A 62,175-nucleotide genomic window follows, 5' to 3' on the forward strand; every position below is an offset into this window, starting at 1 on the left:
CTGCAAGGGCAGGAATGAGTTCAGTCACATTAAGGCAAACTTTTAGTGTAAAAAAAACAGAGGGTGATGACTTAGGCTGTGCTGCGTATTCTTTCAGCAAATACCTAAGGTACAAAAATTGAAGAGGCCAACGAGAGTAGTGTCAAGATGAAAAAGGAATTCAGACTCCATAAACTCCCACCAGCAAAATCTTAATTTAAAACCAGAAACGGTTAGAAAAAGATACAAACTCTCCCTTTATGTGCCTTGACTTTGCTCCCGATGCAGTAATATACATGTATGGTTTGATACAAAATCTTGCAGCTTGCGGTAAGTGCAAACTGAGGGTTTGCTGCCCATTCTGATTGGTCTGAATGTGATCATAGAAGCAAAGCATGCTTCTTGCCACCTCTGCTACTTTAGTTCTGATGGTGATAGCACAGCTTGCTCTTGATTTTGTGATCTTCCTGAGGGGAGCCTGGTTCATTTAGTGAAATACAGAATGACTCTTTCCCTGATACAGCAGGTACAAAATAGATTTCTGCTTGGAGGATACCCTGAGGTATGAGGTGTCTCATGGAGAACAAAACTTGCATAGATGGAGTTATTAATGCTGCAGCAGCTGAAGACAGAAGGGAGTTCACATGTAGTCCCTTAGGATTGAGAAATAACAATCGCTTTGCTACAAAGTCAGTTTTCCTCTGATGCCAGCATGATGCCAGCACTGGAGAGGCATTGAGGTGTAGTAGGAAGCCTTGCTTCGCATAAGCAGAACTAGACAGACTTGGCAGTGAAAACTGCAGTAAGGAGTGATGTTAATGGACACAGCAGTCACAAGGAAATGTGTGGTTGCCAATACGCTAGACTGCCCCAATTTGCTGCTGTTGCTGTTATCCATGGGTATGATGTAACTTGCAATCAAGCCAGAGTCAACATCTGTTTGGCAACAGCTTTTGATTGCACAGGCAGTGCCTGTGCCAGCAACTGAGTTAAGGTTGGGCTTGGAATAGCAGCACTAGAGAAAGCCCTGTAAGAGATTTTAAAGCCCTAACTCTCAAACCAAGTTCCTACTGAAATTTGCAGTACTCTTTAAGTAGTGGGGGCTCTTGGCCTGCCCAAAACTGCTGTCAGAGGATTCCAATATCCCTGCTTTGCCTGCTGTAGTTCTAGTCTGTAACGCACTTGCTTGAAAATGGCTTCAAGAGTCAGTACACTGAACAGTGAGTATTGAAGCCCTGCTGCCTGCAGCCAGGTGTGGTCTTCTGGGAACTGAGATAGCTGAAAATGTGCCTTCTGGCAGCCCACAGATGGGAAAGGGGCACTTTTAAACAGGGCTGTAGTTGGAACACTCACCGGGCAGAGGTAAGCTTCCCTTTCTGTTCCATATCCAAAAGCTCAGGTATCTATCTCCTCCATGAAAGGAGGCTCCAGACAGAGCTCATTCTCTCTGTTCAGGGCCTGAAAATTGTTTGTCTCCTTTCCAAATGTACTTTAAACATTAACTAGAATGATTAGATAAGAACTTCAGCTTTTGTTACAAAGAGCCTGATGTATGTATGAAGGAAAGCTTGACCAAGTTGGCAGTGCCATGTGCCTTCCACAGCCCTTGTTGCAGCTATGTTTTTAAGCCAATCAGCTTTTGGGAGGTGTCAGTATACTCCATTCTAATATACTTGTAGGTTTCTTTTGTTACCCTGTTATGCAGATAGTGCTGCTGCTTCAGTCTTATCTGTCATGGCTGCAATATCCATGCAAGTGATGTGTCACACACAGAAGTAAAATACTTCTAAGTAGATAAAAACTTAACAAATTAGCTCATCTTCAAGCTGGATGTGCAGCTTTGAAAACTGTGGGGCAGTAGTGGTTTTTAGGATAACAGGTTGAGTCCAGAGGAGGGCCACCAAGATGCTCAGAGGGCTGGATCACCTCTCATATGGAGACAGGCTGAGAGATAGGGTTGTTCAGCCAGGAGAGAAAGCTCAGGGGAGACCTTAGAGCAGCCCCCAGTACTTAAAGGGGGCCTACAAGAAATCTGGAGGACTTTTAACAAGGGCATGTAGTGACAGGACAAGGGGTAATGGCTTTAGGCTGAAAATGGGAGATTTAGATCCAATACTGGACTGGGAAGCAGTTCTTCCCTGTGAGGGTGGTGAGGTGCTGGCACAGGTAGCCCAGAGAAGCTGAGGCTGCCCCATCCCTGGCAGTGTTCAAGGCCAGGTGGGTGGGCCTTGGAGCAAGCTGGTCTAGTGAAAGGTGTCCCTGCCCACAGCAGGGGTTTGGAACTGGATGAGCTTTAAGGTCCCTTCCAACCCAAATCGTTCTGTGATTCTAAGTTACACTTGATACAAGTGAATTTGCATATGGTGCTGGGAGAACAAAATGTTAATATAAGCAGTTAATGCTACTTGCATTGTCATAGCTGCATGCTTCCATCTGCTCTGCAGTGGGGAAAGGCACAAATGCAGCATTTACACTGTGCTTGTTATCATACAGTCTAGAATAACATGCTGTAATTAAGGGATTAAAAAGAAAAAAGTTTATTACTTTATGTGTTACACCATGAATAATACTGTTTACTAACATACACTCTAAAGAACCTTCTTGTTAGCAAGTGCTGCAGCTCGCTCTTCAGTGACTCGATGGGAAGCTTAACATGAGCTGGCAGTGTTTGCTCACAGCCCAGAAAAGCCAACTGTATCCTGGGCTGCATCAAAAGGAGCGTGACCAGCAGGTCAAAGGAGGATCCTGCCCCTCTACTCTGCTCTCGTGAGACCTCACCTGGAGTATTGTGTGCAGTTCTGGTGTCCTCAACATAAAAAGGACATGGAACTGTTGGAACAAGTCCAGAGGAGGGCCACGAGGATGATCAGGGGACTGGAGCACCTCCCGTATGAAGACAGGCTGAGAAAGTTGGGGCTGTTCAGCCTGGAGAAGAGAAGGCTGCGTGGAGACCTCATAGCAGCCTTCCAGTATCTGAAGGGGGCCTATAGGGATGCTGAGGAGGGACTCTTCATTAGGAACTGTAGTGACAGGACAAGGGGTAACGGGTTAAAACTTAAACAGGGGAAGTTTAGATTGGATATAAGGAGGAAATTCTTTTCTGTAAGGGTGGTGAGGCACTGGAATAGGTTTCCCAGGGAAGCTGTGAATGCTCCATCCCTGACGGATTTCAAGGCCAGGTTGGACAGAGCCTTGGGTGACATGGTTTAGTGTGAGGTGTCCCTGCCCATGGCAGGGGGGTTGGAACTTTACGATCTTAAGGTCCTTTCCAACCCTAACTGTTCTATGATTCTGTGACTCCAGGGCAGCTCAAAAACTGACCCTATAGAAACCATTCACTGTACTGTATACAGGGCTTGTGAAAGATGTCAGAGCTAGCCAAGATAGGTCACACTCCTGTTTTAGTTGCACAACAGGTAGGTTTTCAAGTCTAGTTTCTTGAAAGAACATTGAGAAGCCTATTGCACCTGCTAAAGGGAAAGGAGCAGTGCAGCTCAGGGCACATTCACAAGGCTGTTCTCCCTGATCCCATGTTGCAGAGCTGTGTGCCAAGGAAAAACTTACTTGCAAGTAGCTCCCTGTCACTTGGCAGTGTTGGGCAGTTAAGAAAGCATTAGCCTGCAGAAGTCTCCATACTGAGGGTAAGCAGCATAACTTCATACAGCAGTCTCCCAGGCAGTAAACCTGATTAATACTCTGGTGGCAAGATCCTCTAATTCGTGGCTAATGAAAGGCAACTGGAGATGAACACAATGCTTTTCTATTAAGCTCTCCTAGAAGATTAGTATTTGTTGGTATATCTGAAATACAAAGTTTGCTAGCAGTGTAAGTGTGGCTACTAAAAGAAAAGAAAAAATAAAAATACTACATTACAGACTACTACCAGCACTAGTTTGGATTTTAAACACACAAGAATATTAAATTTGCATTCAGCCATCTTCATAGTGCCAAAAGGAGGCAAAACTGGTTGCATGGAAACTGTATTGCTACTCCTTCAGCTATTTTGAAAAGTTATGGTGTTAACTGTTAAATATGTGAACTGAAACACAACACAAATCAAGATCAAATGAAGATTTTGAACATCAGAAAGAAGATGCTGAAGATGCTTTTGCCACACCAGGCTATAGCAAAAGGCTTAAAGGCTAACACCGAAGACCACCCCACTGGCTTACACATAGCTGCATTAACCCTTGCTCTTTGCAAGTGATGGCAAAGAACCTGGCCAGAGCAAGCATTAATAATACTAGACTATAAATCAATGACTCATTCTGCTTTATTTTTTGTGCTTCTCAGACAAGATTTTCCAGAAATACTTTCTACATGTTTTTCCCTTATTTCTCAAGAACTTGTGAAACATGGGTAGGCTGCCATCTGGTAAGCCAGCAGCATACCAGCCTTCCCAGGGCTTCTTTGCCTGTAACCCAGGCTGTGTTTTATCATTACAGAGTTTGAGTTCCACTTCATAACTTAACAGTAACTAAGTGGCACACTTTGGTACACGTGGACTGCAGTCAAAAATATCTGCATAATATTTCTTCCCTCCCTTTCTTTGTTTCCATTTTCGAGGAGAAATAAAACAAACCAAGCCCAAACAAAAACCAACCAAACTACAACCACAAACCCTTCCTTCAGTTCTGGTACACAGAAATTAGTCTCCAATAGCAGAGCTTGCATTTGGGAGAAGCAATACAAACCCTTCTATTGCTACCAGGATATTTCGTCTCCATAGCAGTAGCCTACGCACTTGCCTGGGGGTAACCTTCTGGTATACCCCATACCATTCCCTTGCTGCTCTGAGGTGAGATTCTATAATCAAACCATCTTACACCTCTTGCTGAGTTTTACAGAAGCTTGAAACCTTTCTTCACACTGCCTTGAAAATCTACAGGTATACTCTCAAGCTGCCATTGGCCCACCATGCAAACTACAGGCGGCTTTTGATTAAAATCAGCACATCAAGAGCAAGACAGGGTGTGCATGGGGGGGGAATTCCTTTCACCCCAGCATTGATTTAGGCCATTACCAGTGCCTTGGAAGCTTCACTACTCCTAGCAAGACTATGTAGCAGGTCAGAGATCATTACTGGAATCAGTACTTACAGAGCAATACAAAAACCAGCTCTTCTCACCCCAGGAAGAGGGTTGGGACCCTCTTCTAACACACTGCCTGCTGTGAAACCCCAGGGATGTTTCCAGGTTTGTCTGGTGACAACACAGATATAACTCAGTTCCTGGGGATGGGTGGTTACATGCCTGACATCAGAACTGCCCCTAAATGAAAGTTTAAGCAGCAGTGGGTTAGCGCTGTCCAAGCACGTCAGGCTTTTTAAAGCTACCAGCAAAAAGTAAAGTGCTTGCACTAGAACAAACAACATAGCTTAAAAGGGTCAAATCAAACAGAGCTCTGGTGCAAACTTATCTTCTGACACAGCCAGAAGCATCACTTAAGGAGATAATAGAAGGCAGTAATTTCTACAGTTCTCTTTGGTTAAGGCAAGGGCTGACAGCTCCCTGAGTCCTCCCAGCTCAGAAGATTGTGTTAAAGTATCAGCTGCCATGTTCAAAGCAGCCTGTGCTACCAACAGAAACAATCTCTGAAGATGCTCACCAGCTAAATTGCAAAGTAGAGATATCAAGAGAGATGGCTCAAGGCCACATAGCACGCTCTCATCACTTGACTAAAGTGAAATCAAACAGCCTCAGAAGAATGATGACTTCCAAGTTCTTTCTAAAATCTCTCTTCAACACGGGCACTGGCTCTTCTCCACACTTGGACTGGCAATCACTGGCCTGGAATCTAGATAGATGCTGTTTGGAGGGTTCTCTCCATGAAGCTGTAAGGTATTACGGGCTATTAGCTCCTTGGCCATTAGCATGAACACCTCCTCTATGTTTTGAGCTTCTTTAGCCGATGTCTCCAGCACAGCTAAGAGCCCATGCTTCTCCGCCAATGTGCAGGCATCTTCAAACAGAACTTGGCGCTTATCCAGTGAATCCGATTTGTTCCCTTAAAAGAAGGAAAATACATAATTCAATAACTTAGTTTCTCAACAAATTAATCTTTAAATGCAATAAATTAATTCAGTTTTGTTAAGCAATAGATTTACGTTAAGAATGGAAGTTACTGCAAAAAAAACTCAACAAAACAACCAACAACCAAGATGTAAGCCACAAACAGAATGTGGATCAAAACTGCAGCTAGCAAATAAGTTAAAATCCAAACAAAACCTAAACCCCTGTGTTTATCTACTTACTTGCTGTAGGCAGTGATGCCAGAGGATTATTTGGAAGCAACTTTTGGTCCCTATCCCCTAGTGTTCTTAAACATTAAGTAGCTTTTAACTTAGATACTAAAAAATATAGAAATCTTGTACACAGCAATGTGTACACAGCAAACCAAAGCTGTGATTGTACACAGCAAACCAAAGCAATTTTGCATGAAGGTTTATTCCTCGCTCAACCTTCAGTGGAAGCCGCATGTGTTATGCTATTGTCAAGCCACCCTAATTCATCTCAAGGTGGGTGCTCAGCTCCGAAGATCTGCAATGTTGTTAGCCTAAAGCAGATCTCCTCCCCCCAGAAAGCCCCACTAAACTCCAGAAAGAGCCTGGCTAACTTAATCAGATTTTCACATGACCTGTTTATACACATCAGCCATGGATTATGTCAAAAAAGACAAGCATTCACACCAGCCACCATAATGCTTAAAATATATACTTACTAAGTTTCCACATGTCTAAATTTAACTTTCACTTGAAGCAGTTCAAATCCGTCAGAGGTCATGAAACACCTCAGATAAAATACCTTTGCCTATTTAAGCAGCTGCAGCACATGTGAAATTATCATCAGTTCTGGTACATGCAGTACCTGGCTGAAGTCTACATTCACAGTTTCAAGACAACCCTTCATCAAATTCAAATCTTGAATTTGAATATAAGCCAACTCCCTTCCCATTAAGTCCCTTTGTTTTTCTAAAAGGAAAAGAAACCAAAACATCAACCCACCCCAAAAAACACATCTTGCTTGAGGGTTATTTGCCTTCTTAAAAAGATTCCCAACCTCCTTTCCTCCTTCAGTTCCAGATGGGAAAGTTGGACTTCATGCTAGAAAGTTAACCTCATGCTAGAAAGGTGTACAACATGACTGTGTGTAATGAAACATACAAAGACTTCCTGCCACAGTAAGTAAAGCACCAGCTCTGGAAGAAAGCACCAAGCTGGATCCTTGTTAAAAAGCTTCATTTTTACCAACTTCAGACCTTCTTTCTTTAAAGAAAAATAACAAATCCTACCACCGTCAATCCTCACAATACACACAGGTAGGTCTTACTCTTCAGCTTAATGAGAAGAGTTAGAAAAGCCCTACCAAAGTTATTTATTCCCCCACCAACACCTCTTGACTCATTCCAAGCACTGTGGTTACATGCAGGTCAGGGTTTGTTGTTTGTTTTTGCAGAGGAAGAACAGGAAGAACTACCACAGCACAGTAATCTGCAAGGAGCACAAGCAGATGCTTAGGACCCATGCCAGCTGTGCTGCGGGGCTCGGCTGCCTGTCTCCAAAAGCTGGTTTGGGCTGCTGTGGCTGCGCGTGCTGCTCTCGGCACAGTGCCACAGCAGAACAGGCAGAAGCAGGGGAATGTAAATAAAGGTTCTGTCATTTTACTACACCGGTTCTCTCACTTGCAGCTTCTTCCATGGGGAGGGAAGAGCAATAACAACTTGAAACACAAAGGGAAAGAACCACGCTGCTTCCTACAAGCTCCATTCCCAGCAGCTCCTACCCACTCCTTTCCTGAAGGGGCAGAGCTTCCTGAATATAGTGGAGGAAACAAGGAGGAGCAATGCAAGCAGACTACTTCATGCTCTGCAAAAGCCATGTCCCCAGTCTACTGTCTTACCTGATCAGAGTCCCATTACAGACCAATGCGCAGGCTTATCAAAAGAACAGAGGAAAGATGAGAACTAGGAGTTGTGTTGCTCTGTGCATTCCCCTTCCTGAATTATTGAGCTGCTAAATTCCTGCACATCAGGAGCATAGGGTAAAGCTCACTGCAACTCCAACCTAAATTCAACCTAATTCAACCTCAGAGTTGTCCTTGCTTGCTAGATTAGCAAGCTTGTTGTATTATTCCAGCAAGAAAGAAACAAGGAAAAAGGTTTCACTGTACTATGAGCTTGGTCCTGCTGTGACTTTCCTCATTTTCTTTAAGCTCAGGACAAACTGATACACTTTCTGATCTCTTTTAATCAAAACTGCATTCTTCTTTAATGCGTAGTTTATAGAGGCTTCAAGTAGTGGAGGAAAAGCGAGGGGGATTTTACACACATATTAAAAACTACATAATGTAATATCTAAAATTAGATTCCTACCAATTAACATCATGACCAAGTTTGCAGCACCATATTTTTCAATTTCATGAATCCAGTGAGGAATGGATTCAAATGTGGACCTCCTAGTAAGGTCATAGGCAAGGATGGCCCCATGGGCACTCCTGTAATAAGACTGGGTTATTGTCCGGAAGCGTTCTTGACCAGCTGTGTCCCACACTTGGATCTGTAAGAGAAAGGGTGATAGTTGTAAAGACAAGTGAATACTGCTTCCTTGGTGTCTGCCATCACTAGCTATGCTTTGGAAACCCCTTGTCTAGAAGGCAGCTAGACCTGTCCCAGCTCACTCCATTACACCACAGTAGTGACTTCGCACTCTCTACATCTCTACAACGAAGAGACATTTACATGCCTGTAAAGACGATCCAACCAGACCAAAGGGAAAGCTGCAAGCTTTTGCAAACTCAACTTTGTAAAGAGACCAAGAAACTCAGTTTCAACAACTGTACTAAAAGATACAGAGTGTTACAGCCTTATAATAGGCAAGGAAGAAAAGCTAAGAAGCTCTGATGCAGGGCTGGGCAGAACAAAGCCATATAAAGGGCAGGCATCTGAATTCTCATCCGCACATAGAGGCAAGTTGTAGATAACAAATTCTTCTGGTGTTTGTCTTACAAGTCTTCATCTTCCGTCAAATCAAGTACACTCCAAAGCAGAGCTTTGCAAAGTAGAGGGGTTTCCCTCCTCAGTGTCCCAGTCCAGAGGAGGGCCACTGAAGGTGCTCAGAGTGTGGGCGCACCTCTCCCATGAAGACAGGCTGAGAGGAGCTGTGGCTGCCCTTGGAAGCGCTCAAGGCCAGGTTGGACGGGGCTTGGAGCAACCGGGTCTAGTGAAAGGAGTCCCTGCCCATGGCAGGGGGGTTGGAACTGGATAAGCTTTAAGGTCCTTTCCAACCCAAACCAGACTATGATTTCCGAGTGAAGGAAGAGACACTCCCTTCAAACCAGAGCTGGCTTTCAAAAAACTATCTCCATAGAGGCAAAGCATGAGCCCTCTCCAAAGACAGATCCAGAAAAGCCGCAAGAGTGAGTATGTACCAGCTTAGGGTGAGTGTACCGAGTCAGTGTGACTGCCTCCCCCAGGGGATCCTCCCACGGGAAAAGATCCCCCCGGAAGCACCCCTGGCCAGCATGAAACCCAGCTCTTGCTACTGCCTTCAGTGGGGCCGGGCGGGAAGTGCTGCAGTCCCCCCAGCCCCTCACCTTCACTTTCTTGCCGTCGATGTCCATGGAGCGCACGGTGAAGTCTACGCCGATGGTGTTCTGCTGCTTCTCGTTGAACTGCCCCGTCTTGAAGCGGTGCACCACGCACGTCTTCCCCACGTTAGAGTCCCCGATCAGGATGATCTTGAAGAGGTAGTCGAAGGCATCGTCCGCGCTGGAGCTGGGGAAAGGCATCGCGGCTGCCGGGCGGGCCGAGGTGCGGCAATGAGAAGGACCCCAGCTCCGAGGGCCGCAGAAGGAGCCCTGTCCCGGCCGCTGCCCGCTCACCTGCTGGCGCTGCCCTGCCAGGACAGGTACCGCCCGCTTTGCACCGCCCCGGCCCTCTCGGGGCCGGCGGGAGATGTAGTTTTCGCCTTCCTCCGCCCGCCCTGCCCCGCAGGCTCCGCCGGGCACCGGTGCGGCCGTCGCTCGCTCCGCGCGCTGCCAGGCGCGGCAGCAGGCGAGGGGCCCGGCTCGCCCGGGTCACAGCCGCAGTGCCCGGGGGGGCGGCAGCGGCGAGGGGCCGCACTACAGCTCCCGCCATGCCCCTGGGCCCGCCTGCCGGAAGAGCCGCCTCCCTCCTACGACTTCCTGCGGGCTGTGCCGGTCGCTGGGCTCGGTAAGCGGCGAAGGGGGGGGGAGGGGGTGTGTGGGGTATGCGTGCTGCTGTCCCGGGGCAGGAGGGGTGCGCTACGCTACGCTGCTCTGCGCTGCAGGGCTGGCGGATGGCTGTGGTGGGCTGGCGGTCTCGGTGGAGCCGCGGCGTGCCCTGCTGCTGCCGGCTCAGCGGGGCTCCCCTCCCCACCCCGCCCCGCTGAGGACGTGGCCGCCGGGCCACCCGCGGGGTTTCGCTGAGGGGAAGAACCCGTGTTCTCATCGTCTGCCTCGGTGCTTCAGCGGGGGAACCGGCCCGGCCGCGCCCCGCCCCGCAGCCGGCCTCAGGTGAGCCGTGGCCGCCGGCGGGAGCGCGGCCTGCGCCCGGGGCTGCGCCGCTTGTCCCGCGTCTCTTCCGCTGGAGCTACCCGTAGCGTAGTGCTCGGATCGACTCGGTGCTTGGAGCAGCCCCATGTCCTCCCAAGCGGCATACAGCTGGGGCTTCGGGGTGATTTCCTAGGGGAACCCTAGGAATGCGAATTCTGGGCTTCCCTGGCGGCTCTGGAGGACGGCAGAGTGGTATTAAGGAGGTTTGTTTTGAACTTAAGGTGTCTTATTTTGAGCTGAAGTGAAGGGATAAGGAAGAATTTGGAAAGCTTAACAAAGCTTATACAAAGTATCAGCTGGAGGTAAATAGTGCTAAGCAAGCAGATGAGCTGTCTAACGCCTGGAAAGCAGTTCTCTTCCTTTTTTAGAGGCTTGTGGTGCTCTGCCTTGAGTTCTGTGGTTTATCCTTCCTCCTGGTTTTCGTTCCTTCTCCTCCACTACAAATTTAATGTGGTATTCTCAGTGTAATTAGAAGGCTCATTTGTAAGGATAAACCCCTAGTTGCACGCTGCTCTAGCCTAGGGAGAGTGCCAGTTTTGAATGTGAAAAGGGCAAAATGAAGAAAGAAAAAAGAAATCTTTTGTAGTTATCTTTACACTGACCATAAGTGGGAAGTGTCATCCTGTTCCTGAAGGTCGTCTAGAAAGCAAGCTGAGATTGAAAAGCTCTGAGGAGCGGGTAATTTCAATAGTAAATGCTATTAAAGAAAAAAAAGGGTGACTTTAAGGTCAAACTTGGGTCTTAGCTTTAAAGAGACTCGGTATCTTGGACAAATAAGATCTATGTTTGCATATGTTGACATAAAGCAGGTGGTAAATCTTGTGCTCCAGGCTGTGGCCTGGTTACCCACGGAAGGAACTTTTCCTGCAGCGTTGCACAACTGGCTGTGTTCTGCTTTCCTCAGAAGAGCTGTGTTACTGGCTGTTGCCTAGTGGGAGCCGAGTGAGAGCCAAGGAAAGAGAATGAGCTCTTGTGTCTGGTGAAACTGTGGTCCACAGGCCTGCAAGGACTGTGATGCTGGGCAGTTGGAGTGCCTGGGGTTCCTCTCTCTTCTTCATGCTGCTTGTGTGGGCAATGGCCCCAGGCAGTTTTATTGCTGCCATGTGATACTTCTGGGGATGCTGAGTTTTCATTCCCTGGTGTTGAGAAATGGTCTGGGACCTTAGATGGAGGTAGTTTCCAGGCTACATACAAAGTTGCCTTTTCCCGGGCCAGCCTTGGCTTCTCATGGTTCCAGATGTAGGTGCTTTTTCTTTCGCTCTCTGTGAACCCATGCAGTCTAGAAGCATGTCCTTTGGTGCTGGCACACCTAGGTGGTCTGTGCTCGCTGGAGCGATGAGAGCATGGCTGAAATGCACTCGGGCTGTGTGGATGCAGGTGGTCTCACATCTTGTACAGACTTGCTGCATTTGTCCTGCGTGAGAATAACGTGTTTAAGTCTAGCATGGGATAAATGGGACTCCAGTGTCTCAAAGGTGTAATGGCTGAATCCATATTACTCGGAGGATTTCCATGCCATACTCTGTTTTGGAGGTCGGATCATAGAATCATAGAATTGTTTGGAAGGACCTCAAAGATCATCCAGTTCCAACCACCTGCCATGGGCAGGGACACTTCCACTAAACCAGGTTGCTCAAAGCCTCATCCAGTCTGACCTTCAACACTTCCAGGGATGGGGCAGCCACAGCTTCTCCAGTGGTGGTTAATATATCCAGTCTTACTTGGTATATGTCTGTCGGTCACACATGCATCGTCATTGATGGAACACAAAAGGAAGACTTCTTGCAGTGGAAGCTGTCTTGATGAAACCTTTAGGAGTTATAAGAAGGAAGAGCAGAAAGTCCCTGTGACATGCAGGGTTTTCAGCAGCAGAAATTTGGATAAGAGAAAGCCTGGGCAATGACTTTGAATTTCTGCAAGTGAGGTTTTGAAGCTGAACTTCAAAAGTCTTGTGCAGATTCACCAATCATTACAAGCAGTTCCTGTGGATACAAAAGAACACAAAGGCATTATGTTCCATCTTATTTCAGCTCTAATTCTTTGGGGGAACACAGGTGGTGCATCGTTTTAGTTCTCAGCATTCAGAATGTGTGGGGTGTCTGAATGTCTTCTGAAAATGCAGTTCCCACCAGCTGACTTGTGGAACTGTTTTAAGCCAGGTTGCATTAACAAAATTGGGTTCTGCCTTCAGCAGTGATGCTATTATAGAGCATATCTTTCTCTGCACTGTTCTCTGTTGCACGGACACAAGTGTTTTTGTAGTTGCTTTGTGAGCCGTGGCAGAGAAATCTGGCTGAAAAGATCCCTGCCAAGAAAACAAAAGGGAGGCATGAAATGATCCCTCAGCCATGCCAGCACAGCTGAGGGAGTGCAGTAGTGTGGGGTGAGCCAGCACTAAGAAGCTCTGTGCCTGTATCATAACTTTTCCTCAGTACCGATAATTTCTGATGTATAGCAGCTTGGGCAGATGTCACCCATGCCCTACAGGTAGTATGACTTGCCACATGCTGAACTTACTGAATTAGTGACAGATGGAGCTTTAATGTAGGGCTTGAGAATGAGCAGGCAGGGAGACTAGCTGTTGGATTTCAGCACAGTCCTCACAGTTGCCTTCCTTTCTTCCGCTGTGCAAGTCCACTCTTGAGTATATTCTTTCAATGACATCTTAAAGAGGCAGTTAGATCCAAAACTATTCTCTACCAGTAACCAAATGCTCTTCTCTTGACTTCATCACCAGGCCATAGCCAGCCAGGCAGCAATGGGAGGTTACCTTATTTAAGACTACTCCACAGTGTACTGCAGATGTAAATGGTGTGGAATGGTCTTTAACATGAGAGCACTAGAAATGGATAGATCTTGGGGGAGCTCCTTGGTGATGGACACTGAAGAGGCATCCCCCAAGGAAATGGGTTGAAGGATAGCCATGAGGGTACTGCGAGAGTGGGAATAAAAACACATTTCGGGGCATAGAATGTGTCAAGGAATGTGTAGGTGATGAGATGAGTAGTGATGCGAAACAAATCGGGAAGGAATGGCATAGAGTGTTCCTGCTGAATCCCAGCTCCTTCGGGAGCACGGATGTATTTTTATACATGAGTGTTAATTCAAATATGTTTTCTTTTCTCTTCCTTTCCCATCTTCTTCTGCTTAAGTGAGAATAAAAATGACCTAAGCATCATCCAGCCTTTGTGGCCGGGGCTGCCAGGAGCATGGCTTTGCCTGGAAGCTTACGGAGGCAGCCTGCAGACAGAGGCCTTGTGTCCCACTGCACCCACCATCATATTGTTGTGTTCCTGCTGACCTTCTTCAGGTAGGTTCTGCGTATTTCTGCTCGGAGAAGTGTTCATCTCACTGAATTTTGGGAGGGGAGGTCAGGGCATGTCTGAAGGTGGAGAACGAAGATGGGAAAATAGTCTCAACCTTTGGCTGTGAGCCTTGAAAACAAGCTTAAAAGACAGTAGTACCAACTGGTCTGGTTGTCATGTAGTTGTGAAGTGTGCTATGGCCCTGGGGAATCCAGCCACAAACAGGGCTTGCACCAAAGGTGAGGTTGATTGTGCCGAGCCAGTAGCACTCTGTTGCAGAAGGGTGAATGCAGGTGGGTGTGAGGAGGAACTAGCTGAAACAAGGAAGGAAGCAAATGCTGATGCTCAGAACACGTTTAATACCTGTTCTGACTGATGGAATATGCTGTAATTGCTTCTGGGGTCCTCTTCTCTCCTGGAAGTACTATTTGCAGAGGGTGGACAGACTCTAGAGCAGAGAAGTCACTGCTTCATACCTGAAGGTTTGCTAGATTTGTTTGTTGAAAGCTTGTCTATTACACCAGCTGACAACAGCTGGGATACTATACTGCCTCTCCTTACAAATGTTGCCTTGCTGATATCCTTTGATCTTCACAACAATACTGCCAGTGGTACCTAATTGGTCTCTGGAAGAGAACTTGTAATGGTGGTTAGCCAGATGAGCGTAACTTCTTTTGTTGCCCAGTCACCTCCTTTTTTGAAAATAAAAGAGGAGATCCTTTCTGGCCATGACCCTATTTCACAACTCCCCAGAAAAATCAGTGTGCCTGCCCATAATTTGAGGGTTCCTGCTGCTGACTATATCTCCAAAATTGACAGTCCTCTGCTATGCTGTCTGCTTAGACAGCGTGTATCTGTATTTTGAGTTCTGTCCTTTCCCACTTGACCTCAAGAGATCATTTAGCCAACCTGTACTTGTGTGTTTTCTGGCAGCTACTCCTTGCTCCATGCTTCCAGAAAGACATTCAGTAATGTCAAAGTCAGCATTTCCAGCCAGTGGACTCCCTCCTGCCTGAACACCACAGCCCCTGAGCTCCAGCCATATGAGGTGAGAACACAAGCGATAGGCAAGTACGAAGAAAGGTGGGTAACTTCCAGTATGCTGAGCTTGTGGTGCTGAGGAGGCCCCTTTAAGCATCCATCAGGGACACTGCTTGGAATGTGAGCAGGAATTTCAGATGTCTGATCTGTAGTTTTCTGGATCATCAGGTGATGGTAAAATCTTTCCTAGTGGTCTCCAGAGAGAAACTTCTTGAGAAGTTTGTGTTCCAATGGAAATGGGGACCCCAGCAGAGGCTCTACAGTAGCCATCAGCATGGAGAAAGGAGAGGAGAGGGAGCGAGGGACCCTGCCTCTGAAGTGTTGGAGGCAATAAATGAGCAGTTAATGAGCTTACAGAGATCGCTGTAAAACCCTGGCTGTGCCTTTCTCTTTGGTGATGCTGCTGCTGCCACCATGTTAAAAGGATAGCCAGAGTAGGAGAGAAGAAAACTGTCTGAAAGTGCTAGCTGCTTATCCTAAATTGATACTGCAGAATGCATCTAAAAGTTCTGATTTCCAAAATGCTGAACACCCAGCATGCCTTGTCTGGAAAATCTTGGCTTCAGTGGAAGTAGTGGGAGTTTTGGCACCGTTTGCTCACAGGAGAGGAAGTTGTATACTGCTTGTATCTCACAATGGGAACGCAAGAATTACTGCCTGGCTCCTGCCCACAGTCCTTTTAGGGACATGCTTGTTTTTAGCAGTGGCTTGTCCCAGTGCTTTTGGGGAGTGGAAGAACTCTTACATTAACAGCTTGGTCACAGCTCTGTTAGAGCAGGGAGTTCCAGGTCAGCTGCCTGGGTGTTGTCTGCGTTAGAAATCATTGGTTATTTGAATGTTTGACTGAGGGATGGGAAATGCTCGCTTTCTGTGGGAAGTGAAAACAGTAAATTGGATCTGCATTGTGTTTGGGATTCTCTAGTATGGCAAAAAGGAATGATCATCTCGGGGATGCAAAAAGTGAGCTACAAGGTGTTTATATTTAGTTCCTTAACTCACATTCAAACTATTAGTACATTTTGGAAGGGTTTTTTTCTAATATAGATAATTTAGTGTTTTCTGGCTGTTGAGGTGCATGTATCTGATCAAGAAAAATGATCAAAGTGGTCCTTTTGGTATGAATTTAGATTATATCAATTCACAGTAAAGTGTGTTTTAGGGAATGGATAAATCAGATTAAGGATATGAAGAGAGAAGTTGCATGCTATCAGTTTTGAACTTTGGCATATCTTTTAAACTACAGTTGTTCTTTATAGTTAAAAATATTTTTTAAGTATAACAGAATGTTTTGCAATAGTTTTGTGAGCAAGCCATAGTATGATTTTGTTAGAAGGACAACTAGTGCTTTTCAGCCTTTAAGGGTTTGTTTATTTTCTAATGGGGGTGTGGTATTGGGGAAGGAAAACCTTGTCCTGATAGATTCATATCAACCTCAAAGCTTGCTATTTTCAGCTGATGTTGCTAATCTTAGTTTGGGGACAACTGAGTCTTTTTCCCTTTCTTTCCTCATCATATTGAAAGTAAAATGAAACTCAGGGTGAGCCCCAAAAGCCCCTCTAAACTACTGACTGTAGTTCATTGTAAAGAGTTTCCATCCAGTCTTTTTCTTCCACTTGTTCCTTTTGTGTTCTTTCTTTTCTGTTCATGGCCTGTCATTTCTTATTATGGTTGGGACCACAAGTACTTTAAGGGAATTATTCATTTAGCGAAGACAGCAAGATAAGCACAGAAGAGACACTTCACAGAAAACACAATATGCCTTTATTGTATTATTCATGAAGATGCTCATCAGTGTTTCTGTGTAAGAAGCTGTCTAACAGTTGCATGCTTGATAGAAGTAAGGTTTGTTTTGCCAGCCATTTGTCTTGATCCAGGTGGAACAAGCATTTCTTGATTCTGGTTGGCTAGTTTTCCTTTTAGGAGCGAAATGAAGTGACAGTTGACGTTTTTTTCAGTAGATAATGACATAATTGTTCTTCATTTGATAATTAAAGTGTTGAAAGAATGGGAGGCTGCTGGGGCCAGATGCTGTGCTGGTGTGGAGTTGGGGTTTCTGTTGAAAGAGTAAAATGAGCTATGCCTCTCAGTGTTTACCTGTTAAAATTTTCTCTCTGTAGCTCTGGAACAGCAGCCATTTATTTCCAAATGCAGAAGAAGCAACTCTCTTCTTGGGGACGTTGGACACTATCTTTTTGTTTTCCTATGCTGTGGTGAGTAAAAGTAACCCAAAACTGCTAAGCTTTGGTTGAATCTTACGGGGATGATTGCACCCAGATTTGGAGGGGATGAACAGGATCATCTTCCTGGACTTGCCAGCACTAATACAGTTAAAAAGCTTAGTTCAGAGCTTGTTAGTTCTGCCTGTGCCTGTCACCCGTGTGAAGATGATTGTTAACAAATGCAAGAGAAATACTGTCGCTTCAGAACTTCTCACCACCCTGTCACCGGTGGATGGGAGGGTTCTGTCTCTCCAAGAGTTCTCAGCTGAATTTTTTAAAAATAAGAAATTTAATGAACAGCTATGAGCAAGATTTCCAGGGTGGCAGAAGTGGTTAGAATCAAACTAAGTTGGTATAACAACAACGTTTGGATCAGCTTGACACCATTTTAACTCTTGCAGATAACAGATACAAATCTTGTGCCTTTATTTAATGCTGTATTTTGTTCGTAGGGTCTCTTTGTCAGTGGTATAGTTGGTGATCGCCTGAACTTACGCTGGGTTTTGTCTTTTGGCATGTGTTCTTCTGCTCTTGTGGTAAGTCGAAACGTACTAGTGTGATTTTGAAACTAGGGTTTCTGGATAGGATTTTACTTCAGGGGAGAAGAGGCTCTGTTTCTGTGCAGGTCTGCCTAAGCTGTAACTGTACCTCAGTGGTTTCAAAGTCTGTATGTAAACCTTTGTCCTGGAGGCGCTTACTGAATTGTCTAAAGCACAGAGCTACACTACATGACTCACCTCTTCCTGGAATATCTGTTTATGGATACTGTGTCAGAAGGAAATTCCAAAGCTTGAGACACTGTCTAGAGACTTGATTAACAGCTTTTGCACAAGAATGGTGTGTTGGGACTGTTTTGTATTATAATTGTTCTCCCAGCCCACATATATTGTCATCAAGGTTTTTGCTTCCAAACACAATCTTTGCTGTCTTTCTTAAGGGACATACTAACAATAGTAAGCATTCATTTACTTATTTTGTAATTGCTGGGAGGGCATGTGTCAAAAAAGAATGTCCACTTAAAACAAGAGGTTTCTTGAGGTCCAAGCCACTGCAGATAAGTGTGAAGCAGTTTTATCTCATTGTGGTTTTCTGGTTATTAAAGTAGTGGTAAGATGTTGGAGTGCTTTTGATTTACCCAACGGCTACAAACCCCACTATGGCTTATTGCGTTCTGCAAACACATGACCACAAACATGCATCAAGTGCAGTGTGCCACAAAGTGTGTTTATTTTGGCTAGTTTAGGTTAGGGCTCTTAGTCATTTGAGACCTAGCTGTAGTATTTCTGTCAAATTTTGCTAAGATAAATGGCCACTGAGGGTTTTGTGTTTGCATGGAGGCTTGTGAAGTTGGATGTCAGTACAATAGCAGATCAGATCAAGAGGCTACTCTATTTTTAGTGTTGTTACTGGAAGTATTTGTCTCTTTCTTCACCACTCCTGTTAAAACTGTGCTGTTTACAAAGATAAAAGGCTTCTGGAGTGGAAGTGCCATGACAGCACATTTGTCTCTGGAGGTGTTCCGGCTCTGGAGTGAGTGCTGTGCTGGGTCACCAGAGGGTGCTGTTACCCCTGAGCCGTTTCTTACACAATGCCAGGCTCCCTCTGGGCTGGCCGGGCCACTTCGGGGCACCTTCTCCTTGAAATGTTACTTCTTTTTTTAGGACCCCGCTCCTGCCTGGCTTTCAGCAGTAGCCTCGGGGTCTTCCCTGTTGGTTTTTAAGTTGGTTTAGTTTTGGTTTTTTTCCCCCTCCTCTCTAGGTGTTCTTCTTCGGCACACTTACAGAATGGTTGCATTTCTACAACAAGTGGTTCTACTGCTGTCTCTGGGTTGTGAATGGCTTACTGCAGTCCACTGGTTGGCCCTGCGTGGTTGCTGTCATGGGCAATTGGTTTGGAAAAGCTGGGTAAGTGGAGTTTTCTTCAGTGACTCACTTGTCTGACCCACTGAGTAGTAGATTGAGCTGACTCAAACCAAAAAGGCCAACTGTTAGGTCAGAATTAGAATTATGTGGGATGAATCATCATCATTGAATGGTTTGGGTTGGAAGGGACCTCAAAGATCATCCAGTTCCACCCCCCCACACACCACAGACAGGGACACCTTCCACTAGACCAGGTTGCTCAAAGCCCTGTCCAACCTGGCCTTGAAAAATGCTGGGGATGGGGCAGCCACAGCTTCTCTGGGCAACCTGTGCCAGTGTCCCACCACCCTCACAGGGGAGAATTTCTTCTAATATCTAATCTAAATCTCCCCTCTTTCAGTTCAGAACCCTCCCCCCTTCTCCTATTACTACATGCCCTTGTACAAAGTCTCTCTCCAGATTTCCTGTAGGTCCTCTTTAGGTACTGGAAGGTTGCTAGAAGCTCTCCCTGGAGATTATGCTTTTCTTGTGACTATTATCTCTCTTCCCTGGAGCCCCAGAACAGCTTGGTGTGGAGAACATAGTTATGTGTTAAAGGCACAAGTTCAGTCTTCAAAAGTATCATTACAGAGTGTCTGAATTTGAATTTTCATGACACTGGGAAACCTCTTTCTGTTTATGTACTATTGAAGAGACTGAATTGAAATTGACTCCTTGTAGGTTCAACTGTGTCGCTTTGGGGTACTGCAGATATGCTGTAGCTATAGCTTGTAACTCAGTTGTTGGCAGCTCATCTCTGCTGTAACGCAAGTGTTTCAGGATAGGACATTCCTCCCTTATCTATTTGGAACCTCCAAGTTATTCTGTGTTTTGTTTTAAGTGACCTTTGAGTCTTCTTGGAGTGGACTGGGAGAATGCTGTAACTTTATTCTTTAGTTAAAGTTTATTCAAATGTTTTACCTTCATCTTGCTCCTAATGTCACCTCTCCCTGTGTTGCCTTTTCAAATTTCTTCCCCCTCTGCAGAAGAGGTTTTGTGTTTGGACTCTGGAGTGCCTGTGCATCTGTGGGAAATATCCTTGGGGCATTCCTTGCCTCCTGTGTTCTCAAATACGGCTATGAGGTAGGTATTGCTGTCTGGCTTCTAGCTGGGACTGCATGTCTGACTGGGTTGTGAGAGACTAGTTGCTTATGCTGTCTCTGAGAGATAAGAGGCTCAGAGTGCCCAGTTTCATCATCCTGAATTCTGTGGTAGCAAGCAGGGTATTCCTTTCCCTTCCAGGTTGGGAAAAATGAGTCTGATATTTCTTTGTAAACGGGACTGATGTTATTGAAAAGCCCTACTGTCATAGTAGACCTTCTTCTAATTTGGGTAGCTTAAAGTGCTCTTCAGAGTCATCCATCACAGGTTCTCACTTAACTGATGTCACTGCCACTGAATAGTGGTGAGGTTCTGACAGGTATGGAGGCATAGCTTCTGTAACTGAGAAGAATCTAGCAGTAAATTGCTGTAATGCAGCAGGCAGGCAATTGAATGAAGGGAATGTAAGTGAACCAGCACATCTTGAAGCCTGTGACCTGTGAGGACAGGCAAACAGAGCTGAGCTTGTCACTCTGGAGATGAGGAAGCTTAGGGGACCAAATAGCAGCCTTCCAAAGCCTGTGAGAAGATTGCTGGGAAATCAGAGCCAGACTCTTTCCTGGGTTGCACAGTGAGAGAGCTAAAAAGCATTGGTTATAAAGTGAAGCAGGGATGATTCCAACTGGATGTTTGGAAAACTATTTCGCTATGAAGTTAATTCAACATGGGAACAAGGGGTGGGGGCCAGAGCGTGGAGGGATCTGTCTTTGGAAGATTTCAAGACCTTACTGAGCAAAGCTGTAAGCCACCTAGTCTAAGTTTGGTGTTTGACCCTTCTTTGATCAGTCCCTTCCAATGTGCTGGTTTGTTGGGTGAGCTCCTTCCTCACTGCTGTCACTTCAGTACATTAAACCAACTGTTTTAATGTGATCTTTCAGCCTAGATAGAACCAGGTCTGTTCAGGAGATGCAGAGACCACTTGTTTCCAAGTTTTGTGGATGTAGTCTGGGTTGTTGTAGCTGCATTTACTCTCTGACAAGGCTGGAATGTAAAGAAACCCTCATAATCATTCAAGCCTTTGTGACTGAAAGTGTTTTTAAAAATGCTCTTTTCTTTATTTATCTTCAGTATGCTTTCTTGGTGACAGCCTCAGTACAGTTTGCTGGAGGACTCATTGTGTTCTTTGGGCTGCTGACATCACCAAAGGAAGTGGGTAAGTAAAAGAGAGCTGTAGCATTACAGTCTCTTCATGGAAAGCAGATCTGCAGCTTTCCATGTAGTACTGGAATCACAGAATTCTAGAATGCCAGGTTGGAAGAGACCTCAAGGATCATCTGGTCTAACCTTTAGGAGTACTAAATTATTGCTTGTTCTGACAGCACTTATCCTCAGGGCTCTTATAAAACGGTGTTGCTCTTTAGTGTATTTAATGGAGCAAATGCTTTACTCACCAAGGTCACACGAAATGCCACTGTGCATCATGTGTATAGGGTCTGCATATTTTAAAGAGCAAAATAAAACAGCCTGGCTCTAACATACCTGTTAGGATGTGCCTAATTATCAGGCTTTCTTCACCTGGAAAATCATTTTCTTTTTTTAAAGAAATAGCAGGCAAACCGATAGCTGGCTATTGCAGGAGGAAACTGTGGCACACCTTAACTGTGCAGTGGGAAGGGAAAGTACCTTTGGTCTGCAGGTCTCCCACAGCCAGGTAGATAGCTCTGAGATTGGTTACGGACCTTCTCTGAGAGCACTGTAGGCAAACTGAAGCGTAACAGGAAAACAAAAGAACTTTTGGGCTTTGACAGGGCCGTGGAGGAGGTTTCCCAGGTGCCTGCAAGGGCTATAAAGTTGGTAGCTCTAAAGCTACCATAAAGAGTGCTCGTAAGAGTGCTCAGCAGCCCAGACAGCACAGTGCAGTTCTAGTACTTCCATTCAGCGGAGGCGATAACAGGCAGCAGCTGCCTGAGTAGTTGCTGGCATGCGTAGCCCCTTTGCTCAAGGAAAATGGTACCCAGGAGCCAGGCCCCAGGATCCCAACCACTAAATAAGGGGGGAAATGCACTAATTTGTTGTCTTCCAACTAATGGCCAGACACTCAGAACAGACAGAGCCGACGCCAGGATCAGACAGAATACTTTCAAGAGCACTAGAAGACAAAGGGTAGAAACTGGCGACACTGCAGAACACCATCTAGAAGAGTTTCTAAGCCCAAAGGAGGATGGAGGTATGGGAGAGCAAGGGAATTGCTAGAAGGGAGAATTGCTTAAAAGAAGCGAGCATAGCTTTAGAGCGGGGAGAAGGTGAACAGGCTGTGGTTTGTTTTTCCTGTTGCATATCCCTTGTAAAACTTAGGCCTCCCTGAGCTTGGAGCAGACGAAGATGGCAGTGTGGAGGAAGATGCCAACAGACCTTTAATGAGCAATGATGATGCTGATGACGATGATCGGAATTACTCTATTCAAGCAACTGACACTGACAACCAGCCAAAGGCCATTGGCTTTTTCCAGGCTTGCTGCCTTCCGGGTGTAGTACTGGTGAGGACAGAGATTCTTGACTGAGATCTGACTTTTTGCGTTGTCAGCATTTGTTGACATCATTGTTAATACGTTGACCATGTGTTGCAGTTGTTGATACCTGACTTCTTATCCTCTTAAAATCTTGGGTTGGGATTGTTACTCTTGTGCGCATGGATTATAATACTGTTGGTGTATGTGGTTGCATGTTGCTCTTGCTGTCAGACCCCTGCTTCATTTGGTGCATGTAACGAGCCAGCAATGGGCAGCAGAGATTCTTCCGTTTTTGCTGCTGAATTTAGAAGGGAGGCCATGAGCAAAGGTGGATGTAGGATGCTCTGTTGCTAAGGTAGCTATGCTGCCCTGGGGCATGGGATTCTCTCTGCTAGCTGAGCATCACACAGAACTCTGTGGCACTGATGTTGGGGTTTTTTGTTGCTGCCTTAAAGCAGCAAGCTGGCCTGAAAAGCCTTAATCAGCATGATGTAACGTGGCAAAGTAGGCGTTTGGGTTTTTTTTTTTAATAAATAACTGGAAACAAAGCCTACTGATGCAGTTTCTACATATCCTCATCCTGTCTTGTGGAGAGCTTGTACTTCTGCGTCAGCAGTATTGCCCAATTCATGGATTTGGTTCAGCTGAAAAATTAACGTCTCATTAAAAAAAATGTTAACTTTGTATGTCAGTGGGCTGTGTGCCCCTGAATCAGTACAAGAAAAGGGGCAGGGTGGCTGGCTCAGTAGTAAGGTGTGAGCTGTCTTGATCATGAAGCAGAACTACTGAATGGAGAGTGTTGTCAGATACCCTTAATGAGCAATGCATTTGGTAGTTGTGATTAAGGCAGCACAACATCTAGAAGGAATGGGTGAATTGTCAGTGTTTAGAGTGCTGGACTACCACATTTTTGCTGTTAAGACCTTGGTTGAGAGGTGGCAAAAGAAAGCATACCCATCTTGAGCTCTTTCCTAATACAGCTAAATGCTGTGTAAACTATAGTTTGGTTTTGGTGGTGCTAAAAATGGGCTGAGGTAGAAAGAACCTTTAGGCAAAATTTCTTGGTGGTGGAGGCTGCCTCAGCTGCTGTGTGACTTTTTTTCATCGGCCAGAACATAGGGGTTATTATACAACTGGTGTTGCTGTTTCTGTACTTGGGATTTTGAGGCCGTGTTCTGTGCATTAACCCAGCAATGTGAACACCTCTGAATCTGTGAGTACTATCTGATGGCAGATCGGTGCCCTGCCAAGCCAGGACACTGTCAAATCGGTGAGAGACCGAATACCAAGAGCACTTCCAAAATCTTGTCAAGATTCTGCAAAGACTTTATTTGACATATTTTTTCTGTAGTTCCTCTGTCCTCCTGCTGAGTGATGTGCTGGGAGAGTTTTAGTACAGACAGCTGCCCCTTGAGCCTCTAGAAATTAAATGTTTAATTTCTCTGACAATCTGGTAGACAGTTTCTAAGCATGTTGTAATAAATGCTGCCTCGTACAGTACAGTGCACTTTTCACATGTGTGGTGGGGATTAGTTTGTGTCCTGTCAGAGTGAAAAATCATTAATAAGCTAAAAAGGGTGTATTTATTAAAATAATATGAATTCAGAAGGTGTGGTTTTGAGCAGTTGAATATATAGAAAAGGTCTGCTTTTTGACATTCAAAGTGTATACATACATTTTTTCACACAGCCCCAAAAGCTGTGATTTTAACAGGTTGGGTTTCCTGCCCTCATTCTTGTTTTCCTCTTTAAGTATGGGTTCCTTGAATTGCCATGTCTGTGTTTATCAGGAGGCCTCACTGAAACAGTGTGCCTCCTCTCTCTGCATGCTGGGCTGGCAATCCCAGAGAGCAAATCTTTGCCACGCACGTGAAAGCTGTAAAGAAGGAGATCTCCTGCTAGCTAAGGACAACTTGAGCCCAGCTGCCAAAAGCAGGAGGTTGTCTCAGCTGTTGGGTTTGGAAGCATATGCTTAGATTTGGCCAAACCTTTCATCTTGTGTCCTGAAATACCTGCCTGGGGATTATGAACAAAGCCTTCTCTTCTGGTGCTGTAAGCAGATGAGCCTTCTGAGCAGCAAAAGATAGCATGGAGGAACTACTTCACATAACTTTTCTCAGCATGATGCACAGATGACTAAATCTGAAGTTTATTTCATGTCACATGGTTGGCTTCCTTCTCTTCAGAAGGTGAATTAAATTTCCTTCATTTTTTGAAGCTGGGTGTCACTTCCTCTCAAGATTACACTGAAGGTATTTTAACCCCTTGCATTCAGTGAAAAGAAAATAGCCTTCTTTTTTATGTATTCCTGGGTTCCCTTTGATGTTCAGTGTTAAGCTTCCATAATGCTGCCTTCTTAGGGGAAATACAAAAGCACTTTCCCTAAAAGCTTTAGCTGGATACTGAGCTTTATGGGAGGAAGCAGAAACGCTTTTTGCATTTCCCAAATGCTAACTGCCTGCTGCTGGCCCTTTCTTTGTTCCAGTACTCTTTGGCTTATGCTTGCTTGAAGCTGGTGAATTACTCGTTCTTCTTCTGGCTGCCCTTCTACCTCAGCAACAATTTTGGATGGAAAGAAGCAGAAGCTGACCAGCTCTCAATCTGGTATGATGTGGGAGGAATCATAGGTGAGTGAGCAAGTGAATAGCATCTTCCTGCAGTTGCCCTGCTAGTGTTTGAAAAGTGACAGGCATCGCATGCAGCTCAGAGCAGTCATGTTCGGTGGGATCTAGCTCTTTATTGAATATATAAAGTCTAGTTATGTATGTGGCTGCTTGGCTGTTTTGTTTGGGTTTCCTCCCCTGCCCTTTTTTTTTCCACCTGTAAAACACAGAGTACGTGAGCCCCCTAAAGAGTTTATATATCATTTAAAGGGCACTATGATATTCTTGGACACTACCCCCAGCAGGCATTTTTCTTTGGTCACTAGGACCTCTTGAAAAGTACTATGTACAAAATGGTATCCCTGCTTCTTGCTACTTTCTGACAAGTACCCTTGGGGGAGAGTTTAGATTTGGAATTGACTGGGTTCTGTATTGTCCCTTCTGTCCTGTATTTTTAAGAAGCAACTCAACACAGATCTTGGCAAAGCCAGCACAACTGTGTTGTGTTCAGAAATAAAATGTAATTGCACTTGTTCCTGCTGGCTGCAAGATCTGACCCTGTTCCACCAGAATAAAGAACATATTGTATATGTTTAGACTTCCACTCTCCTGTGCTCAGTTTCATGCTTTATTACCTTGTCCAGTTAGCTTTCCTAGAATAGATATCCTTGTTTTGGTCTGTTCAGGGTCAGGTTTTTTACCTCTGTGGATGTTTTGCCTCTGTGGATGTTAGGCTTTTTCAGCATTCCTAGTTTTTACCAACAAAGCAGTTCCTACAGAGGTATCAGTGATATATAAGGTGATTTTAATCTCCTACTAGCATTTGTTGCAATTAGTTGAACCTACCCTACCCAAGTAGATGAGACAGCAGGGAATGAGAGACCTGTGTGCTAAAGCTTTCCCTGTGAAAAAGAGTTGCCTTTTCCTGCTCTTTCTGTAAAGAAACCAGCCACAATGTTAAGCTTGCTTACATCCAGAGTTGTGGTGATGCTAGAGCTGTGATGGTCCTATAGGGGAAGGAAAAGTGGAACACTGGCTAGTTGTGTGCCAGAAAAAAAGAAGTAATAAATTCCTGGGAAAGCAGTATGAGTAGTTTTCCCTGCTTTACCTGTGCCACATAAGTTTACTGTTGTCTCTGTGTCTGGGGCAGTAAGGGCAGGAGACTTAGTTTTCAGGATTTTAGAGAGAATGTGTATTGATGAGAAGGCAGGAGGCCACTACATTCAATGAAAAGAGTTCTGTTCAAGGTGTCAGCATCCTGAGCCTGACAAAGGTTTCTTTTTTTGCAGGTGGGACTGTCCAGGGCTTGATTTCTGATGTGCTGCAGAAGAGAGCCCCAGTGCTAGCAATCAGCCTGCTCTTTGCTGTCGGCTCTCTTTTTGGTTACAGCCGTGAGTATGCTTTTATTGTGTAGTGAAAGGAGGTTTCTTTTGGTACGTCTTGGAGGAAACCAGAGCACAGCCTGTTCTAATGGTTTTCTGGCTTGAAACTGCTTCTGGATCGGGGTGGTGCCTTTTGGTCCTTTTTGCCTGAAGTGTGGTACTGCACAGAAAGTTAATGTCCAGTCAAAAAGAATTGGTGGTTGATGAGTGGTTGGATTTTCCTGTAGTGGTGAGTTCCAGTACTGACCTTCTCCAGTGCCAGTGAGATTTTTTGGTGTTGTCATTGTATCAACACCACACCTGGCAGAGCAGGAAATCCCAGGTGCATCTTTGTTGTAAGAGGAAAGAGAATCTGGGGACGGATCTGTGCTGGAAGATACATAGACAGAGGCAGAAGCTCTTAACGAGTTACACTTCTGTAAGTGGTTAAACTGAAGTTTCTTCCTTTATTATAATAGATACAGATTTTGGTGATTGGTTATTGAAAGGAAAACTAAGAAGGAGGAGACAGGCATCTATGATGATCTTTTAAGGGTAACAGTTTTGTCTTCAGACATGATGTTCTGTGGTACCGGAGTGCTTTAACTCACTGGGATATTATTTCACTTTTCTGCGTCTTCCTCCAAAATGAGGTGGTGATATAGACAGACTTTTATAGAGCATTTTGAGATCTGTGGACAGAAATCACTGCCAGAGCTGGGCATGAAATTAAAATGTGACTTTCGTAAGCTTACTCGGGTAGTCTCAACAAGGTCAACAAGGTATAATCATTAAACAGCAAAGACTGGGTTTGGTGGAGCTTCGTGCTAACTCATTACTTTCAAAAGCATATTAGAAGCAGCGGACTTTCAGGGAGAGTAAAATGTAAGCCCTGTGTCACAGAAAGAGGCATAATACAGGCTGGAACCCAGAGCCAGGCAAATTGGGTATCAGAAAATTTTAATGGCAAAGGTGACTTTTTACTGTAAAGTGCTGTTGGGTAACTTCTAGATCTCTAGTCTCTAAATGCCTTTGCAATAAGACTAATCTCTGTAGAAGTCTCTAATCAAATACAGGTTATTGTCGCTGTGTAGCTAACTGAACAGACAGTTCAAACTGGATGCTTGCATGCTTCTTTCTGATCCCGGATAAGTGGTTTTCTCAAGTTCATTTCTTTTATTTACACTCATCTGGTCTTTCTCTTGCAGGTTCTCCAAACAGCAAACCTATCAATGCTGTGATCATGGCAATTACAGGTATCTTATCAAACACCACTGTTACATTTACTGCTAGTAAACTTATATATACATTGCAGAAAAACCAGTAACGCCAGCCTTAGGTGGTGTTAATGCACTTGTGTGTGCTGCCATTTCTGCTGGTTTTGCAGAAAGAGTAAAATCTGGAGTCCAATTTCTGTTACTTCTGAAATACAGCGGTAGGAAAACTGCCTTAGAGAGGTATGGAAACTGCCTTAGAGAGGTATGGAATGTAGACTATAGAATAATGGCTTGGAATTGAGGGGATCTGCCTTGGCCCAGTATGATGGAAACGTATTTATGCCAAAATACCTAGCAGTAATCTGAGTGGTATCTGAGGAAGTTGATGTACGGCAAAGTCCTGAGCTGCAGCTCAAATTTGAGGGTGTGTGTCAGAACCCCAAATGCCCTGTGTACTGTGAGAGGTCACAAGCTTTGTGTGCTTCCAGGCATGCTGTGCTGTGTTATGGAATCAAGATTAGCCTGCATGAATAGAGCCTTTCTTTTCAAACACTCCTCCTTCAGAACTCTGTCCTGTTGTGGGGTTTTTTGGCCTTCCATCTCCTCCATGAACCCCTGGCAACTGAGGCTGTAGCATGGGGGTATACTACTCCAGAGCAGAAACATGTCTAAATCTGCTTTATGTGGAAGGCTTCTATATGCATGCTGTTAAAAAAATAGCTTTCTGTATGCGCTTTGGTGCGTCCTGACTTCTTGCAGAGTGTACCACAGCTAATAACCTCGTTTTTGCTGTTGGATGAAAATGTGCTTGTTGGCAACCTCTGTGTGTACTCCAGGTCTGCAAGGTGTTCTCTGACCACATGCTTCAGCTGTGAGGGTTCACGTCTACCTACAGTTACTCTGAAATCACTGCCCCTAGGCTTAATCCTTTTCCTGAGCTTTGGATGGTAGGAAGTCTGTGCTTTGAAGATGTTCTATTGAGACTTTACCTGCACACTTGTTTTGTACCAAGGCTCTTTTCTTGGCACTTTCAGGATTTTTCATCGGAGGCCCTTCCAACATGATCAGTTCTGCAATTTCTGCTGACCTGGGGCGCCAGGATCTGGTGAAAGGCAGCAGCGAGGCTCTGGCAACAGTCACAGGAATTGTGGATGGAACAGGCAGTATTGGTGCTGCAGTGGGCCAGGTGAGGCTACCAAAGGACAATAGAGTCTGGGAAAGGAGGCAAAGAGTCTGTTGTAGTTGGAGAAGTTAGCATGGAGAGAGAGAAAGACAGGGTTGGTTTAAAAAAACAGAATTATTTAAGAAACAACCAAGGGAACATGCCTGTTTCAAGCTTGCATGAAAACCACTTTTAGTTGAGAACTAAACTAAGTATTTATAGTGCTAATGTTATGGCAGTTTCATAATTCAAATGAATTTTAGAGACTTCCATATCCTGAACTCCAAAAAGCAAGTAAAGGTCAGCTTCACAAAGAGTGACAATAAAATATTTTGGAGTTTGTTTGGGATTTTCAAACAAACAGGCCAGGTTGGACAGAGCCTTGGATGTCATGGTCTAGTGTGAGGTGTCCTTGCCCATGGCAGGGGGGTTTGGAATTATATGATCTTAAGGTCCTTTCTAACCCAAACCATTCTGTGGTTCTGTGATTTATTTTTTTTTTTTTTGTCAAAGGAAACAGCAAAACATTTGGTTATAGAAAAGTTTACCTGTATAACTGAGTAAAATGCAAATACCTATTATGAATGTTACAGTGTTTATGACAGAATTTAAAGTCCGCTCTTATTTGCGGTTCCCTTTTTTTATGTATGAATGTCTTTTACACCTTGTAAATCCAGCACCACTTGCTTCAATAGTCCTTACAGTATGCTGCCAGAGGTCTGAAGACTAGACTGTTACAGAAAAGAAAGCTGACAGTATGCCCACTGGGGACATTCCTTCTTCTCAAACACAAGTGTTAACTATGTGGAAGAGCACAGTGGTGCTCTGGGGAGGGGAGGATTTCGTAGAAAGATTGGAGCCAGTTCTATTCCACGCATCCTCTAGTGCTGGTAAAATACCAAGGATGCAGACGAGGCGTACGAGTTTATTTTCTGGAAAGGGAGTTGGGTTTATAGGTGCCACTGATTGCCTGGTAAATGCAGTCATTCAGTCTTATTTCATAGGAAAGATGCTGAGCTCCATTAAACGTGGAAAATTACAGTGCTTTGTGGACATCTTAAAGTGCACTGTTATCCTCAGTGTTCTTTTTACATTGTCTGCAGTGTTTGTCTTCCCCCACACATACCATTCAAACTCATGTCATCATAAAAATTGGGTCTTTAGTTCTGAAAAATTCTGCCTTCCTCCCATTATAGCATTGCATTTATTTCCCCAGAGACAACCATGATGTCACTCTGGGGGTGTGTGAATAACAGCAAATCCACAGTGAACATGTTAGAAATTCAGATCCTGTTCTGTGCTAATACACCCAGTAGTGAAGAAGGGTGGCCCTTGTACAGCATCGGAATATAAATCTGCTAATAGGAAATACATTTTCTTTTTGTAGCCTGTATAGTCCTATTGAAGTAGAATGAAGTTCAGAACAGACTGTAGTCTCAAGTGTCTTCCTTATGATTGAAGGGTTAACTAGGCAGTGGTTGCACAGCACTTGAAAATGTGTCCTGTGTAATTTATAAGCCATTCTAGAGCTTTTAGTTCTGAGAGTACTTACATCCACTTATGTCCCAGTGTTCTGTGCAAAAACCTGGTATTCAGTGGAGTCAATTTGTCACCCTTTGAAACTGTAGTTCAGTTCTGTCTTTATGTTGCTATGAGTTACTGTATAGCTTCGGGATGAAGCTTTGCTGACTGTGGGTTTTGTACAAGAAGGGCTGCTGTCTTGAGTCATCTCTTCTGACAGGAAAAGATCAGCCGGAAGGTTTTGTGATGAGTTCCGTGTGGAGTGTTAACAGCCCACAAATTCTAGAAAATGAAAGAGCAATGCCTGAAAGTCATCCTTCCCAGTTTGAATAATTCTTTTTTCCTTTTTCCATTTAGTACTTAGTGTCTTTGATCCAGGAGAACCTGGGATGGATGTGGGTTTTCTATTTCTTTATTCTAATGGTAAGAGATCACCTTTTTTAACGTTTCTTTGTCAAAGTTCAATTTGCAACAGAAAGTTTGTGTGAGAACCTGAACATCATGACTTTGGCATTCAGTCTGTTTCTGCAGCACCTGCAAACTGATGCCATTCTCAAAGTGGTCTACCGTGTGCCTTTGCCTCAGGGTGTCTAAATCAACTGGGTTCATGTTGCCCAACAGGAATCAAGATTGTGGCAGAGACACAAAAATAAGTTGCCTAAAAATACCTGTCTGCATTTCCTAAAGCTAACACAACCTGACTGCCTTCCAAGGAAGGACTTGCCTCCTTCATTTCCCTCATACGTAGTTCCTAGTTTTTTCAGAAAGCTGAAGTTGAGGTGCTTGTTAGCCCTGGAAGATTAGTGGAAGGAGTGGTGAGGATCTTGAAACTGAAATGAAAATGCCTTGCTCTGGTATGTCACTGGGGGAGAAGACCCTTCAGGCCCTGATCTCCTCAGCATTGCCACAGTGGTGGATGCTCTACAATTCACCTTTCTTCCCTGCTGGAAGTGCCAGGAATTCTTGCATCTGTGCTGACAAGGGTAAAGGCTACTTTGGTAACCAGCAGAGGTGGCCAGGAGGAAGACCACTGAGGCAGGGAAGAGCTCATCTTCTTTATGAAAAGAAGATCATGGCAGCTGAAATCATATGAGCTTTCCTGCAAACTCAGTCCTCCCATCCAGTGGGCCACTTTGTCGTAGCTTCTCTTAGCCTGTATCTTTCTGGGGAGGCCTGGAATGCACATTGGAGGGCAGGATGGCTGCAGCTATGGCTGCTCTGTGCTAATTGTCCTTGATATACTTCTTTTCACAGACGAGTTCAACAATCCTGTTCATTTCACCATTAATAGTGAGGGAGATGAGATTGCTCCTGCATGAACGGCACCTGCGTGTGCTAGCGGAGTGACATCTGCTCGCCTCCAGAAGGACTGCTGTATGGACCTAACAGCTGGAACACTAATCAGAACCCTGGGAGACTTGTTTGTTACATCCTCCAGGTTTGGACTAATTCAGAACTGTCCTGCAAGACTTGATGGACCTGCCTTTGGCAAGCTCAGTAGTGGAGTACCAAATACGCATCCTGAGACCACACACATGGAGCTGCAGCCCTGGTGGATTGTCCAGGATTGCCAAGACTGGTGGATTGTCCCAGCCTGCCAGACTCTGCCATGTCAGCAGTCACACCAGGGTCTTCTTTTGGGTGGTCTCACTGCTATACCCTTATTTATTTCTGGACATCCTGACCAAAGGTCAGCTCTTTAAGACTGACAGTGGAGAGGTGGTCTTGCAATGAATTTTGATGCTCTGTTGTGCTGGTGAAATCACACAGTGCATTTCATGGGTAGTCTAAATTTATGATTGCTTTAGCTTTTAGAAAGGTCAAAAATAATGATCTGCAATCGGCACTGTCCAGTTGTATAAAATGTGCTGTTGCTAAATCTGTGCACAGACAGACCTCTGCTATCCCTAGCTACTAACTGTCACATGTTCCAGTAGATTGACATGGAAAAGTTAACCTCCATGTTGGTTTTTAGCATTTTTTAACAATAGTAATGATATTACTAATCTCTGAGAAATGAGATTTCAGCTTTTAACTATTTAAGCAGACAAATAGTGTGCAATACTTTACTATGATCTCTGACAAAAAAGCCTTAATAGATCCTTTGTGTCTAAAGGATCCTTGAATGGCTTTGGGGATCAGTAATGGGACACAAATACTTTCACTACTGCTTTGTTATTTGAACTCTGATCAATACTGACCAAAATGGGACCCGCTGAAGGAAGCTGGTGTCACTGATTTCATACTTGTTGGGCAATTGCTCATCTGCAGCAAAGGAGAACCAGAAGGGAATTAAAGGAATTTAAGGGACCTGGCTGCTCTCAGACAAGGGCTTCCAGATAGGGACTGAGAATAGTAATAGTGAGCAAGTGCTGCTGTCTTTCCCCCATGCTCCTCTGCCTAGGGTTTTAAAGCTTGAATTGTATCTTGAAGAGAAAGGTTAGATGCAAGTCAGCACTAAAACCATCTGACTGCAGTCAGTATGGTGGTATCTGAGTATTATGCAGAACTGCAGTAAGCAGGGTGACCATGGACACCTCTGACATTTGCTGGTGATGTTAATGGGAGCATTGAGCAACCTCTCAAGAGATCCTTTTCTGCTTCTGCCTTGGGATGTTTCATTGGAATAGGCACGTGTTACCCAGCAGAACATCTGATCAAACACTCAGTGTAACTAGTCAACAATGCCTGGATGGGGCAGGGGGCAGGAAAATTCTTGGAGCTGAAACTTTTTAAATGGGAAAAGATGCCTTTTCAAAATGTACAGTGATTTTATTTTATTGTTTTTTAAAGTCATGAATGTCAATCTTTAATCACATGTTGATTGTAACAAGTGGAACATTATTAGTGCCTTAAGGTTTTAATGTATTGAACGGTTGCTTAGTGACTTCTGCTTCTGCAGTGAGGGCTCTGTGCACAGCTTTTCTTACTATGAAACTCAGTTGCCCCATTTTATACTTTTATTTTGAGAGTCTCTTTCTTTCTTGGTGGAGGTGATTCCTGCATTTTTTGCTAGCCTTCCAAAAAAAACAGTGCTTGGGAAAACAATGCCATTAAGCTGATGAGGGACCTGAATCCTGTTCTTGTCTCTTCTCATTCCCATTGCAATTTTTGCCTGTATAATTAGAGCAGGAGACTGAGAATCTATCATCCTGTTCTCAGAATTATGCCGTGGGGTTAGTGTTCACATCCCAAGCTACTCATTAGCCCCTGTACAAATAGAATCAGAACTCCCTGAAACTTAGTTCTAAAATTGATGGCGGCACCGTTTGCCCCAGCCCCAGTGTCTGAGAATCCGCGGTTTCGAATTCCAACCTGGATGAGCTCTTTGCCTGCCGTCTGGGCACGAGATAAGCTTCTGATGAAAGGTGGTGTGGGAAAGAGATGTTGCCAGGGTCGGGGGGAGGAGAGGTTGGCCCCTGTAACAAATGGTTTCCTGTAAACAGTTCTGTCCCCTCTTGAGAAGTGTCAGATGTGTTGTGAGTGCTGCAAGCACAGGCTGCCCAGCAGCTCGTGGTGGTGCTTTGAGGCCACCCTCAATTACTGAGGCATGCCTGTGACTGCAGGATTTTGTTGTTATTGTTGCTGCTTTTGTCCTGGGATATTGGTTCTGTGTATTTCCTCAAGGTGCTTGGATGTGAAGGGTTTTCAATCTGACCATGTCCGAACTGATCTCACATGAATAAACTTACTCTGACTTGATCTGGGCTAATTCTCCCGTCTGCTTTATTCCACTCTTCTCAATGTGTTTCTTCTTGTGTGCTTCTCTCCTCCTCGTTATAGGCCTAGCTCTGACAGCTGCTTCTTGCTCAGCTGCTGTGAAGACCTGAGCCCTGACTCATGCTGAAACCAAACCCTCATCCCAACCTAAAAGTGTTCCCGCACAAGGCGGTTTAGTTTTCTTCCCAAGAAGCTTTGTGAAGAGTCCCCTGACAGAGTTGCCCATAATGGTGTAATAGCAGTCTTAAATAGAAAAGGCAGAGCATATACTTGGGTTTATTTATTTGTCAATCTGCATGTAGCAGTCAGGTGTTCTTCCTTTGGAATGAAACATGCTATGTGGCTGCTGGCCCTGCTGTGCCTTCTCTCCTGTGGGTTGTTTCTTTAAATGTAAATCCACACCTACGCTTAGCTGTGTTTAAATGGGCACAGTGGGGAACTTTGTAATTGTGTTTGTGTTTTATAGGTTGCTGTAAATTCGGAGTTGAGCACAATACCGGGTTGCTGGAGAAGGCCCCATGCCTGCATGTTCTGGTCCCTCAATTCCAAATAGTTTGGTGGTGCTATGATGCTATTTCTCAAGAAAAGCAAGGGCATGTAGTGACAGGACAAGGAGGAAGGGTTTTAAACTGAAAAAGGGTAAATTTAGATTAAACATTACCTAGAAGTTATTCCCTGAGAGGTTGGTGAGGCCCTGGCACAGGTTGCTCAGAGATGCTGTGGCTGCCCCATCCCTGGCGGTGTTCAAGGCCAGGTTGGACACAGGGGCTTGGAGCAACCTGCTCTAGTGGAAGGTGTCCCTGTCCATGGCAAGGGGGGTTGGAACTGCCTGAGCTTTAAGGTCCCTTCCAATCTAAACCATTCTATGACTGATTTTTTTTTTTTTTACATGTTTTCTGCTGCTTCCTCTCTACTTATAAAGAACTTTCCAGCCTACTCTGGAAGTACTCTAAGGAGCAGAGCTTTCCTTGAGTACCTGTTTGAAAATGCTGATAGTAGCAGCCCCCATCACCACTGCTGTGACTGCGACCTCCAGAGCTCAGTGCAGGCAGGTGGAAGTGTAGGAATTACTCCGGAGTGCAAAGGAAGTGTTCAAGAACAGATCTCTGGGTGCTTGCCTCTTGCCCAGGATGTGACTGACAAACTGCCTGACCAAATTGGTTATGAAAGCAAAGGTGTGCCCTACAGTGCTTTTCTGTTGAGAAAAGTCCTTGCAATAGATGCCCTTCGAGCAATGCTACTGTGTCCTGGTTTTCTCGGATGTCTGTAATGCAATGGTATGGAAGTCTGCCTGGTGGCAGTGTCTCAGTACTCTCAAAAGGGGAAGAATTGGGCTGCTGTTCCAAGTGCTGTCCTGAGACAAAAGGAGAAGGTATCTGTTTTGAGATAGTCCCACAGATCTCACCAGTAAAAGCACTATCTGTTCAGGGGTGCCTCAGACACACCGCTGTTTGGTCACCCTCATGTAATCTTGTCCCCTCTCCATCTGTGGCCAGTGTGCTTTGCCAAACCTGTTTGCAGTTGCTCTCCCCTTCTTTTTAAAGTTCTTTTCTAACTGAAAGTGCCTACAGGGATGTTTTGGGTTCTTGTACTGCAAAAGTTTTCTAAGGCACAGCGTGCCCACCTTACTCCATCTTTGTCAAGCCTTATCTAATCCTTTAGTAAACAGCCTACCGTTCTCCAAGGCTGTAAATACAAGCTTTTAGACCATTTTGTGTGGCTGGATTGTGTGTGTGTGTGTGTGTTTTGTACAGGCCCATGAAGACATCTTGGTTCTATTAAAGCCTTTCCTGAATGAGAGTCATTTAGATGAATATGCATGGTAACGCAAAGAAGAATTCAGGTGATTGCTGTGGATGTTCCCTTTGTTTCTCCTGTGTTTTTGATGATGTCTGCATACGTCTTGATCCCAGAAGATTCTGCTGGAATGTCTCCTTTGACCACCTCTGCAACAGTGTGCAGGGGTCTGTGGAAACAAATGCAGTGGGCAAATCAGAACGTACTCCTCGAGCACTGGAGCAGGTAGCAAGCTTTGTGGCCCTCTTGTTAGATTTAAGGTAACTGATAGGAAAAGGAAGACGGATTCAGGATGGGTTGATTTCTCTGGCCTCCTGGATTCTGACACCAGCTCAGAGAACCTGGAGACCGACATCCTCGCTCTTCCTCCCATTTGTCAGGTTGGGACCAGTTTCTTGAAACTCACTCCTCTGCTCTGGAGCGTGTGGCAGAGAAAACCATTGTTGGGCTGACAAAAGCTGGCACTTGCCTGCAGTGAGTGCCAACGATGATGAAGCAATTGGGTAATAGCTGACTGTTCTATTCAGCCGGAAGGGTGGGAGTATCCGAGAGGCAGTTTCACTGGACTGGCTCAGCTACCCATTCACCTCTTCCTCAGCATCCTTGCCCTCTGCTGTAACTCTTGCATCCTTCTGGGAATATTAATGTTTCATTTCTTCCAGTCAGACGCAGGTTCATCCCAGGACTGTTTATCAAGGCATGGCAACAAGTAGGACAAATGGCAAAAGGCGGCTCCTGTGCCTGCTGTTGAATGCAGAGGAGCTGTTATGTGAGGAGAGGCACAAAATGGGAGCCCTGTTGCAATAGCAGGCATGCCTCGGCCTTGTGCCAGCACAAGTGACTTCTGAATTAGTGCACACCTCTGAAACACCAGGTGAGCACGTGTGCAGGGGTTGTAGAGTCTCTGCTGGAGGTGGCTTTTTGCTGCTTAGCTTCATTTCTGTGTACATCTGCAATGCTGTTTGGAACTACTGGAGCTCCCAGGCCTGTTTTAAGCACTGTCTTAGCCCTGTGTGCTCAGGCAGTGGCAGGGCTGGTTTGCCTGAGAGAGTCATAGAATGGTTTGGGTTGGAAGGGACATTAAACACCACCTAGTTCCAACCCCCCGCCAAGGCAGGGCCACTCAGAGCAGGTTACACAGGAATGCATCCAGGTGGGTTTTGAATGTCTCCAGAGAAGGAGACTGCACAGCCCCCCTTGGCAGCCTGTTCCAGTGCTCTGCCGCCCTCAACATAAAGAAGTTCTTCCTCATGTTGAGGTGAAACTTCTTGTGTTTTAGTTTATGGCCATTGCTCCTCGTTCTGTCACTGGGCACCACTGAAAATAGTCTGGCACCACCCTCCTGGCATCCGCCTTTGAGATACTGATATTAATGAGATCCCCTCTCAGTCTCTTCTCTAGACTAAACAGGCCCAGGCTCCTTCAGTCTCTCCTGATAAGAGAAATGCTCCAGACCCTTGATCATCCTTGTGGCCTTCAGTGGACTCTCTCCAGTAGCTCCTTGTCTTTCCTGTACTGAGGAGCCCAGAACTGGACACAGTACTCCAGGCATGGCCTCACCAGGGTCGAGTAGACCTGCTGGCCACACTCCTCACTCCTCTGCCCCCAGTCCATTTTCTTTGGTGCAGGCTTTGTGGTAGCTTGTCTCCAGGACTAGAAAAGGAGCCAGTATTTTCCGTGCTGACAAAGTGAGCATTGTAATGCAGTTGCAGAGTGGGTGGATATGATTGCCGACAGACGTACTCCTTCTGCTAGGGTGTGGATTTAAAGCTCAAGGTGACTTTGTTCCTGCATAAATTCACTTACTTTCCCCAGGGAACTGAAGGGGCAGGGTTGGCAGGGGAGAAGTATGATAAATGGAAGTGTCAGAAGGAAACGCATTCACATAGCACGCACTACCAAAGCAGAAACGTGTGCTCTGTTGACGAGCTTCCAGTGTAGCGTAAGGTAGCTTTCCATGGAGTAAAAAAAACCTGGGTGATGTTTAGCTGAGAAGTTGAGCGTGGCTCTCTGTGGGCTGCTATCCCAGTGTAATTGCCTGGGTAAGTGGATTAGTGAGCAGCAGCGTGACTTGTTCAGGGTTAGGCAGGCTCGGGGGGGAGCGAGGAGCGCACTGTTTCTCCCAGGAGGATGAGGTACAGGCAGCGTTTGCTATGGGAAACTGCGTTGCTCTCTACCAGTCAGACCTGTTTGACACCAAAAGCTGTGGCTGACGGTTGGGCTGTCATCGTGTGGGCTTGCTAGGAAGGGTCCCATGGAAACAGTTCCTTTCAGAGCTATTGCTTGTCTGTATCTGACGTGAGGGAGGTATGGTGACAGCAAATCACATCTTGGGACACTTCGTTGCTGCCTTTGTTGCCATGGGAATCGGTGTCTTCCGCAGCTTTGTCTTCTGTGAAAAGAGAGAAGTATTGTTACCTCCCCTGGCTCACCCACCAAAACGGGACAAGGGAGAGGGGGGCTGTGGTCAGCCTGGAGCCAACCTTTGTTCGTGTCACAGACAGGGCCACAAGGTTGCTTGTCTTAAAATCTCGTCTGGCCACGCATATCCCTCTGTGGTGGTTACAACGTGCAGGTTACAATGCAGAGCACAGAGCAGTGAGGCACATTGGCCTCAGTAGCCCTGCTCCCCTCAGGCTGGGTGCCAGGCATGGAGCTGTCTCACCTTGCTGGAGCAGCAGTGCAGGGACCTGCCCTTGCACCCGCTTCACAGCTAGCTAGAAGAATCTGGGTCATGCAGACATCTGACATGTCAAAACATGTCATCGTTTCAAAAGGCTGTCATGGCCCAAGGGTTCAAATGCCCGTCCAGAGGGGCTCAGGCAGGGTCCCCTGCCCTTGGTGGGCTGCACAAAGGCAGAGGTGCACCACATTCCTGGGGAGACATGCCTTGTTTCATCTCCTCGCCAGGTGACTGAGCAGCCCCTGGCAGGGATGTAGGAGCTGGTCCTTCACGGCCAGGAGGCACAGGCACTGTGGAGCCTCTGAAGGGAGCCCAGCTGGGATCCTGACCCAGGATCTGCGTCTCCCCGTGCTTCAGCTCATAACAAACTGTTTTGAACGTGGTAGGGAAAGAAGGGAAACTGTTGAAAAAGAGAGCCGTGACTCTTAGGGGAAACAGGGCAGTACCTAAATTTTCTGTGCCATACAAGGAGCCAGAGCTTTCGCTCTGAATGTATCCTGAGGTGATACAAGAAATCAGCTCAATTCGGAGAGCTCCCCATGTTTGTACCTCACTCGTGTTTGTTCCTTCCTCCCAGCCCTCAATTGTCTCATTTCCTCTGATCGTAACTGATCTCTCTTTTAGTTACGCTTCTCAAGTGGATTCCGATACCGAATGCAAAGATACCTATCTGCCCAAACCTCCTACGAAATAAAGAAGTGGTGTTATTTCCACAGTAGCAATGAGGAACTGAGTCAGAGGGAGGCAAAATTACACATCCGAGGTTACCCAAGAGGGCCGGGTGCTGCTGGGAACCAAATCTGGCAGTTCCTCTTCCCACTGCCAGAGCCCTCGTCCTCCATGGCACAGGATGTGGGGCATTGCCCTGCTCTGCCCCTGGCCTTTCACTTCGGCATGGGCCCTTGGACTCTGAAACAAGCGATAAATGCCCTCAGCCTTTTTCAGTGGGAAAGAATGATTCATCTGAGCCTTAAACTTCTGGCAGTGGAACTGAAAGTAGAATTTGAACCGGTCTGCAATTACCGGCAATAACGCTGCAATTACAATGTAGCGCTTTTGCTCGGACTGTGGTGTTTGTGGTGCCACCTTCTCCTGGGGAAGGGATGCCTCCAATTGACTAAAGGTTTATATTTGTACCAAAGTTGACAAAGCTTTTGTAGATAAAAATGCGACATGCTTTCAAACTGTGCTGCTTCATGCCATAGAAAGAGTCTTCTTGATGTTCAGCCATTCAAACTAGACGTGGTTAAATGTAGCAATATGAGAAACATGGAAGTCCAGAGCAGCAGGAAAACATGTGCCATAGCAGTCCAACCTAGGATAGAAATAAAACATACCATTCTCTCTCAAAAATGTGGGCAAGTGCTGTGTTTTTAAGTATGTATATATAAAAAGTAATAAGTTGTTTTAGATGAGTCATTAAAAACTGCAGGAAGTTTCATTTTCTCATCTGAGATGTGTTTCTGTGTTTACCCTTTTGAATATGTATGAGTGTATACACATGTATAAATACATGGAATGCTCATATTGTTGTAGCTCAAACAGTTTTTCCATATTCTCCTTTTTCAAGTGGTAGTGTTGAGTCTTCAAGGAGATTCATCACAAAATCCCCTTTAACTCATGCACTGCTCATTTAACAAGAAGGGGCTTCAATGACAGCTTGAAGCTGTTTTCATTGACCTTTGTCTGTGAAAGGGCCGCCTTGGAAATTGTCAGGAATGTTGAAATAAAATGATGGGATAAAACCAATAAATAACAGAGGGTGGGCAACTAATAATGAGTCACCACGAAATGCCATCAATGGGATATGCTGAGCTTCGGCTCGGCTTGGTCTGGCTGCCTATGCATCATTGCTGAGTTCTTCGAAATGTGGCACTGCAACCGGGTGCTGCAGTCAGCTAACCACAGAGAAATGGTACAACTTCAAAGCTCTGGGAATAACAAAAGCCATGTCTGCCACTCTCTGCTTACTCACCCTCAGCACAAGCTGGTATTAAAGCAGCAGAGAGCGATTTAGGCTCACAAACAAAATGACTCGCAGGCTGTGATGTGTTAGAAATTAGTCATGTTTCAGTCTGGGCTTCTGATTTTGCTCAGCAGCCGCCTGCAGCGCCTTGGCTTCTGCTTGCTGCCCTGGAAGCTTGGCGAGACTGGAGAAGCAGGAAGTGATGGGGGTACAAAAGCTCCTCCAGAACGGAAAACTGAGCACTCCAAGCTGCCCCACCACAAGCAGGGAGCACATAGTCCAGTGATGGCAGGGAGCTCTCCGTACCAACATGGCCATGCCATAGCCTCTGGTCTATGCAGGGATTTGCATGGTGACCTGCTGCTGAGGGCTGAGATTCTCCAGCAGGCAGGAGGATGGAGGTCGGGAAGCCCATCAGACAGACATGGTGTTTGAAGCACAAAGGGATGCTTTATTGGCCTGAGGGGGGGTTCTCATTCAGTGGCTTCCCTGGTGTGGACACCTCCGCAGGGTCTTCTGTCCTTTGCCAGAAGAAAGAAGCAAAAAGTAGCCCCATTGTTCTCTGACTTCAAACCAGCTTCCCCTCCCCAAAACTGTGGGGCCGGTGGGGGGCTGCTCTGGTGCTGTGTTTCTTTCATGAGTCTGGGGTGGTTTAGCCTGGTTTTCAAACACCTTCCTCCAGCCTTTGCCTTATTGTACAGCCATATACTTCAGCTGGCAGCAGTAAACCAGCAGTTAAAACCCAATCCCTTTCTGGCAGGCTCTGTGAGCCCCCTGTCCTCCTCCTCATTGCTGTGGGGCTCAGCCCTGCCACGCTGCTTTTGGGAATGTGCGTACATACGTATATGCTTTTGGGAATGTGCGTACATACATGCATCCACAACAGCAGCAGGGGTTGCTGGAGGTGGGAGCTTGCTGGGTGCCATGCCTGGAGCCCTGCCCCATGCAGCTTCCTTACCCTAGTGAGCCGCAGACACCATGGGTTAAAGCCAGGTTCTCTCTTCTGCTTGCTCTGTCCTGGGGGCCCACAAGGGTGGCTGGCATTTCCACTTGCTGTCCATGAGAGGGGAGCCCCCCAGGCAGTGGCACGGCAAAGCCCAGCGGGTGCCCACCTGCTTTCTGCTGCTGTGGGAAGAAAACCCGTGTTGGCTCCTGCCTTACAAATAAGAGGTGATGCTGACAAGAGAAGTCATGTCCAGAGAAGCTGTGGTTGCCCCATCCCTGGCAGTGTTCAAGGTCGGGTTGGATGGGGCTTTGAGCAACACAGTCTAGCGGAAGGTGTCCCTGCCCATGGCAGGGTGTTGGAACTGGCTGAGCTTTAAGATCCCTTCCAACCCATACCATTTTGTGATTGTATCATAAATCTGAGCAGAAGGGCAATCATGGTGCAATGGCTGCTTTCAATCCATGAGAGGACATCGAAAAGGTGGGGCCAGCTCGCCACTATGGGGGCCTGCACAGGGACCCCTTCTAAGGGGGTTGCCCATGATGCTGGCACTGCCCCAGAGACCTGAGTTGAGTTTGGACTGCTTTAATGTTTAACAGGGGCAGGTGCACAGGCAGGAGTCAAAAGAGAAGGGGTTTTAACAGCACATGCTGCAGGCACTTTTTGAAATGTTAATATCACATCATCTTGCTTCTAGTTTTGTGAAGCAGCAAAGCCCAACTGGAGCAAAACTCTTCCATTGGAGCTACTGAGAGTGGTACATGTCAGTCTTTTCAGCAGCTAGGAATTAATGCAGAATATTTTATCCTTTTAAAATGCTGGGCAAGCATTAACTAATCCTCTCAACACCCTTCTGGGGTAGGTAAATATTACTCTAGCCCAGGTGCAGCAACTAAAGAGGAAAAGTTATGTGATTTGCTTAAAGCCACAGAGGGAATCAGGTGGGGGTAGAGTTGATGGGGATTGGGGTGGGGTAGATTTTTATAGCTTGTGCCTGTGCTTGGGCTCACTACAGGTGCTGCTTGTCAGCCACTGTTGGTTTATGGGGGGAATGTGGTGATGTCTGCTTAGCGCTACAAGGAGCAGAGCACGACTGCTGATTTACAAACCAGCGATGCTCTGGGGGCTGTCCAGAGCATGGACAAAAGGAAGAGGTTTTGGGGACAGGGTTTTCAGGGAGCACATGGCCCTGCAAAAGCCCTCTTGCTTTGAAGTCAGTAAAGTCTGGGCTGGTCAGCTTCAAGGCAGGACTTAATGCCATGAAAAGCTTGTTGCTTCCGGGCTGAGCTTACTGAGGGTGGGAGGTGCCTCTCAGGGGGCTTAGCCCCAAGCCGCCTGCCTTTAAAGCGGGTGATAAATGTTGTCTGCAGAGCTGGACTTGTTTATCTTTGGGATTTACATTGCAGATACAGTGGCAGGACAGCCCTGTGTTTGTAGACCTGGAGGGAAAGCCGACCTCCTGCCAGCCCAGACTGAGGAGGGGGCTGCTGCTGTGGTCTCGGGGTGCTGCTGATACCTGGGCTCAGCCTTGCCCCTTGACATCCTTTGGGTGGCTCTTGGGAAGCCAGCACCAGGTGCCAACTCTCGTTCTCAGGTTGGACAGGCTTTGAGCAACCTGGTCTAGTGGAAGGTGTCCCTGCGCATGGCAGGGGGCTGGAACTGGATGAATTTAAGGTCCCTTCCAACCAAAACCAGCCTGTGATTCTTCTTCATGGGTATGATTTGCACCACACTAACCTTTCCCTGCTCCCATTCCCATAGAGCGTTGGCGCATCTCCTTGCTTGTTTTCTCATCTCTGGGCTGGCCAGGGCTTCAGTTCACAGGCAATTAGATAACATTCAATGGAAGTGCTCTCACCTGCAAAGATAAAGGTCACTCACTTATGTACCTCCAAGGTAGTGCTGGGGTCTACCAAGTGTTCACCCAGAAGTTTGTGTCTGTTGCCACTTCAGGGCAGTTGCCATCCATTGGAAAGCCCTTGTTTGCTGTCCCCGATCCTGTTCTGGATCAGGTCCAAGGTAGGGCCATATAGTTGGGGGCTTTCCCCACACAATGGGCTACTGGGGAAGACTCCCGTCTCTGCTGTGTGGTGCCTGGGCTCTTTTAATTAGAGACACATGGTTTATTATTTAGAAGAATATGCTTTCCCAGTCATTTGTTAGGATCTGGTGTATGAGAGTGCTGCAGCTTGTGAGCCTTAAATTAAGCTGTAAGAAGGACATCAAGCACCCCATGAAGGGGGTGCTGCAGTACCCGAGCCTATTGTTCTCACCCTGAATTGCGGGGAAGCTCTTTCCCCACGCCAGCTCTTTTACTTGTTAGCCAACTAATACACATGGCGGTTTGTTTCTGTCTCCATCTGTTCCAACTTCAGTTTATTCACGGCTCTGTAGGTATTGTACACTCTGCTGCCTGGGTTTTGTTGTTTTGGTCCTTTTTTGACGAGAGAGCCTCCCCTTTTCATGGTTCACTTATTCATTTTGTAGGTCTCCAGCTTCCTAGTCAAGTTTTCTCTTTTGTTGTATTAATTGGCCTTAAGTCTATAGTCAGGTGCTGCACGCGTGCTTCCCGTGTACACCTTAACCATCTGCTGTGTTTCATCTCCATGGCACCCAGGCCAAATTCCAGCTCTGGTAATGACATCCTGCCTCCCTGCATTTTCCTTGTGCTTTTAATTGGCTTTAGTCCACTTTCTCCCCACCCCATCCTAATGTGCCCCTCCACTCAATGGCAGGGAGAGGTGGTTTCGGGTGCTGAGGGTTCCAAGACGTCCAGCGGCAAGCAGCTCTCCTGCTACAAGGAGCAGCCACAGCCCAGCCTAATGACTGGAGAGCAAAACAGGGAAAACTTTGCACTGGAAACAAGAAGCACATTTTCAGCACTGAAAGCAGTTGCATGACCTCAGGAGACATGCAGTGAATTTTGCATTTCCCTGAAGCCTTCTGCAGGAGAGAGTAGGTGGCTTTCTGAAATGGTGTCATTGTTTCCTGCCTGTCCTCCTGCCCAAGCAGGTCAGGTGTAGTTCCTGGAGGGGGGCAGAAAACTCCTGACAACATTTACCTCTGGCCTTAACACTCCTTGATATGTTCAGAGCAACACCTGATGTGTCCAAGTGATCCCAGAGTGTATTGAGGCTCCAGGAGTCTCTCTGGCACTTTTGCCTGGGTTATGTGACACTTTAATAGTGCAACAGTTGTTAGCTTTACAACCAGGTTTTGGGAGGATAAGACTGGTGTCTGTGTTTGGGAATTGCCCTCTGCAGCACGCATTTTCCTGGGGGAGACAGTGGGTTCTTACCGCTCTTTTTTTTCCCATTTTTTGGTTTTAAATAATGGGTTATTATTATTGTTGAAGAGATTCTCTCATGCACAAAACTCACTTAAAAGCATGGCCTGAACTTCTTACACACTTTGTCTGGTCCTTGCCAGCCTGGAAGCTTACTCTTTTCTCTGCTAATCCTGTTACTTCCACTGACAGCCCCAGCCATGGGGGTGAGCCGCTCCAGTTGTTGTGCCGAGTCCTGTACCAATGACTATGGATGGCTGGATGGCTGGATGGAAGGAAGGATGGATGAATGGACAAATGGATGGATGGATGGATCGATAGATAAAGGGATAGATGGATGGATGTCCTCCTGCTGTTACTGCTTGCTGCTTATTATCTAATCTCAGTTTTATTGGAACAACTTGTGCAGTTTAATGTCAACAGTCAGACTTCCGCTACCCCAGTGTGGTTAGCTGCTTGTTTATATCGTTTTATGTGGGGCAACCTGTCGGCGGGTTCCCCCACTCGTTATCACCAGGGTGGGAGTTCAAGGCAGGGACCTGGCCCAGGGGCCCCATTGCTGCTTGTGGAGGGGTCTAGGCATTGGGCTTCCCAAAGGCATCTGCGTGTCCTGCTTTCAAGCACTGCCAAACAACAGAAAAGGAGACAATGTCCTTCCCGAGGATGTTGACCTAGAGCCTAAGGAAGGAGCTGTGCTCTTTGTGATCCCCTCTGAGCCTGCCTCCCCTTCTTCCCTTTCTTAGTTGCTCTGCAGGTAACTGTGAGACCTGTTGGAAGCAACTGAAATCATTGCTGTCCCCACCCTCCCCAAGTCCATCATGCTCTTCATGTGGATTGGAGGTTCCCTGGCACTTTCTGAGGCCATGGGGCTTCCACTTTGGATGGCATTCCCCTCCATTTCCTCAGCATCAAGTGGAAGCCAGACTGTTTTTCCCACTGCACAGTGGGATTAAACTGGACAGCAGGATCAGGTGTTCAATAGCAGGCTGGGGCACAAGCCTCAGACTCTGGCCAAGGCCACCACCAGACTCTGGCCAGCTCCGTTATTAGGTGAATTTATCCATGCTCTATTTACTTCTTTTACCTTTCAAACATTCCTGTGTGCAGATTACAGGATGCGCTGGGACTCTCGTTTATTTAAATGTTGGTAAAACGTGTATAAAATGGAGTCCCCTCCATGCCTTTGCACTTGCTGGCATAGGCTACCTGACCAGTAGCACTCTTACAGCTTCCACATCAGTCTGGGCGCACAGCCCAGAGCTGTCAGTACCCACTGAGAAGGTGGGTGACTGCTGAGGATGGCAACAACACCTGCCTTTTAATAAGCCCTTTGTCACAGGTAAAATCTTCCTGGTTGAGTGCAGGACCAGTGGTGGAGGCTGGGCTTTAGGCAGCTGCTCAGAAGTAAGGCAATGGTTGGCATCCCTTTTTGCCTCGATAGGTGTCTCCAGGGCATCAAATCCCTGGTGGTTGTTTCAAGTGCTTTGGAAATGCCAAATGAAGGATTGGGATTATGGGGATATTCAAGGGAGGGTTGCCACATGGAGTTATGTCACCTCCTGGACTTAAATCAACCAGTGGAAGGCACGTCAGGTCTTGTCCTTGAAGAAATCCTCTCACCCTGTTCTGCACAGACCTTCCATTGAAGCAGCAGTAAGTTGCCTGTGCTCCTGTCATCCTAGCAGTGGAGGACAAAGCACTTGTGCCAGTGTCTCTCCTAGCAAATCAGCCTTGAATACATAGGGAGAAAGACCAGTTCTTATCACTGAGCAGCTAGGAATAAAACCACCATCAGTGAAAAACCCTGTAAGCCCCAACCCAAGTCCTTGCAATATTATATACTATATGTCTTTTGAGCTTTAAGAGCTTTGTGAAGATGGTGGCCTGCTTGGCAAGGTGTTAAGCATGCACATATGTGCACGTAGGAAAGCATCTCTCCTGAAGTAGAGTCCAAATGCACAAGATAAGTGGCAAGGGGCAGGCAAGATGAATCCCATTCCTCTGACAGGGAGCAGGCTGACTACAGGATAGGTTTTTTTTTTAGTAGTATTTGGAAGCATGGAGATGTGGAGGTTTCCCTAACAAGTTGCCTGTTGGGATGCTTCATAGCATGTCCTTCGGTGCACCTCTGAATGATTCAGAGTCAGAAACTTTGTTTTGAATTCTCAAGTTTTGGAAATCAAAGACTAAGTGTTCAAGGATATTTAATCACATGGTCTAACCATGGCAGTATCCTTCATTTACTACAAGGCAAGACTTCTAGACCAGTAATGTGTTCAGTCAGATTTGATTGTTTTAAATGTGTGGTTTGGTTTACCGGTGTAGTGGGTCAGTACTTTGCTTGTGTCTATCCCCCCTGTAATTGATTTCTGTACCGATGGAGCACTTCGCGAATGTTAATGGATTTATTACTGCTCTCGCTCCTGTGAGAAGTGGTTTTTCACATTATGCAAGTAGATGGTGTGGCATAAAAAAGGTAAGTTTTTAACTCAGAGTCAGAGAGAAAAGTGTTGGCATAGCCTTAGCATTGCCTGGGGTGGGCAGCATCCTGTCTCCCCCTTGGGGATGCTTACAGCAGGGAGCAGAGTTCCCCTGCTTAACGACTCGGTGCTCCCTTCTCTTGCCTCTTTCCTCATTCTCACAGATCAGATCAGCCCCCTGTGCCACAGCCTGTCGTCTGATTTATGGGAGCCATAAACTGCAAAGCAGAAAGAAATAAAAATACTAACCACTTAGTTTTTTAAAAGGCCAACAACTCATTGAAGTCTCGGTGATAATTTGCTCATAAAGAAATATTATGCTTCAGATCATAATCCCAGGCTGCAGATGGAGGCTGAGATCTGGCCTGAGTCTGTCCCACTTAAGCTGTAAAAGGAAGGGAATGGGATAAAAAACCCTCAATGCCTAGCATGTGGGGATTAGGCTTGGCTATTTTGCTGCCCATCCCCTCCGGTGCCTGGGAGGTCTTGTGGAGAAGTGCTGATCTTCTCCTGAAAAAAACCCTTGTTCTCTGCTGAAAGGACAGTGCATTCAGGGAGGGATGGGAGGCAAGGAGAGAGGGAAGGATAAAAATCCACGAGCAGCAGTCACAGACTGAGATTTATAGGCTGTGTGGAAGTGCCTAAATTGTTGATTTGAAGGCTGTTCCTCTTGGACTAAGCAGGGGTTCTTGCCCACTTTAACTGTATTAATAAAAATATTGTCAGTCTGGCCAGGCAAACACTTGTTGGTGCTACTTGTGCAGCAGCTGCCTTAAAGAACTGTTGCTGAACACTGCTTTTTTGGTCAATGCGGATGGGTGTCTCTGTTTCCATCCGTGAAAACCAGCCCCCAGCTATCACAGCACCTGTAAGAGCAATGAAGGAGTAGGTACGTGACCAGGTTAGACTTTAAGTGGTGTTGGTGTTTGATTGCTACAGAGGTCTCCTGGCTGCCCCAGGCAGGTGCCTGCTCTAGGAGGATAAAATTCCCTTCTGGTTAAGCTTCCTGCTGCAAACACTGCCTGGGCCTATTTACCTCCTGGGCTTGCACTGCTGACTGGCACCTGGCAGCTAAAAGCAATCCATTTCTCAAAAAAAGATCAAGGATTTCATAGCTGGTTCCGTGCAGCCATATATTCTCCTATCTGATCTTCTCCACCTTACCCTGTCAAAACCATATGTTAGTCCACTGCCACCTCAAATGAATCTTGATGTGACACCCTAGGGTTGCAGAAGGGCAGGAAGGTTGTCAGCAACTTGATTTTATTTCGCTTTCCTTACGCTTGCTGGCAGTGAGGCTGACAGCAGCTCTGCCTTGTGCTCTGAACAGCACAGAGCTTGGTTCCCTTTTTCAAGTCTCCTTCCTACAAGAAACTTCTCTTTCAAAAAGCACCTTACTTTCTCAGATGCACATCCTAAATGTGGTGATGTAGGGTCATTTATAAAGACACGGGAACTGGAGGGAAATTGTCATTTCTGTGGTTTTTTTCTTTATTTTTTTTTTTCTCTCCCACAAAAATTGAAATGACCAGATTTTGCAGGAAACCCTAACTTTGCTCTGGGACTCATAATATTCATGAAGTCCACCATTCCAGCTCTGTTCTAGGTGCAGCCTTAGCAGTGTTGAATTACCTCCTGCCCTTGGCCTGCTGGTCACAGTGCCCCTGACGTTGCCCACTATGCAGTTCATGGTGTTTGCAATGAGAGCGTGCCACTAACTCATACACAGCTTGGCATGCCTGTAACTCCCAGGCCCTTTTCAGCCAGGCGACTACTCAGACAGTCTGTTCCCAGCCTGTACTGATGCCTGGTACTATTTCTCCCCAGGGCAGAGCTTTATACTTCCATCCCTGTGTGTCATGAGCTTGTTGTTGGCCCCAAACTTGAATTTCTCAGGGTTGTTTTGGATCCTCAGTTTGCTGAAAGTATGATCTTTTTCCCATGCTACATTTAAAGGGGTGTCATTGCTCCTTGAGAACTACTGAGTTCAGCCTTGTTCCATCTTGAAGGTTTGCTGGCGATCTCAGCAGACACACATTAATGGCAACTGAAGGGGCAGGGTACTGCATTTCAACAAGGACTTTCTTAATTAAAATAAGAAGGCTTTAACAAAAAGAGATCCAAAGCTTAAGTAGCCTGATTGAAGAGAGAATCTGAAGTATTTAACTTCTCCCACAAAGACACCACTTGGGCAATTCCCCAGTTGCTGGGGTGGTCCTGGACACGGCAGCTCCTGTGCTTCTGGGCAGGAGATGCTCCTGCCCTCCTCATGCAAGGAGAAAAGTTTCAAATGCTTTTCCTCAGTCAATTTTAATTCTTCCTGGGGAAAAAAATAACTTTTACCTTGTAAATTAATCCAGCCAAGAGCATTCCCTCCTCTACAGCCCTTTAAAGTAGGCTTTAAAGTAGAAACCTCTTTGGGAGAGAGGGCTTGTGGACTATTTCTCCTCTAGTTAGAACAGGCAGTTCATTATCTTGGAGAAATCAAAACTTTCAAAGCTTCTAGCTGCCCCCATCTTTCCCTTAATGTTTCCTGAAATGTTTAACAGCATCCTCTCTGCCTGTTTCCCAGAGACTGGGTTCCTCTTTGCGGTCAAGGTTTCTCTTTCCCTCCTCCTCAGTCACTGAGAAGCAAAGACCTTGTTAGAGTGTCTTTGCAGGGAAAACAAACGATTGTGATGGCCAAAATGCATCATTCTTCTGATAGTGGCTGCAAGGGTGGAACTTTTTTCCTTTCTACAATTTTATTTGCTTCTGCAAACATGAGGGAGAAGGGATGCTTTCTCCCACCAATGTGTGGTGAATTTTCAGTAGTGCCTTTTACAGAAAGAACAGAAAGAAATCTCTGAACTTCACTCCCCACAGACCAGACCTTTGATTAAAAGGCTGCAGGTGATGTGTCCTTGCAGGTCTGGCAATAGACACTGGTACCATTTGAATAGAAATGAATGTCTAGCTTCTAATAGGGCAAAAATAGTGGCCCTGTGTGGGTCAGAGTAAGCTGTAGTTGCAACTGGTACCAGAATTGGTTGATAAATCACTGATCACTCCAATAAAATGCTAAAAAATGAGGAGCTCTTCCAGTAACTTTATTTGGAAGTAACTTTACTCTCCTGACCTTCAGGGAGTGCAGATACTTACAAAGAATAACACACAGATACTGTTCATTATAAAGTATGTAAATAAAAACACTTTAAATAGCAGAACTGTATGTTCTCTGGACATCCCCAGGCCAGCAGGCACACTTGTGCATTGTCCTTTAAGCCAGTGAGGCTTGTCTCCTAGGTATCAGGTCCAATGCTGTTACCTATGCTGGTTTGGGCAGTAGTGACAAAGTGAATGAAACTTGTTTGGCTCTTTTGCTTGAGAGCCTGCAGGGAAGCTGTGTGCAGCAGGGGATGCTTGGATGGTCTGCTGGTAGAGAGGCAGTTATAATTGCTGTGTAACCCCTTCTCACTGGGTAACTTGATCACTGCAGCAGGCGTATGGCCTGCATTTGGCACTGATTGTAGTACTGATCCCAGGCCAGCCAGGATTCAAAGCATGCCACCTGCTCAGGGACCCCTTTGCTTTGTTTTTCTTTCTGCTGTTGTCCTACCCAGTGATACCTTTGAAAGACTGCATTCACAGCTTCATCCATCAGAGCTGCACTGTCAGGTTTGATCAGTAATGGCTCTCGCGTTCCTCTCTGCTTTAGTTCTTAAGAACCTCCATTCCTCTGTGCCTTTCTTGCAGCTTTTCTGTGTGCACCCTTGCTGCTTCCAGTGGGACAGGTTTTCTGCCCACCAGTGGGGTAACCATGCTCCAGGTCTGCCAGGGCCTCTCTCTCTTCCTCTGCCTCTGAAGGAACGGCTCCTGGGGAGCAGAGCTAAGGACAGCAGTCAGTGGACAGAGTCATCCCTGGGATCTCTAGGTTTCTTTTGGAGGTGACCTGGCTTGTGTGAACTTAGTGGCCTGACAAAGAGCGGCTGGAGGAACTGGAGCGGTCCCCTTGCACACAGCTCCTGCTCCCGGGAGAAACAGCCCCGCTGCTTCAATCTGATGCAGAGGGGCGATGCTGACTCCATTACTCAGTCCCACTTGTCCAGTGGTGAACATAGTCTATTGAACACTTCTTTAAATTAGGGCACTGGAGGCATAATTTAGATTAGGATTAAGTTCCAGCTGCAGGGGAGACACTTAAAACATATATTACGTGTGCTGACAGACCCATTCATCTCACCAGAAAGTGAATAAATCCGTCTACTTAGTGGAGAATTTCCTCCTAAACCCAGGGACCCTTTCAGGCCTCACTGGGGTGCAAAGCTGTTTTGTTGTGAGAGGATGAGGGAGCCATGGCCTGATGGAGATGAGTGCAGTGGCTGAGCAGAGTTGGCTCCTCAGGTACCGGCTGGTGAGTGAACGCCACCTCACAACTCAAATGTGCAGCGGTGCAGTGGAGGTTTGTGGGCAGATGGGGTAGGGGGTGCTTTCTCTAGATGTCTCTTTTATTCCTAGGAAACCTGCAATACGTGCTTTTCAAGCCCGCTGTTCCAGAAGAGCAACTAAAAGTGCTGAACTTTGATCGTGGGAGTGTTGGTGTTAATAAGTTACAAACTGACCCCAGCGCTCCGCTGGAGCTGAAGGCAGCCTGGGGGAAGTTCTCTGCTTTGCAGTAAGAGGCACCTTGTTGCACCCTATCCCCTTCTCATCAGCTTCATTAACTCAGGCAGCCTCTCCAGCTTGGATGCCAAAAGGGCTAACATAAATGAACTAATGTAGTCACATTAGCTCAGCTCTGGGCTGATGCAGCTTGCCTTCCAGCTGCTGAAATCTGGCTGTGCAGGAACACTGGCTCAGTGCAGGAGGAGGAGAGCTGCCATGTCCCCATTTGCCTGGGAGTTGTCAGGGAAGGGGCATGGAGGAGAGAGGCCAGGAGCCCTGCCACCAACCTGACGCCCAGCCCCAGTCCTTCCCTTTTCTCTGACTTTTTAGTTCAAGATGAAGGCTTTTTGCTTTATCTACCCTCACAAAATCTCCTCTTAGCTGGCAGCTTTGGGAACACTCCCTTGCTTCTGCAATTGAGGTGTCACTGGGAATCTCCTATCCGCCGAGCTCAGTATGATTCCTACTTATAAAGCATGAGTGTAATTTATGAGAGCTGAAGCTTCACTGTGAAGTGCAAAACTCAAAGAAAATTATGCTGTTTAGGTAACGTGGCTTCTACTTCTCCCCCCCTTTTTTAAGTAGGAATTTTACAGTTTTTCTTCAGCAAAAGTTTATTTCTCAACAAAGCTTGTTTGGAGACCTCCTTGTTGATAGCCGTAAGGGTTTTTTTTTCAGCAACTACATAGAATTTATTTTAAATACACCCAATATAATAAGAAATAAGAAGAGAAACTGAAGTTTGGATAGAGCATGCCTCTATCCAAAAGTCAGAAATGCTTTTCCCAGCACAAAACAGAGAAATAGGCTCTTTAGTTTTATGTATACAGCTGCCTCCTTACTGTCCCTGTCCTTTATAACAGACCCCCTTCAGGCTCCATCAGCAGCCTCTGTACAGTAAGTCTCGTGGTGCTCATTCCCAAACCCTGTTGTTCTATGCACCTGCCAGTGGAGCAGGCACATGCTGGTGTGCCTTTGTAGTTCTAGATGCCACCCCTCAAGAGCAAGCTTTTCCCTTGGGTTTGGACCTTATATGTCTTTGCTTAAGTCCTGTTGGCTTTATTGTCCGAATATGACCCATGCTGCAGTTGTTTCTGTATGTGACTAAGACTGCTTGTGGGAGCAGTACCAGTGGGGAGGTGCCAGGCAGCAGACAGCTGAGGGTGGCCAGGGCAGAGACTGCATGAGCCCATGTGCTGTCCAGATGAGTGATACCCCTCTGTGGGTTGCTTGGGCAGAGCTGGCCCATATGCTGCGTCCGCTGTGGGGAGTGACACCAGTCCCTTGAGTTCCCTGTAGTCCCTTGAGTAGTATCACAAGCACTGTGGGGTCACCCTGCCTCCTGCAGTGGCAGGACCTGGCTTTCCCCTTCTCTGCATTCTGGTTCCTGCAATGCCAGTGTGCCATGACAGTGGTGACAGTGGGAGGAGAGCTGAGCAGTGTGCTGCAGCTGGGGACTGACCCCTTGGGAGGGCTTGGCAATTATGGCCCTGCCCTGAGACAAGGCAATCTGGGTCCTGTCTTGTCCAGCTCTGCAGGACTTGGGGGGTTATAATGCTGCAGCTGCAGATGTGGCTCACACAAGGGGGGCCACGGCCGCCACTTGACAAAGCAGCAGAGGTTTGGTAGAGGCGTCTGTGCTTCTCCTGGGGCTGGGAGGGATGTGGGGGCATGGTGGGTGCTCAGCGTACACCGAAGCCCATGCTGCCAGGTCTGCTCCCTAATGCAGCCTAGCAGGGCTTGCTGACCCTGCATAAGCAGTGTGGGGAGGGGACAGCCCTCCTGCTCCCCTCCAGAGCTCTTCCCAGACCATTACCGCCTCCCAAAGGTGTTGCAGGGCCAAATCCCTGGAGGGAGTAGGAGGTGTGCAGAAAAATAGCCCCCCTGGGTCCATCTATTTGCATTGCTCTGAAAGCCCCCTGCTCCCTACCTGCCCTGTGGGGCAGGAGCGTGGGCCTGTGTGCCAGACGGGCACGTACGGCAGGGTGAGGGTAGGAGGCTTTCTGCAGGCAAAGGCTTCCTTCAACAAAGCCGTTTCTGTCCTGCTCCCAATATTTCTGCCTGTGCGGTTGGGGATCCGGGGGGGCGGTGGAGCACAAAGGACCCCAGACAATAGGGCGAGTGGGAGCATTCCTCACACCCATGGCGGCCAGCGAATGAGCTTTGTCTCCAGCCGCTGCCTCCCTCCGTTTCGGGGGCAGTCCCTGCCGTCCATCCTCCTCTGCTCCTTTGTTCCCGCACTGCCTGCCAGGGGTGAGACAGGCAGGTGAGCGGCGCTCGAGGCAGGGGGCTGGCGACGTGCTGCGGCGGGTGCATATTAATAGATTTCTCCAGCCTGTCGCTGGGTGTTTGACTTGATTCATGAGAATCCTCCGTCCTGGGGACGCTGGATGCGGACGGGAGGGAGAGCAGGGAGAGAGCTATTGTCTGCCAGGCCTGGGGCCTTGCCGGTGGCTGCGCCGGCGGCTGCCACCGCCTCCCCGAGCCACAAAAGCAGTTTGCACCTTTGCCCCGACGTCCTTCCTATTTGTCTATCCAGGGCGATGCGAGGTGGGACCGGCTGATATCCGTGCTCTGTACATGTCCCTGTGACATGAAGCTGCGCAGGGGTGAAGGCAGGCAGGCAGCTTCCCAAACACTGCCTTGAAGAGCAATTGCGTTCCAGTCGCAATGGGCTGCGTCCAAGCAGGGCTGTTCGTGCAAGTGAAAAGACTTCCATTCAATGCCTTAGTGGCATCAGAAATCAAACATGGGAAAGCTTTCTGATGCTTTTTTTTTTTTTTTCTAATGGCATCTGTAGATTTTGCACTATGTTTTATGATGGGCTATAATTTTGAATAAAATAAAATACACAGCTGGTGGACTGATACTAGCCAGGCAGCAGTGAGCTTCTGCCTGGAAAAGGCCAATTCAGGTACAGCACTTAATAATATTCGCATAGAAAGGGTGTGTATGGTAATACCAGGAAAGGAAAACAAACAGGATGGAGCATACTCCATCATGCTGACAAAGACCGGGATCGTACATGCTGGGGTGCAAATAGGATTGTTTGCATATTCAGCCGACTCTATCCTCCCTTTTCCCTGTCCCCAAGCATCAGTGGTGGCTGAGCTCCTTGGGGAGCTTTTGAGTCAGGGGGACAAATGTGTATGGGGGAGGGGGGCAAAGGAGCACGTGGAGGAGGGATGATTGCAGAGAGGGTGCTGCTGTCAGGGGCTACAATAGAAAGGAGCTAGCTGGTGGGATAAAGCTCCAGGGTAGGGTTTATCAGACTGAATGTAGGAAGCTACAGATGAGCTTGTCTGACAGCTTTCCTTTTATATCCCTGACATGCAGCTCATCCTGTCCTGAACTAGACATTGAACAACACATCTAAATCATGCTCCAGAGCAAAGGTCCCAGGTTTTATGTTATTTTTTCTTTCTTCTCTCAGCTGTCAAGGAATAAAGCTAAACTGAGGGGTAAAGGAGCATTTATTCCCAGTGGGTAAAGAGAGGAAAGCTGAAATGAAGGATTTTCCTTAGCGATAGCATTCCCCAGGTAGCAAACCCCACCATGGAGTTTCCAGTGAACCTATTGGGACTACAAACCAAACAAATCAAGAAATGTCACCGGTGTATTAACCTGCTGCCCTGCACTGGCACATGTCAGTGGCATACAAGGATGAACCCTGATGCTGTGTCCTGGTGTCCTGAGATGGGGCATGGCTGCAAGCCTCTCTGGGGTGAGGTGACTGACCTGGCTCCCAACTCCTGCTCTCTGTTTCCGTGTAGAAAGAGGCTGCTGCAGGGAAACCTGGGTTGGTTACAGCAGTGGTTGGGGGCTGTGCCAGCCCTTTGCAATGTCTGCTCTCAGTGAGGCAGAAAATTGGCTGTAAAGAGGAACTGGCACACACCTGTTTGCAGCTGAAGCCAGAGCAGCTTACGTTAGAGGTTACCTGGACTCTACTGCTGTCAAGTATCGGCTGCAAGAGAGACGTTATTTCCTCAATGCCTTCTTTTATGTGGTGACACATTCAGAAGCTCTGGGAAAAGCTTCTTCAAATAAGCTTGTCCGCAAGCTTTTTGCTGGTCTGTTTTTTCTTTTTCTTTCTTTTTTTTTAATCTTCTTTCTTCTTATAGAGAGAATTGGTCAATCACAGCATTTTGATGAAGTTGCTCTTAGCCTCTTACTTCATAGCACATAGACTTCCTGAAGAATCAAGGAAATGTTAATAAATTGGGTGTAGGAGACTTGCCTGCTGTTCCTTTCCCCATCTAATTTTCCTCCCTGCACTGTCTCCAGAGCACATCCTGCCCCTAGTTGCTCTGTTAACTTGTCTGTACTTATAACATTCTGTACATAAAACACAACTGGGCTCTTTTTGCTCTGATTGAAGTCATGCTGTGTAAAAGAAAATACAAATTAGCTCTGGCCTTTGGGCTCCTGACAAGTTTCCAGCGCTGCTTTCAGCACCACAGAGGTTGTGTAACTCCACATCTTGGTGCAATGACGTCTCCTGCTCCGTCATGAGCTGGACTGGCTGCCACACATCCAGGTTCAGCTCTTAAGAAGCTTTCAGCACTGAAGGAGGAAGAGAGGTTGCCAGCAGCTGGGTGAAATGTGGGAACTTACTTCTTCCTGGGTAAATCCCCAAATCTTGATGTTTGTGCAAATAGCTCCCAGTCTAATGTGTGCTGAGTAACTGGGGAGCCCGGCATGGGGAAGAGCTAACGTTTCAGTACAGGATTAACCCTCAAAGGAAGAATACAGTAGCAATTTATACAAACTATGGCTTAAATATGCCAAATCTTTTACGCAATGAAGCACAGGCACTTTCCTGCCTCCTCCAGGGGTTCAAGCCGTGTACACTGTTACACCATTTCAGCATTGCAAACGGAAGGGCTGAAGCTGCAGTTACCACATTTTCAGCAGAAAACTTTAAGTCTCAGTGACTTCCTCCAAGGATGCTGAGCTAAACACCATCTCCATACCGGCAAGTGAATGAGCTGCAAATGATGTCACTGGTTTGAAACAGAGCGTGGGCATGACGTGGGTGAATGTTCCTGGTGCTGGGTGTTTTCTAAAGGTTTCTGAAGCATGAGGCATGACTGAATGACTTGTGTTTTCTTTAAAAGTTGAGTGGGTGAATCTTGAATCGTTGGGCTGCTTTATTTTTGTTAGATGTGTGTGGGCTGAGGACATGACTCAGTATTTTCTCTGCAGATGCGAAGATCATATTGCCAATTCTGGGTATACTTCGGGCTGTTTCATGCAGAGAAACTGGACTGCTTTCTCAGCCCTGAGCTTTGCTTTTTGGCAGCCTTAAGCCTTTTGATGTGAAAATAAATAATTAATTTTTAAAATCAGTGCTTTCCCAAAATGTACATAAATACACTGAAGAAATGGCTGAACATGGAGAAATTGCCTCTACCTCTATGTTTTCCCAATAATTTATCTGATTATTTTCATGTTATTCTGGAGATGTTCATTAATATCTGATTTTTCTTCCTGATTCTCCCTAGTCCAGATTGCTGCTGGGCCATCCCTTTGTCTGCTGAGTATCATCTCCAGTATTTAACCAGCCATGCCCTGCTGGGTGAGAGCCATTGTCCTCTGACTGATGGCTGTGAGTTCTCCCTCTCTGCTCAAGAGACAAGTAGGCATATTTGTGGGTATATGTATGTAGTTCAGCCAGTACCCAGAAGCGACACAGAAGTTCCAGAAAATTTTCCTTTTTCCCTTTGACAACCTCCCTGTCCTACTCCCCCTTCTTTATCCTCCCTTTATGCCTGGTACAAGGTATGGCATGTGCTCTGGGAGATGCACAAGGCCAGGCATGGGCTGTGGATGCTTCTATCATGCAATGATGAGTGCTCTCTTCTCCCATCCCCTTCTCTGCTGAGCAGAGTGCTGGTATTCATGTCCTTGATAAGAACCGGTTGCTTGCTAAGACTCATAGCCCAGTGTCCTGGAACCACTGATAAACATTTTTTCCCTGCTGATAACCAACCTTCAGCCTACCATGAACCTTGATAGGCTTGCTGAAGATCTGGGAAGTGCTAGATAATAACAGACTTGAGGATGAAGGATGTTGTACTGGAAAGGCAGTCTTCTGGGTGATCAGAAGATGATGTGTCTATAGGTGTATTCTGTAGGGTGTGTAGGGTGAAATGAACTCCATACACTCTGCTTTTTTGATCTCTAATAGAGTTTAACCATAGAAAAATTCACACTCTCAACCCCTAACAACGGCCTTAGCTAATGTGATCTGTACTTAGCACCATGACCCAAACACCACTACTTTCCTGACTCTATACGGGACCATACAACAGTGAGAACACCAATATAGCTAATTATAAGCCATATGCTCAAGCATGCATTGTATTGCTGGGGCTGTATCATCTTCCAATCATTCTAGTTCCTCAGTTCTAAGCTCTGCTCCCTATTCTTGACATTTTTTCTAGCCACCACCCATGGCAATAATTCACTCCAAACCTAGGGCTGAGTATATCCGTTATCCCTCCAGACCTCACAGGAAGCCACTTGATTTGGTTAGCTCAAGTGTCTTTGCAGCCCTGTCCCACAATGACATGGACTGGGTACCAGACCTTATCATATCATCTCTCAATCCTCACATTATTCAAGAATAATCCTACACTTTCAACCCTTTTTACCCCAAAGCCTCATTCCAGCCTTAACCATAAAGTACCAGCCAATACTCCTCTAAACATAAACTGAAAGCCTCCTGCATTGCTGAGTATCAGCACTCAGGATTGCCCTGAGGATCAAAGAAGAGGGTGCTCTTTAGTCCTTGATATCCCTTCCCCTAACCCTGACTTCAATGTCTACAGACTCAATGCTCTTTACGTACAGGCCCATACCTCCGAATGCCCAAGCTGTTCATCCCTGCCAGCCACAGTCCCCATGTCTGTATTTCTAATAATGTCTTTGCTGGAGCACGGGCATGGGGCTGGAGCAGCCAATGGTGCTTGCTGGGTATAGAGGCTGGAAGCTGTGCTTGTTTTGAAGTGTAGTATGGGAAGATTTTGTTTGGGCATGGCTTGAAGGATCAACTGTTTTGCTATGGCTGCTGAGAGGATGGTAGGCTGGGTGCAGCCTAAAGCATGGGGCAACGGGGAACATGACAGTGTCTGTACGTCAGTGAAAAAGCAGGGAGGCACACGATCACAGAGAAGCAGTGGGTCGGGGTAATTAGAAAGGCCCGAGAATGCCTGATGTGTTCCACTGACTACTCTCCTTTCTTGAAACAAGCCTCATTGCTCCTGCCTGCTTACTTCTCGCTGCCCTTCCAGTTTCTTCATCACTGTCCCCACCCCTTGTCCTCCTGCCTTGGGATCTCTAGAACTACTTGCTCCTCTAGAGCTGGTTCTTCAGCCCTCCCCAGTCCTGTGGCACTGCTGCCTTACCTGCTTTTGGCAGTCAGAGCTCATCCAGGGGCCAAGCATATGAACCTTATTACAAGGTACTCTAACCATATTTCATGTTAGCCTGTCTTGCTGGTTGGGAGCCAAGGACAGAGAGTGTTATGCCTGCAGGCCCCTTCAGGTGACAGGGTGCTGCTGTGAATAGTCAGCTTGCTTCTGAAGTTTTGGGGGGATTGAGCTTTACACTTTCTTCCTTTAGTTATTTACATTCAAGGTTGGTATTACATTTTTTGATTTATAAACTGCATTTAATAAGAGATTGTCACATAGAAGTTCTCCAAGTTTCTGGGAAGAATACTTATTATAAAAGGCTTTGTAATCCTTACAGTGTGCAGTCTTTGGCTTTTCTGAACTTTTGTTGTATTACTTTCAAGTATACTTTAGCATAGTTGGAAAGCAAGCTTGGAAAGAGAAAAGCTGACAGAGAGCAGATCAGACTGAGAGGCAGATGGTTAATGTTTGAGTTTGGTTTTGTTTTCAGTAGAGGAAGCTAGTATTTCCCACCTGCCTAAGGAGTGCCCACAGCAGACTGAATCACTTCAGACCTTGTTCTGAAATAAATCACAACAGCAAAAGGATGGTGTCTGTGGCAGTAGACAAAGTGCTTATTAAAAGGTGAGCTTTGCTGTGCATGCTTAAGGTCGCAACTTCTTTCTTTTCCAGAAAACCCAAGTTTGTTGCAGTAATCAAGGCTGGTAAAGGGAAGGTCCACACAGAGTGCTGAGACCAGCCTGCTTCCTCATTCTTCGCACACTCATTGTTGGGCAACTTTCTTCAATGTCAAGTGAAAACTTCCTTCTCCAGTCCAGTAACACTGTACTCACCTTGAGCAGAACAAGTTCTCCTCCCCACGTAACACACGTTAGATCACTTGTGGTAATGCCCAGCAGTGTGCTTTACTGAGGTGATTAAGGGTTTTGTTGTTTGCTGACACCTCCTGAAATACAGCATGTGTGTACTTTTATGGCCACTTTGGATAAAGTTACCACTGCAGCTGGTAACTGCACCATTGAGATAAAATTCGCCACGTGACAACCTAAGGAACAGCAAGCTAAGGAGCAAGGAACTGTTCACTTTCAGACTCCAGTGTGGCTACATAAGCTGCTGTTTACTTGCACAAACACAGAATGACAACTTTAACTTGAACAGTTGTCTCTCAGTAGTTGTTGTATTACCTGTAATTATTTCTGCGAGAGCTTGCAGGCTTGTGCTTCTGAATCAGATTAACAAAGGAAAACTTTGTTTCATGAGAAAGCCTCTTGATATGCATTATTTCCAGAAACCCTGAAATCACCATTTGTTACCATACAGCTGTTTTTTACCCCTGTTAAGCTTAACATCAGGGTTTTTTTAGAGGACTGATGTGTCTGTGGCCATATTCTGAGCTGCTGAAATAGCAGGATGTGTTCGAAAACAGAAGAGGACCAAAACCTCCACTTACAACATCCTGCAGGTCAGAATCGTGTGCACTTTCTAAACGGGTCAGGATTTGGTCTGAAAAGCTGGGATTTCTTGAAGATATCCTTCACATTTGCTGTATTTCTCCATTTCATTCTCCAGCTTGCTGGATTTGTTTTACATTTCTTTGCTGTCCAATTTGCTGCCAAATCACCATCTCGTGTTGCCGTCTTATATAAATGTTAACATTAGCATTAGCTAGCTTCACAATAACAGCCTAGAAAGGAAACATCTACTTCTGAGCTTCCCCCTGCCAAACAAACCTACAGCATATGTTTTTTTTTTGGTGGCTACTGGTAATTAAGGACACTGGATGTAAAATTATAATGCAGTATGAACTGTTAGTCTGTAATGGTTATGATCATTGCAACACCCCCTTTGACATGTTTAGTGTTTTGCTTTTAAGTTGGAACATTGAGCATGGAGGACATGACTCCCTGTTTCCTTAGACAATATGAGCTCCATCTAGAGATCCTGCCTGCCAGCGGGAAGGCAAGTAAAAATCTCCATTTAAACTCTACGTTTTTAACTTTGATGACACATAACAAATGCATCAGTGTTACTTTTGTCCCCTGAAAGATGGCATGAAATGGAACAGGGATGCAAATATATGCAGAGAACTGGCCAACAAATAAACCAGCCGCAAACCCCAAATGAAACCCCGGCCTGTCTAGGTGTTGTAAAACCCAATGTACCTCTTCCATGAGGTCTGTTCCTACAGGAAAAAAGCACCATCACGTGCCCGTTGTGTTGTTCAATGTATGGAGTTCAGTTTGCACACTGATGCTCTGGGGAAAAACGTTCCTCACGCATCGCAGTGAATGAGCGTCATGTGATTGACTGTGTGTGATCCTTGTTTGGGTCTTCAGCTACTTTTACTGGAATCACGAGAAGAGCTCAGTTAAGACCGAAAGAAAACACCTCCTCGAGCAGGCCCGGCTCAGGTTGGAGCGGCAAGCGCCGGAGTTCTACAGCACCTGCTCCAGTTTGCAGGCGGTGCCAACAGCGGACGGATCCCTGGCAGACACCGGCGTGGGCCTCCCACCCGGCGGACCCTCGCCAGGGCTGGTGCCGCCTGCGGCAGGTCGTTGCTCAGGAAGGGCCTCATGGTGAGGAGACCGGGCCGGGCGGGGCACCTGCCCGGCGGACAGCCCCATCCCACAGGCGCCCCTGACACAGTGCTGGGCGGAGGCAGCAGGAACCGGCCATGAGGGACGGCCGTGGCCTGATGAAGGGCGCCCGGCGGCACCGAGCCCTTCCGCCTTCCTTCAACCACCTCTGCCGGTGCTCGGGCCACTTAAGCCACCGTGGTTACATAAGGGGTAGGCGGTGCGCGCG

The 62,175-nt window shown here is 46.4% G+C and overlaps 2 protein-coding genes and 1 long non-coding RNA gene across 5 annotated transcripts; 2 read left to right on the forward strand and 1 right to left on the reverse strand.

Annotated features, from left to right (window-relative positions):
* Positions 1-4,234: 4,234 nt before the first annotated feature.
* RAB19 (RAB19, member RAS oncogene family) lies at positions 4,235-10,050 on the reverse strand. The gene is made up of 3 exons (XM_057427864.1): positions 9,570-10,050; positions 8,350-8,533; positions 4,235-5,985 (listed from the first exon to the last, which is right to left on the reverse strand). Exons 1-3 carry the CDS (start codon positions 9,762-9,764, stop codon positions 5,720-5,722), a joined length of 645 nt encoding a protein of 214 aa, XP_057283847.1. The 5' UTR covers positions 9,765-10,050; the 3' UTR covers positions 4,235-5,719.
* Positions 10,051-10,077: 27 nt separating this feature from the next.
* On the forward strand, positions 10,078-37,017 carry SLC37A3 (solute carrier family 37 member 3). Of its 3 annotated transcripts, none has more exons than XM_057427861.1 (15): positions 10,078-10,188; positions 13,703-13,860; positions 14,789-14,903; positions 17,014-17,106; positions 17,568-17,651; positions 18,874-19,019; positions 20,003-20,099; positions 21,186-21,270; positions 22,413-22,594; positions 25,052-25,193; positions 26,459-26,560; positions 27,739-27,786; positions 28,782-28,933; positions 30,788-30,853; positions 31,685-34,137. In XM_057427861.1, the coding sequence occupies exons 2-15, from the start codon at positions 13,760-13,762 to the stop codon at positions 31,775-31,777; spliced, it is 1,506 nt and encodes a 501-aa protein (XP_057283844.1). In that variant the 5' UTR covers positions 10,078-10,188; positions 13,703-13,759; the 3' UTR covers positions 31,778-34,137. The 3 variants fall into 3 exon arrangements, with proteins under 3 accessions (XP_057283844.1, XP_057283846.1, XP_057283845.1); XM_057427862.1 differs by lacking the exon at positions 10,078-10,188 and adding an exon at positions 10,345-10,511; XM_057427863.1 differs by lacking the exons at positions 30,788-30,853; positions 31,685-34,137 and adding an exon at positions 36,610-37,017.
* Positions 37,018-42,154: 5,137 nt separating this feature from the next.
* Positions 42,155-60,514, forward strand: LOC130609253 (uncharacterized). Its single transcript, XR_008974744.1, has 3 exons — positions 42,155-42,400; positions 55,289-55,347; positions 60,043-60,514. It is a non-coding gene; the product is annotated as an uncharacterized LOC130609253 (long non-coding RNA).
* The last annotated feature ends 1,661 nt before the right edge of the window (positions 60,515-62,175 follow it).

Source organism: Pezoporus wallicus, unplaced genomic scaffold (genome assembly GCF_028554395.1).
Source record: "Pezoporus wallicus isolate ANWC-B61680 ecotype Strahan unplaced genomic scaffold, APGP_CSIRO_Pwel_v1 contig_2908, whole genome shotgun sequence".
NCBI lineage: Eukaryota > Metazoa > Chordata > Aves > Psittaciformes > Psittacidae > Pezoporus > Pezoporus wallicus.

Bases quoted from the DNA above. Each gene is read 5' to 3' on its own strand.
- RAB19 (XM_057427864.1), bottom strand. From the start codon at position 9,764: ATGCCTTTCCCCAGCTCCAGCGCGGACGATGCCTTCGACTACCTCTTC. The intron at 8,534-9,569 runs GTGAGGGGCTGG...TTTCTCTTACAG, and splicing joins TCGACGGCAAGAAAGTGAAG to ATCCAAGTGTGGGACACAGC. The intron at 5,986-8,349 runs GTAGGAATCTAA...CCTTCTTTTAAG, and splicing joins CTTGGTCATGATGTTAATTG to GGAACAAATCGGATTCACTG.
- SLC37A3 (XM_057427861.1), top strand. From the start codon at position 13,760: ATGGCTTTGCCTGGAAGCTTACGGAGGCAGCCTGCAGACAGAGGCCTT. The intron at 19,020-20,002 runs GTAAGTGGAGTT...CCCCCTCTGCAG, and splicing joins AATTGGTTTGGAAAAGCTGG to AAGAGGTTTTGTGTTTGGAC. The intron at 30,854-31,684 runs GTAAGAGATCAC...TTCTTTTCACAG, and splicing joins TCTATTTCTTTATTCTAATG to ACGAGTTCAACAATCCTGTT.